This window comes from Nelumbo nucifera, chromosome 8 (genome assembly GCF_055504915.1).
Source record: "Nelumbo nucifera cultivar China Antique chromosome 8, China Antique-T2T, whole genome shotgun sequence".
NCBI lineage: Eukaryota > Viridiplantae > Streptophyta > Magnoliopsida > Proteales > Nelumbonaceae > Nelumbo > Nelumbo nucifera.
The window spans coordinates 46,062,915-46,123,773 of NC_142656.1; the positions used below are offsets into that span (position 1 = coordinate 46,062,915).

General features: G+C 36.1%; 2 protein-coding genes across 3 annotated transcripts in view; one reads left to right on the forward strand and one right to left on the reverse strand.

Annotated features, from left to right (window-relative positions):
* Positions 1-2,154: 2,154 nt before the first annotated feature.
* LOC104609071 (uncharacterized) lies at positions 2,155-19,199 on the forward strand. Of its 2 annotated transcripts, none has more exons than XM_010275279.3 (9): positions 2,155-2,750; positions 6,305-6,514; positions 6,682-6,784; positions 7,286-7,365; positions 7,464-7,541; positions 12,553-12,644; positions 17,589-17,700; positions 18,129-18,254; positions 18,754-19,199. In XM_010275279.3, exons 1-9 carry the CDS (start codon positions 2,454-2,456, stop codon positions 18,886-18,888), a joined length of 1,233 nt encoding a protein of 410 aa, XP_010273581.1. In that variant the 5' UTR covers positions 2,155-2,453; the 3' UTR covers positions 18,889-19,199. The 2 variants fall into 2 exon arrangements, with proteins under 2 accessions (XP_010273581.1, XP_010273580.1); XM_010275278.3 differs by having other exon boundaries at positions 2,318-2,750; positions 6,239-6,514.
* A 39,946-nt stretch (positions 19,200-59,145) lies between these two features.
* Positions 59,146-60,859, reverse strand: part of LOC104609070 (Kelch repeat-containing F-box family protein) — a 4,606-nt gene continuing 2,892 nt past the window's right edge. Inside the window, exon 2 of the mRNA XM_010275276.3 lies at positions 59,146-60,753. Within this exon, the coding sequence (XP_010273578.1) occupies positions 59,783-60,753 (971 nt within the window). The 3' untranslated portion in view covers positions 59,146-59,782. The remainder of the gene's footprint in view (positions 60,754-60,859) is intronic.

Here is a 60,859-nt window from a genome sequence, read left to right on the forward strand (position 1 = left end):
AAGATGGAAGAGGAAGAAGTGATGGAGGAAGGTGGAAAGAAAAGAGAAGAAAGAAGAGAGAGTTGGATTGATCATCTCTTCAGTCCCCTAATCTTATCTTTTATTTTTAGTTAATTGTAATATGAACATAATTACATGTGTACCTTTAGTAGGGCAGCCAGCACTAAGGACAATAAAAAAGAAAATCATGCCCATAACTAAAGGCCCACTACTCATAAACATTATAACTAGACATAACTAAAAATAAGAAAAGAAACTATGGCCTTTCGGCCCATCTTCTCTACAGTTTCAAACACACAATCATATTAACAAAAAACTGAGACACATTTTCAAACTATATTTTTATTTTGAGAAGTAAAAACGAGTTGATTTTGTTTCAAAAAACAATTAAACCATTAAAATAAGGATTTTAAAACAAAGAAAAAACATATTATATGACTTACGAAGATGTATTTCTGTTTTTAAAAAACAACTTATTGAAACAATGTGGTTTTAAGTTGGTTTTTGTAACTCACAACAATAAAAAAAATTCACAATGGAGTTCCAGTTCCAGCGCACTACTCCAACGTTCAACGTTCAACATCCAGCAACTTATTGAAACTAGCAGCAAGCTACGAGTTCCAGTTCCAGCGCACTAGTCCAACGTTCAACATCCAGCAAACCAATTTTTCCGGCGGGCGGCGACAAGTGATAAGAGTCCAGTGGGTCTTCTTTAATCTATAGTTTTTTGGTTCATTTTAGTTCCCTCCCTGTTTTCTTCTTTGCTATTTGAATCTCTAAGTACAAGTATTTTGTTTTCTATTTTTCCCTTTTCATCTTCAGTTATTCCTAGCTCCTGGTATTTTTGTTAGCCATCGAATCTGGACTGCGAAAAATTTTTAGCCATCGGATTCTTAAATTTTTAAGTTCTTTGCTTAAAATTTGTACCGTAAATTTTATATGCATTTGCACAAATGCATAGGAAAGATCGAGAGTAGCAAGCAAATTCGATTTTAACCGAATCAACCGAAGTAACCGAAAAAAAAAATTCGGTTCGGTTTGTTTGGTTTTTGCAAACTTCGGTTTTTCAAATAGGTATATCGGTTTTTGAAAAATCGATTTATTCGGTTTGGTTTTTAACCGAACAAATCGAACGCTCACCCTTACTTGACTTGATTAATACGACCCGAATATTCTGTTACAATTTTGATTTTGGTCAACCTCTAATCCATTATCATTGACCCAGATGGATAATCCATCCATTTAACCTGTGGGAAAAGCTTGTAAACTTTTTAAAAGGTTTTTCTGCCCGAAAAATACATTTTTAAAAATAAAAAATAAAAGGATAAATTTCTTAAATTACCTTTATGGTTTAGCTAATTGATGTACCCTTAGTCAATCTGAATCTCGGTATAGTGAAAATCAACAGTCTCAACTCGATCAAGCTTACAAGAAAAATACATACAACTAAGAAAGAGACGGAGAGAGAGAGAGAATATGATGATACTTGGTAATTCTTCAAAATCCCACTTTTAGATCCACTTGTAGACGTCGATTTCTGTGATCACATTGAGCTGGATTCGGCGTCGACACATTTTCATCATTAGATAATAGAGGATCAGTTTCTCATTGGTGGGGTGGAATCGGAACCTAGGACGCCAAGCCTTTGCATCTCCAAAATCATCAGAAGATAGCAGTGTGGAATCAGAACCCAGGAGGCCAAGCCTTTGCATCTCCAAAGTCATCAAAAGATAGCTGTGTAGTCAGAAGAAGAGTGGCGGTTGCAGTGGTTTCAAAGAGAATGAGAGGGATGCCAGCCTCTGCAGTTCCGAAGAAGAATGGCGATTCTGGAGAAGAACGCCTGAGAAAGAGTGGCGATTTTGAGAAATCTACGGTTTTAGCATAAGGAGTCTTGTCCGATCCAAGTTCCAGTGGTTTTGGTAGTTACGGCGAAGGGAGAGATCCAAGTAATCTACCATGGAGGGTAAAATAGTATTTTAATATCTATCTTGACAGACGTTAATGATAAAACAGTAACGGTAGCATTAGTCAATTTTCATAAACAGTACGGGTAGCTAAACCATAAAGATAGTTTAAAAAATTTAACCAAAATAAAAAGTTAAACCATTCGTATCATAAATTGTCCCTCTTCATTCTCTTTTGCGATTTGGCATTATGGATGTGTTGAACGGGTGAACTTTGTTCTCTTCTTTGTCGCCACCAAACAGAACCTTAAACTGAAAAGAAAGCATAAAATGCGTTGTCTTTTCTTTTCTTTTCTTTCATTTTTTTTTGAAAAGCGTTCTGTCATTTATTAAAGAAATATAAGTAGCCATGGGACCATTGCAGTCTTGCTTTTCCTCCTCCAGAACCCATTAAAACCCTTACGGAGATATTAGAGGCTCTCTACACCAGCCTTTGTTTTTGTCACGGTTGTTCATTCTCTGATATCTTTCGAGGTTTCTGTATTGCCCATGGAAGCACTTTCGAGCTCAGTTTTTTCTTCGAGGCTCATAGAGAGTTACCTGACTGTTCAATCGGCGCCCTTTTCGATCAAATCCTCGACAAAGCCAAGTGGGTCTATCAGAATCTGCGAGAATTTGGAAACAAGACGGTTTTCTTGGAAGGATCGGGGTGCGGGTAAAGTATTACCATTTGGGCTTCGAGTTCGAGCGCTTACTCGGGAGATTTCAGACGAGGGAGAAGAGGGGACATCGGGAAATGAGATTAGTTTGATTCCTGAAGAAGGTTCGTCTTCATCTTGGTTAGAGGTAATTTTGATGCAAAAATTCTACCTGCTATCTAGTACTTCCTTTGAATGTTTATTATTAGTTTCTTCGTGGAAGTTTGCAATTTTGATAAATGATTATTTGTTTAGATTAAGATGGAGAATGATTATGTCCATTTATTTGTTACTTTTGCATTGCCACTAGCTTTAGTACTCAATGGATTCGTGGTCTAGACTATAATTTGAAGCAAACATGCAGAAGAAAAGAAAAAACAGTATTTCAAGTCTTTATTTTCATGTTTGGTTTTAATATGTTTTTTTAATCGGTCTAAATTGAATAAACAGGTCCAACTTTTTAAATCTCTTTTGGCATCGGTTATAGCACCTTGATTCATAAAGTGGATTCATGGGTTGGAATGAACTGATGAATATAAATAATAAGATTGTGATTATTTTTTTTCTATTTTGGCTACTGAGATTATGATTATTTTAGTGCATGAATGATCCCTCCTTTCCTTCTATTCTTGTTGTAGTACTCAGATAGTAGAAATCATAAGATTCATGAATCTGATCTTAGGATTCAAACAGTAATCATAAGATATTTGCGGAAAAAGGATTCATACGTGAGATTTGAATTGGGTCGCTTGGATTCATGATTTGGATCATTAATTGTATCATAAGTTGCAAGATTTTGACAACTATGCCCTAAGTCAGAAGACTAGCCATGGATAATGCTGATTTTGTATTCCCACTAGAGAACTAAAAACAAGGATAGAAGGAATGGAGGGAAACGAAGGGGCAAGTGAAGGTGATGAGATCCACTTCAATGACAAGGAAAGAAGTACTGAAGTTTTGTGGAGCCATGAATCATATTTTCTTGATTTTGATGAGTAACAGAAACTTTATTTATTATGGGCAACAAATATGTACTAGACTGGAGCTATGAATCATATTTGTGGTGGTATTTGTAGAAACGCCTTTGATTTCTTTCTCTATCACAGATTGAGGAGCTATCAAGTAAGAGCTTTGAACAAGTTTGCCTCCATTTAATGAGGATTCTAGTAAGCAGGAATGGGATTCTTAGGAACCACGATATTGTGAATTGAATAAAAAAACACTTATTTTAGGCCAGGACCACACAATAAGCACTTATGTGCATTTGGGAAAAAAGCCAAATAAGTGCTTATGTCAGAAAATAAGCCTGTTTTGAAGAAGCCAAGTTTTTTTGGCTTGTCTTTAAGTACTTTTTTAGTAAGTGCATATTACGTTTCTGGCCTGTCCTGGCCCACCATGTAATTTTCAACATACTTATACTACCCCCATTTGAAAGAAGCGCTTTTTTCACCAAGCACTTGTAAGCACTTATTTATCCAATAAGCACTCCTAAACCGGGGCTTACTAATCTTATTGCTTGTTTCGGTGATTTCAAACTGTTGTTGACCCGGGTGGTTGAACTATTCGAACTGTCACCTGGCGTGCGTGAATTCCGATTCAAGTTAATCCCAAACCCAGAACTTGTTCAAAAGCCATTAGCTTGGTCAAAAAACGCTGAAGGCTGGAAATATGGTAGGATTGAGGGATCAACTTTTCTTGATACTTGAAGGTCCTTGGTGTTTTTCATTGGGTTGCCCTGTTTTTTGGAGATGGGTTTGCAAATAAAACCTCCCCCCATCATTCGAAAGTATGGGATTTGAAGGAATTGGGTCACTATAATTCCTGAGGTGTAATCAAAACCAATTCCATTTTATACTTTTAATTGACCTAAATTGCATAAACAGAAAAATGACAAACATTTAATTTTGATCATTAATAACATCAATAACAGAGGTCCTATTGTATAACTATTGTTATACACTTGTATACTCTTAAACCTTTTGATGAATATTATTTAATACATTGGCTTTGCAAAGGGAAAAAGATTGCCTTTGATGCTAATACACCTACATGGTCCTCCTATGCATCACTCCCATTTCAATTGATGGTCCATGTCATGGGTGGTCAATGAAAAGTTTACCAGTTTAACAAACATAACTTTCAAATGTAATTGCTTCTTCAACAAAAAAAAAAAAGAAAAAACTTTTTTTTTTTTTTAATTTTTTGAGGCATCTCATCCTCTTTTTAGCAATACAATACCGTACTAATAAAAAAAAGGAATACTATAACTATCTTTAAACCTCTGTCCTATTTATTTTTAGCCAGCCAACTAACAAGTCTTCAATATGTTTTGCTAAAGTGGGAAACTGGGCTAAGCTATCAATTCAATCCTTGTTGGAATCTATTTTTGGGTTATTGTCATGTATGCTTTGGTACCAATATTCTTTGTGGCATTCTAGTTACTTATCCAGACAGAGAGGTCTTGGAACGGATTTTATTGCTTTATTTGGTTAGATAGATCGTTTTCTTTGGTACTTTAAAGAGGGGAAGCTTTCTGTTGATTCTTTATTCCCCCAAAACTTAATATTATTTCTTTCTTTTGATTCTTTATTTTTCTGAACACTTTGCTTATTTCATATTTTTTTGATGAGTAATAGAGAATTTTATTAAAGAAATATCAAACAGGACAAACAATACAAACATCATTTAGAGAGGCATGAGGTGCAACCTCTTTACATGACAATATACAAAGTGAATTTAAGTTACAACTGAGCCTAATACAGTTGATTGTTCCCTATTCATCCCTTGCTGGCTAAGGTATCAGCCATCCCATTAGCCAACCTTCTAGTCCATTGATTCCTCAAAAACCTGTTTCTTGAACAAACATCACTTAGAGAGGCATGAGGTGCAACCTCTTATATGAAAATATACAAAGTGAATTGAAGTTACAATTGAGCCTAATACAGTTGATTGATCCCTATTCACCTCTTGCTTGGCTAAGGTATCAGCCATGAGCCGTTCCATTAGCCGACCTTCTAGCCCATTGTTTCCTCAAAGTCATGTTTCTTGTTAGCTACTTGAGCTTCTTAATTTCATCCCTGTCCAAATTACAGCCTCCGGTTCCTTTAACCACTCCATGACTAGCTTTGAATCCTCTTCAGAAATCAACTTCTCCAAGTTCATCTCTTTGCTATCTGTACACCTTGTATTACAGCGAGAAGTTCAGCCCTAATGGAGTCCCCTACTCCCACTGGTCCTGAGAACAAAGCAATGACATGCCCTTCTTTATCTCTAAAAACTCCCCTTGTTCCATAGGACCTGGATTGCCTAGGCTGCTCTCGTCAAAATTCAGCTTGATGTATGCAGGAGGCACCTAAACCAAGGTTGCCAACTTCTTAGTATAAGAGCTTTTTGCCACCTCACTTCAGTTTATCCAAAATTACCCTGTTTTATCTCTAAAAGCTCCTTTGTTTATTTCTCTGTATTTCAATAAGCAATTTACACTATTTGGTATATGGGCAGTTGTACTGAATTAATGGGGCTTCGCAATCTTTATCATTCTGCCAGATGGCTGACAGTGTTGTATCTTAGCTTCTAATATCTTTTTAGCACTGTACAGTTTATACCCATCTACCCTCCTCTTTTCTTATAATGTAGTCAATGCATCGATATAGAAAATGGCTACTTCAACATTGTTGTGATGGCATCTGTCATATTCTGAAGGGTAATTCAGTTCAAAATGGAAGTAGTGAAAAAGGTGAAGATGAAAATGCAAAGATAGTATTACCTTTTACAATTACAAGTGGAAGTGGAACAAGTGGAGGTTCAAGAGCTGGCCTTTTCAGAACACCAATTTCTGGTGGTGTTCAGAGTGCAACCTCTGCTCATGGTTTACCTCGACCAGCATTGGCAGTTCGCAATCTGATGGAACAGGTAAGGGTTGTTATATTGGTTTTATGTTAAAATTGTTGCTTACAACTGCTTTGCTCATGGTATGCATTAATTTCAGTTCCAACCAATAGAAAATAGTTAAATGATCGCTTTACATCATTAACTGCTCTGATTTCTTATCCTTTTTCTTGTTCTCTTTATGATTCAAGGCCAGATTTGCTCATCTCTGCACTGTAATGTCTCGGATGCACCACCGGCGAATGGGATACCCATTTGGTTCGCTAGTAGATTTTGCAGCAGACTCTATGGGCCGTAAGTCATTCAATTTCAAAATTTTGGTTTTGACATGCAGACCAACAATTTGATAGGTAGATAAATAGATTGTAAATGCCCTCATTAGTTAGAATTTTTCATGGTCTACCAAACATGCATTGGTACTAGGACCTATTTGATGAAGTTCCTTTTAGGAGATTTTTTACTAAGAAAACTCTCTCTCTCTCTCACTCACTCACTCACACACACACACACCCCCCATGCTGAGATATTATAACTTGTGATCTGTGATATACTCTTTGCCACAAAAGTAACATTTATCCAGATGGAATTTCATAAAAATGGACTTTATAATCATCTAGTTCTATGGTTTTTTTTAATGCTTGTGGTATCCTACATCTGACCTGTTAAGCAGTTGGTCTCTCCTGTGTGCATTTACCCTACATCAAAAGCATGCTTTTTTTCCTGATTTTCTATTTTCTTTCATATCATCAAACTTTGGACTTATTTACTTTAAATTTCTAATTTTTCTCTTGAAAGATCCAATCTTTTCATTTTCACCACTGGCTATCCACACACGGAATCTGTTGGCAGATCCTAGATGTACGCTTGTTGTACAGGTTAGTGCTCTGAATCTTGGCTTGGTCACTTAGTTCTATCTTCTTTGGGTCAATGGTCGTTCTCCTTCTATGATTTTGTTGACAGTTATATATTGTAGATACCTGGATGGAGTGGGCTATCAAATGCAAGGGTCACAATTTTTGGTGATGTTTTCCCACTTCCTGAACATCAGCAGGTACTTTTAAATTCATTATATTTAAGAATGGACTTGTCTGCAATTTAAATAACAGAATTCCTATGATCCCTCATCCCTTACCCCTATGTTATACGGATGGCAATGGAAATATGGAATGCAAAAAGATTTTGTAGACTCGTTACTGTCTTCTCAGTAGGGGCCTTTTTGGTCATATTCCTCTCTGATTAGCTCACATCTTAGGGGATGTTTGACAATGCAAATGGTTTTGTTTTCTAAAACAAAAACAATTGCCACAATACATTTTTGCTGATGTGGCAGTTTTTGTTTTTCAAAACAAAACCGTTCATATTGTTGAACACACCCCAATGTGCTATCGTTCCTCTGGGCAGTGCAAATGCAACTAAGGAATTTCCCAAACATGGGATAATTGATATCACTTCTATTGATTGTTAGGAGCGGAATTCAAATTGAATTGATATTCACGTTATAAGATTGCGGGAATACATAAAGATTCCTTAGAATGTGGCAAGGAAAGAGAGACTAGATATTTTAATGCTGCAAGAAACAAAGCTCTCAGAGATGGATAGAAGATGGATAAGAAGTATTTGGAGTGGTAAAGGATTGAGCTGGTCTTTTGCCCCCTTCTGGGGGATGCTTCAGGGGGAATTCTTACAGTATGGATAAATGAGGTGGAGTGTCGGAGTTGGTTGGACAATTTTTAGTTTCAACAAAAGCAAAAAAAGTGAGTAATGGGAGAGAATGGGTCTTAACAAATGTTTAGGGCCCTAACTTGTATAGAGATAGGGACCTTTTGTGGGAGGAATTAGTTGCAATTAGGGGTTAGTGGGAGGGATCTTGGTGTCTAGGGGAGACTTCAATGGTATAAGATTTACAAGTGAAAATAATCTTTCTCGAGCATGGAATAAACAACACTTAAAAGAGATTATGGAGGAGAAGTTTGTTCCGATGAATCGATGGAAGAATGGAATAAACAACACAAAAAAAGAGATAATGGAATAAATAACACTTGTTCTTTTGAAAAAAAATGGCTTGAGAGAAAGATGGATGAAGTGGATCAAAGGGTGCATTAGCTCAGTATATTTCTTGGTTCTAGTAATTGGAGCAGCTAGGGAATTCTTCCCTAGCAAAAAGTGGTTTAAGACAGGGAAATCCTATTTCCTCATTCCTGTTTACCTTTGTTGTTGAAGTTCTAAGCAAATTGATTATCAAGGCTGATCTAGACAATTTGATTAGAAGTTGGAGGGTTGGCAGGAATGAGGTTGTTGTACTTGTTTGCAATTTGGAAATGACATTTTTTTTTTGTGAGGACTGTGATGAATCTCACATGAGGAACTTAAAGCTTTAGTAGATGGGTTCCGAAGGATCTCAATGTTGAAAGTAAATTGGGGTAAGAGTTGTGTGACAGGAATTAACATGGGAGAGCAAGATATTCAATTGGTAGTATGAGTACTAGGTTGTGAGGTTAAAATCTGGCCTCTAGTATATCTTGGTATGCCTTTGGGAGGTAATTCGAGATCAGAAAGCTTTTGGAATGTGGTGGTAGCAAGATTTGCAAAAAAATTAGCTGTGGAAAGGAAGCTACTTATTTATGGGAGGAGGAGTGGCTTTGATCAAATCCACCTTAGCTAACTACCTAACCACCTTTAGAATACTGGGCAAAATAGCAAGGCAATTAGAAAAGTTTATGAGGGACTTCTTATGGGAACTGAATGAGGGGAAAAAAGACCACTTTGATAAAATGGGAGCAAGTGTGCAAACCAAAAGATCATGGGGGACTTGGCATTGGGAATCTGATTAAGAGAAATACAACTTCTTATGGGACTGAATGGGGGGGAAAAAGACAATTTTGATAAAATGGGAGCAAGTGTGCAAACCAAAAGAGCAGGGAGGACTTGGCATTGAGAATCTGATTAAGAGAACTACAAACCCCCTAGGAAAATGACTTTGGAGATTTCCTCTAGCAGGAGATAGATTGTGGCATAGGGTCATTGGAAGCATTCATGGTGTGACGGAAAATGGCTGGGATGCAAAGCTAGCTGCTGGCATTGCATACTTCATCAAGATCCCCTTGGAAAGCAATAATAGAGGTATTGCCTACCTTTCTCAATTTAACTCGTTTTGATGTGGGATGTGGGGAGAGAGAGTCTTATTTTGGGAGGAACTTTAGGTTGGGGACCTGCCCCTTAAGATGCAATTTTTTACACTCTACTCTAGGTCCAACTACAAGGCTGAACCTATTTCCAAATTTGGTCACCCTTGGGAACATAGTTTGCACTGGGACTTTGGTTTTAGAAGTGGTCTAGGTTCCCTTGCCTGATGGCCTCTTCACTTGTGTTTATTTTTTTTATTAACCTTGTTCTATCTGAGCCTTTGGGGGTGAACTTCCCGGTAAGAGAAATATGGTGCAAACCTCCTATCCCTCCTAAAGTACAAGCTTTGTTTTGGGAAGTGTTTCTTGGAAAGATCAACACCTGTGACTTGTTACAACAAAGAAGGCCAAATAAGTGCCTATCTCCTCATGTGTGTTTCCTTTACAGGATAGCGGTGAGACCCTTCTCATTTATTAATCTCCTACTCATTTGTGTCTTGCATTTGGGAATTCTTTTGTTCTCTTTTTGGTTGCAGATGGGTTCTCTCGCAGGATGTGGTAGGTTTGTTCAACACTAGTTTCTTGAGGCAACAGAAAAAAGAGAGGAAGGATTATGTGGAGGGTAGTAAGAGCAGTGGTGGTGTGGACTATTTGGGAAGAAAGAAATCAAAGGATCTTTAGTGAGAAGAGTAAATCAGAGGAGGAATTGATTGAAGCCATAACAATTAGGACATCACATTGGGTAAAGACTTTGGACTTCTTCTGTGAATTCTCAACCAATGATATAATAAGGCCTTGGATTGAAGTGGCACATACAGTTAGGCATGTAGAAAATGTAAGGATGGAATGGAAAACCCCCAGCTTTTAATAAACTGAAATTGAACTTTGGTGGCAGCTCATTGGGCAATCGAAGAAGAGTTGACATAGGGGGAGTATTTAGAAACAACCAAGGAGAGGTAGTGGCCTTATTTTTGGGACCGATTGGCTTTTAGACTCAGTTCAGACTGAAATATTGGCTCTATTACAAGGTTGGGACTTGCGGTACAACTTGGAATTAGGGAATTGGAAGTTGAAGGAGATTCACAACTAGTCATCACATGGACCAAGAAAATCAATCCAGCCCTTTGGAAATACAAACATGCTTTCTGGAAATTGATAGCCTAGCAAAGAGGTTTAATTTTATTGTCATCTAGGTAAGGACTGCCAATGGGATGGCAGATGTGTTAGCAAAACAAAGAGTTGGCAGGCCTCTTTTGTTTTGGGCAAAGTTGTAATATGATGAGTAATTTGGAATAGTTAATTGCTTTAATAACCGTACTGAGATTTTGAATTATTAATGAAATCTTTTTTGCTGATAAGCAATACATAAAGATTCCTGATGTTGGATAACTTGAATTCTGATAGGCCTCAGAATATAAGGTTTTGTGGCTGCTTGTAGGTTAGAATTCGGACCTTCTAAAGGCCATCTTATAGAAATCTTGTGAGGATCTGTGGCTATGCAATCACAGCATGTTACTATATATCTGTAATAAAGAAGTCAATTAATGTACTTGTCTGGGTCCTTTTGTATTGAGTTTGTTCTATTAATAAATCTTATCTTACCTTCTTCTTCTTCTTCTTCTTCTTCTTCAAAGAAAAAAAGAATTTTGTGTATCTCACAAGGTAGGGTTATGTAATGTGTAGGTCCTGGTTAGAAGAATTGGAAGTTAAGGTGCCTGTGTCACCGAACCCAAGCCTTTTCCTATAAATCAAGTTCATATTTTATGCAAAAAAGGTTCCTCTAAAAAGACATCTTCCTTGATTTTTAGACTATATTTAATAAATTCTTGGAAGTAATTTTCAGATTTTTAGACTATATTTAATAAAATCCATTGGAAGAACATTTTGCTTGATTTTTCTTCCTTGATTTTAAAGATCTCTGGATGATTTTGCATGCTGAAACTCTTCAAGATTTGGATTGAAATCACTAGTTTTGGGTCCAGATTGAATCTTACACTTGATCAAACATTATATTGAATCCATTCAAGATTTGGATTCTACTTTTCATACTTGAATCATACAATTCAATTGAAATTGTAAGTAGTTGTGACCAGTGTTTTAAAAGGCGTGGGAGGCGTATGCCTGGAGGCACGCCTCCAGGCGAGGCACTCCCAAAACGCCCTGAGGCATATGCCAGAGGTGCTGACACCTCTGAGGCGTACGCCTCAGGTGCAAGAGGCGTACGCCTCTTGCGCTTTTCTCATGAGGCGTGCTAGAGGCGTACGCCTCTTGCGCCTCATGCACATCTGATATGAAAATACAGAAAAAAAAAAGAAAAAAAAGGAAAGGAAAGGAAAGGAAAGGAAAAGAAAAGAAAGGGAAAGAAAAGGAAAGGAAAGAGAAGAAAAAAATAGAAAAGGAAAGAAATGAAAAGTAAGGGAAGGGAAGAAAAGATAAGGGGAAAGAAAATGGTTTGCCCCCTGTCCCTTCGGCTGGGGGGCTTCGCCCCCCAGACCCCCCCACCCCCTTTTTGCTTCGACAAGACCCCCCCCCCCCTTTGAACTACTGTTATGCATCTTTATTCTTCTTAATATAAAAGTTTTTTATTAAAAATAAAGAAAAAATGAGATCCCCCCCTTCCTTTTCATCCTCCTCATAAATCCCCCTCCTCTTAAGGAGGCTTATGCCTCCTTGTGTTCGGGAGGCTTACACCTCTTGCGTTCTGAATTACGCCTCACGCTTCTAGGTAGTGGAACGCCTCGTGTCACACCTCCGCATTTTAAAACACTGGTTGTGACTTAAAAAAATGAAACAAAAGACCTGCATGTGAGTGTTTTGCTGGTGGTTTCAGACCCCTGCATTTATCCTCATATATGCTATATTCAGAAGAGATGGGAATTTGTATGAGAGAAACATGGATATTTGTGAATTTATTGTTTCTGTGGTTGACTGTATTGACAGGAATGGGCTCATAAGCAGTATATTGCAAAACATCAACAAGGAGCTTCCCAGCAATGGGGAAATTTTTACTATTTCAGGATGCAAAACATAAGGTTCGTCATTTGTGTCTGAATTTATTCTGATTTGACAAAAACATTGTGGTTTGCATTGACTTAAACAAGTCAATAAATTGTACTTCCTATTTTTATTGCATCTGTTTGTTGATTGAAAGTCAGTTTCATACTCTACTTTTTTTGTTTTTTTTTTAATGAAATTAACAGAAATTTGTATTAATGATCATAAAAGAAACCTGACCTAACAGGCAGCAGGCACAGTACAAAGAAACAACACAAATCTAACCATATTTATATTTAATAAAAATCAGAAAAATCAGTTTAGAAAAGTGCCCTTCGACTTGGCATCACACCCAATCACACCCCTGTCTAGCAACACATTTCATACTCATACTGTTCAAAAACGTAATTTCCCTTTTTGTGTATTTTGTTTGATAATGGCTGTAATATTACTCAGATAAGTAGGACTGCCAACCTGCTCTACTCAACCCAACGCAACAAGGCTTAACCCAACCATGTAGGATTGGCTTTACTCCTGTTTTGACAGTCTATCAAGAGAATGGCAATGTACAGAGAAGGAAATAATAAATCAGAAATATGGAGAAGAAGAAACACAGTTTATGTGTTTTGTCTTGCAATCCTACTTCTGAAGGAAAGAGCAAAACAATTTCACTATTTGTAGAGAAATAGAATATCATGCCCTTACTCTCAGTGATTCCCTTCTCACCCCTTGACATAGGTCTAAATTATAAGGAAAACAGGATCAATATACTATGAACAAGAGACACATGTCTAGTGATTTAAAAGGCACGCCTGAGGCGTGCCTAGGCGCATAGGCGAGGCACATTTCAGGGTATGCGCCTCGCCTCGCCTCGCCTCGCCTCGCCTAGGTCCTAGGCGCAGTCCTTTCAAAAGTCCTAGGTCCGAGAACCCCCAATTTGGTAATGTTGTTCATTCATTCATCCTAATAAAATGTCTTCTTAAAAAGCAAGTAAAACTATAAAATCATTATTTTTTTGTGTGAAAACTAAGAATTTAAGACCTAACATGGACTTGTTTAGGCATGCCTTGATGGGCGTGGCACAAAGGCGGCTTGTAGAATCAGGAATGTGATATGTTTTACATTACATTTGCTACATGAAGGAATGCAATTGAGTGAAATAAGAGATTAGAGGTTTTAAATGCTTAAAAATGTTTTATATGTTTGATTTTATTTTTAAATTCTCATTTCATTATGCTTTACATAATTACATCTTATGTTTATGTATTTTAATTTTAGTTAATAGTTTTTTTAAAAATTATTTTAAAATTTAAGTTTATATTTTTATTAATATTATGTTTAGTATTTTTTGATTTTTGACATTTTTTTGAAATTTCTGACAATTTTTTGATTATTTAGCATTTTTTTTTTATAATTTTGCGCCTTGCTTCAAAAAGGCGCGCACCTCGCCTTACACCTTGCACCTCATGCGCAAATTGACCCCTGCACCTTGCGCTTTTAAAAATTGATATGTCCAATTTGTAACAAATGGGTTGCCTCTTGAAAAATTGACTAGGTGTATTTAGTTTGTAAGAGAGGCATCTCCCTCAACTCAAAAGAATCCACAAAACGATTGAAGTTTATCATACTAGAAGTGATCCTATAGTGGGGGTTATTAGTTTGATGTAAGTAACTAATCACATTAAAGTCTCCTCCAAAGCACCATGGACCATCCCAAATTCCTCTAATAGTTGCTAATTCCCCCCACAACCCTTCCCTCTCTCTATAAGATGTAGGGCCATACACATTAGTTAAGACCCAAACTAAGCCATCTTCCTTCCTTTTTAGTTTGACAAAGACTAAGAAGTTTCCAATTAGTTCCCCTATGCACTCAAAGCTTCTACAGTTATAATTTCCCCCTTGAAGACCCTAAAGGTTGTGAGAAGGCCCAACTTAAACCTCTAGCAGACTATATACTTCTTACCCACCTTCTATCCACTTCAGGAAGCTTTGACTCTTGACACAATACTATAGTTGGCTTTTCTTTCCTCAACATTTCCCTAATCACTCTTCTTTTCCTTGAGCTATCCAAACCCCTTAAATTCGAACGTATTATTTTCATAAAAGCAAGTTCTAAGTAATCCTTTGAAGGTTTAACTTCCCTTACTATCTTCCCTTCCTAGAGGACCTAAACTCCCTTTATCATAATCCACTTCACACTTCAGTCTCTCCACCTTGCTTGATTTTTTCTTTCTTTTCCTACCTGACTTTCTTGCCTTCTTTGCCTGTTCATTGGGCTTTTGCTGGCCTACTCCATGCTATGCCCCTTCTTTTTCCTCTTTTTTAATCCTTCAATCTCCCCTTCCTTCTCTGTTGGCAAAGGATGTGGAGTGTCACCTTCCTCGTCCTTTTCTTGCTCCACCCACCAACCCACACATACACGCGCGCGCTTATTGACATCAAATTGAAAGAATTTCATGTATTAGAAAAAAATCGAAAGAATTTCTGGCCAAGATTAATGGCTAAGGACGGTGATTTAAAAGGCACACCTCACCAGTTCGTTGGCTTCACTTGCTCACCGAAGCCTCGAGAACCCCCTATTTGGTAATGATGTTCATTCATTGATCCTAAAAAAATATCTTCTTAAAAAGCAATTAAAATTATAAAATCATTATTTTTTGTGTTAGAATTAAGAATTTAAGACCCTAACATGGACTTGTTTGGGCTTGCTTTGAGGGGCGTGGCACAAAGGCGGCTCATAGAATCAGTATGTTTTACATCACATTAGCTACTTGAAGTAATGCAATTGAGAAAAAAAGAGATTGTCGGTTTTACATGCTTGAAACTGTTTTATATGTTTGATTTTATTTTTAAATTCTCATTTGAGTATGCTTTACAAGTTATGTTTATGTATTTTAATTTTAGATAATAGGTTTTAAAACATTTATTTTAAAATTTAAGTTTATATATTTTATTAATATTATGTTTAATACTTTCTTTTTTATTTTTTTCCATTTTTGATTTATTGGCATTTTTTATTTTGACTTTTATTTTGATTTTTTAGCATTTTTTATTTTTATTTTTTGTGCCTTGCTTCAAAAAGGCGCACACCTCGCCTTGCGCCTAAGGTGCAAATTGACCCCTGTGCCTTTTTTGCTTCTTGTGCTTTTAAAACACTGGCTAAGGAAATAATAAAATGCATTGGTCTAATTTTAGAAGCAGGCCAAATGTTTTAGAATAGTTGATACTATAGGTCTGAATATATCCTTCTGCTACTAACCTTGATTTTAGACATTGACATCTACCTAGGTAATATAAACCACTATCTTTGTTTCTAGATCCTAATAAATACAGAAGGATAAAAGTTGGGGAACAATTAATGGATTTGGTCTACTCACAAGACATTAGATCAAGAAGAAACTTGGCAATGTGCAAAACAGGAGATAAAGACAAGAAGAATTAGGATGAAAAAATACTAATCTGGACAATTTAGATGTAGTTCCATCTGCCAATAGAGGTAGAAAATTAATTAAATAAACATACCTGAATGTTAGTTATGTGATGTAAAGGTCTTAAACCCATGACCCAAGAAGGCGTTTTGAGAAAACTTGGGGAAACAAGACAAACTGTATCTGCTTTGGTAAGAATTACAATATTATTTAATTGGCAAAGCCTAGTGAAGTTTTTTATATTCATCTTGAAAGATTTCAACTGCGTGATTAACCTAACTAGATGTTTGGTCAAGATGATCATAATAAAAATGGGTAGTATGGCAGTGTTTTAAAACGCGGTGGCGTGATGTGAGGCGTTCCACTACCTAGAGACGTGAGGCGTAATTCAGAACGCAAGAGGCGTAAGCCTCCTGAACACAAGGAGGCGTAAGCCTCCTTAAGAGGAGGGGGGTTATGAGGAGGATGAAAAGGAAGGGGGGATCTCATTTTTTCTTTATTTTTAATAAAAATCTTTTATATTAAGAAGAATAAAGATGCATAACAGTAGTTCAAAGGGGGGTCTTGTCGAAGCAAAGGCGAGCGAGCGAAGCGAGGAGGCAAACCATTTTCTTTCCCCTTATCTTTTCTTCCCTTCCCTTACTTTTCTTTTATTTCCTTTTCTCTATTTTTCTTATCTTTCCTTTTCTTTCCTTTCCTTTTCTTTCCCTTTCCTTTTCTTTCCCTTTCCCTTTCCCTTTCCCTTTCCCTTTCCCTTTCCCTTTCTTTTCTGTTCCTTTCCTTTTCTTTTCTTTTCCTTTCCTTCTTTCTTTTTTCTTTTTTTTTTCTGTATTTTCATATCAGATGTGCATGAGGCGCAAGAGGCGTACGCCTCTAGCACGCCTCAGGGCGTTTTGGGAGCCTCGCCTGGAGGCTCTGGCATACGCCTCAGGGCGTTTAGGGAGCGCTTCGCCTGGAGGCGTGCATACGCCTCCCATGCCTTTTAAAACACTACTATGGCTATACAGGCCGCAATATGTGCACTTCTGAGGAGGTGCATGTCCTTTGTCATGACCTCTCTCCACCACCACTACCACCACCTTGACCACTATGACCAGCACACCACCAGGGACCACCTCTGCCACTGTTAGTACCTCCTGACCAACCTGTAATTTCACTACCAATACCTCAATTGCCTTGGTCAATATTTCCTGAGGCTGCCAAGGATAATTAATCTATTTAGACTAGGTTTGAAAGTGCTGAACTACATTCTACAAAGATGAGAAAACTTTGAGTCCTAACCAGCTTGTATTTAGTCTCAATCCAAATAAAAGATGAACTCTATGTGTGTGTGATTTGTAATAATTTATGCACTCAATATTTTGTAAATGTAGTGGCTGCATGGGATATCTCTGGCTAACCATTTTGGGTTTTCCTATGTTCTGAGAAGTCAAGACCTTGTGGCATCATAATCATTGACAGCATAAGCATGTGTTGTTTATTCTGCAAGGGAAGTCATTAGCATGAAATCTCTTTCTTAGCATTGTGGGCTTGATTTCTCCTTGTTTCTACCAGTGATATATATTTCATTGGAGGCTTTGGCACTGTTGCTTGGGTAGATGTCGAGGAATATGAGAGTCTTCAACCTGATAAGATTGCAGTTGATGGAGGGGAGCAGAATCTAAAGGTGAATCTCTTTAATGCTTAATTTGGCCAAACAAGCAGCATAATGTACTTTTGCTTATTCTGTTTGCCTAGTTTAGGCTGTTTTTGGAAATGAACACTGTTTAAACTCCTAGTTATGCAGAATTAAAATGATGAACATCCCAGAAAATTTGAAATCCTCGGACATAAAATCGGACTCATGTCAATCTTCAAGTTCCTGAAATCAATTTCTTTACAGAATTAGATGTGAAAGGTGGAACCTAGAAACTTGCAGATTCCCCCCCTCCCCCCCCAAAAAAAAAAAAAAAATTAAATAAAATTATAAAATAAAGAATCCATACTTAGTTCTGTTATATCCTGATCCGATACAGCCTTGGGTATGTTCAAGTGCCCCTTGATATTGATGTGAACCAATTTAAAGGATTCTTAAATATTTGATTGGTTTTATAGGAACTGAACGCAATCTTCTCCAAACCACTTAGAGAGCTCTTGTCAACTGAGACAGAGATAGATGATGCTGCTCTCATATCAATTGACAGTAAAGGCACTGATATCCGTGTTCGTCAAGGTGCACAGGTATATATTGAATCCTGTTTCTTGCACATGCATCATCAGCAAATGCACACACAACTTGTATGAACAACTGTATTTTTGGATAATCTCTCTCAAACAGTTATTATTATCTGGTATATGATTGGATTGTTGCATTAAGCTTTTTGGTTTCGTTCTTACATTTTTTTATTTAACATTGTGATGCCTCCTGCTTTAGTCATAATTGAAAGTCAATATTGGTGGTTCTGACTATCAATCTGTGAATTGTCATGAACTGCATTTTCCTTTTCTGTCCAAAAATAATGTCACGTATTGAATTTAAATGGTGAGGATTATCTATTTGGATTATGGTTGACCTAAGAGGTCTCAATTCAGTATCCCATTAATTGGGTTTGCTGATGGATTATAGCACAAAGCATAGAGTAGTTTGTTACAACTTGCATTATGAATTTTGACGGGTGTGATACTCGAGATATGTTTCAGATAATTGGAGCATTTCTTTGATCTGTTCTTTGTTTTTCAGTTCAACATTCAGAGGCTATCTTTTGAAGAAGGACATGCAGTAGAAACATTAGAGGAAGCCAAGGCAGCCCTTCATAAACTAATAAGAAAAGGTTGCAGGTTAAGATTACATGATAAAAGTTGTGAAGTTGTTTAGTAGTATGTTATTCTTCATGACATGATAGCTCTGAAATCCTGCAAAGTGAGATGCATAATTTGGATTAGCGCCTCTATACTTGTCAAAACTTCAGTAGTATGTTTTTCTTGCTCTTTTTGAACTTCACTTGTAATTTTAAATGTGTGGGAGTCCATGTGTGCTTCACATACTGAACTCCCCTTGGAGTATTTCCTTTAGGAAGACAGAAATAAAAGGCTTGTTCTTTCCATTAAGTATTATGAGTTCTCATAATGTAAGGTTCAAAACATTGTTATATATCATATCGTATGCTTGAGGCACATATGGATACAGTGGAATGATATGGATATACTTGGGTACATTGGAGAGTCTTACAAATCTCGTAAATATATTAATAACACTAATATGAATAAGAAGAAATGTGCACTTTAATAGTTTATATTAAGAGATACATTACAATCAACAACATTGGGAATCTAGAACTTGTAGATATCATAAAATACATTAAACAATGTTTGAGCTTCCAATCTTAAAAATCCATTACAAGATGCATTAAATTGATGTTATATCAACGGGTTTGATACAATGTTTTAAAAATGGACCCGGAGGCTGAATTATTTTTGCCTCTAGGTCGTGGATGGTGGTTTGACCATCTAGGTCGAATGGGTCAGATTGTGACATGTCAGCATTTTTTATAACAAATATTTTATCAATAAAAATGTATAATTATTTTTTAGATTTAATATATGTATATATAAATATTATTCTATGTTTAATTTACGTTGTTTAATTTAATTTTTTATTTGTAAAAAAATGTTAAAAATTACTTTGGTTCCTTGGAATGCATAAATCTTACCAAGTTTCCCAAAATAAAAAAAAATAAAAAACCATCTCAATCAGATAATTGAATGCAAAGTCGTGGAGAAAGGATTAACTGTCGAACCAATGATAAAACTCCAGCCAGTGATCAAATACAACCTACAGCCTTTTCACTATAGGCCCCATGTATTTTTTCACAGGTGCGGGGCATTATCATTGGTTCCACCAAGGTCCAAAGTATCGATATGTATCGGGCCGTATCAGCCAATACGTATCGTTCCGGGACCCTTTCGATACGTACCTACAGTGGGTGTATCGGCGGTCTGACCGGTTCAGGGGGTAAAGGAGACTTAAACCGGCCTCCCTGAATTGGTTGCAAAAAAAGGGCTTGAAAATGTGTATCGATTTGCCCGATACACCCCTATTGGCGTATCGGGCATATCGATATTTTGAACCTTGGGTTCCACAGCCCGCTGAATAGCCATTGCGTCCACATTCAAGTTTATAACCTATGAAAGTTTGCACATACATTGACTGTGCAGCTTGTGATCCAATGACTGAGTTAAACAAGTCAACAGTTCAACTTCTTTGGTCAGGTAGTTTTTAACCAACTCAACATTTTTTGACCAAATTGAGAATTCATCCTAAAATCAAGGCTGAATGATGGTTGAACGGTTTGACTGACTAGATAAATGGCGGGTTTAAAATGCTAGTTTGGTAGATACATCCAATGCATGATAACGATTTGATAGATACATCAAATGCATGATAATGAGTGAAGGTGGGATGTTGGCAAGACCCATTATTTTTTGTGTAAACTTCTTAAACTACTCTTACTGTTTAGCTAATTAATCAACTCTACCTTATTGTTTAACTATTATCTTAAACTACCTCTAATATATCTAACAATTGCTATTATTTTAAACTACCTCTCTCTCTCTCTCTCTCTCTCTCCATTAACACGATAATCTACTATTCACTGTCTTCTCCATTTGGATCCAGTGGTGGTACTGGTGAACACCGAACATCAGGAGCCATCACTCTTCCTCTCCAACACTGAACACCGAACCAACAATGGTGATTCTTCTCTCTTGCTCCTCACCACCACCGACCTCATTCTAATAACTGCCGTTGCAACTCAAACTAGCGGCGATAGTTGTTCTCCCATCCCATCTTTTCTTTCTCTTCCATTCCTTTCCACTCAAATTTCTCTCATTTTCCTACCTTTTCCTCATCTCCTTTTGTCTCCTAGGTTCCTCTTCATCGAATCACACCCTCTATTTCATGCTCTTCACTGACTGGGGTAATTTAAGAACTTTGCCCTTTTTTTTTTTGATAGGAGCAGATAGTGATACACGTCCCCCACAAACCACTCGAACAAATAAAATCTAAATCCTAGGGGAGAATGCAAAGATTGAGGGAAACAAAACCATTAGCCAAAGAGTGAGCCTTATTAGTAAGCCAGTCTGCCACTGGTTAGCTTCCCGAAACACGCGCCTATAACTATGCTATCCAACTTATCCTTCAACTACAAGCAATCCAACAGAGAGATGACGGGATTCGACCCCTTCTATTATGATTGAACAATCGTTGAAATTAGCTGCCAAGTTGTGAGCTTTCCACGCCACCCATGCTTTTGCTGTGTTTATAGAAGAGGTGCCAAGGGAATAGCCTTTTCTCGCAATAGCAATCACTGAACATCTTCCATTTTTGGTACAAGAAGCATCAAAATTAATCTTGATAGTGCCAGGACTCGGGGGTAACCAATTTTTTTCCTCTCTAAGAATATTCAATTTCTGTATAAGCTCCCAAAATTCTGAGTAGGCCTTATTGAATGTTTTTTGATTCCTATTTTTCCATATATGCCATAGGATGTATACACACTTTTCTTTCAAGTGATTATTCTCTACCAAATCTCAGCCTACCAATCCAATAAACTGGTATCAGGCCCATTTGCACTGGTAAGGTTCAGATTCACCACATTCCATATTTGGTTTGAAAAGACAATTGTTAAAGATATGATTAAGGTCTTCCTCATCTCCACAAATACTGCAACTACCATTGGTATTCAAACATCTCTTCCTAAGGTTTTTCGAGGGAAGCTTATTATTCAAAAGGAGGTAGAGGAATACTTGTAGTTTTGGTGGGCATTTTAGGTTCTAGACTAACAAATTCCAATTCATAGAATTCTCCCCATTGTAAGCATTGCCGCAATTTAACTTGTAAGCCGATTTCATAGTGGAAACACCACTCGAGTTCAAAATCCAAATTAGTTGATCTTCTCTTGGTCGCATAGGAATAAAAATTGACTTGATTTTATTCTAAATATTTAAGGAACTAAATTTCAAATTTTGTTTTCTAGCCAAACTCCTCTCTCTAGATTTATGAAATCACTAACAAGAGGATTTTCTTCTTCACATTGGGTTAGGGCTAAGCATTCTGCTAGAGATTCTTCACCAACCCATCTATCTGCCCAAAACTCGATAGACTTCCCGTTTCCTACTTCCCATTTTAATCCCATTTTCAATAGTTATCTCGCACTTAAAATACCCCTCCAAGCATATGGAATTCCTTTCTTATTCTTTGCATCCCACAGGTTTTCCTTTCTCAAATACTTTTCCCTAACAACTTTGACCCAAAGATTTTCCTTTTCAAATGAGATCTTCCACCCTAACTTTGCAAGACTAGTTTCACTGACCCATTTAAGTTTCCTCAATCCAAGACCCCCTAGATTTTGGGAATAAACTTTTTCCTAGCCAGGCAGATGAATGGGCTTTTTTTCATTTGAGTAATTCCACAAGAAGTTCCTTTGGGCTCTATCGATATCCTCAGTAATGTTATGAGGCATTTTAAAGGATCTCATTATGAACTGGGGCATCATATTGGTTACTGCATTCAACAGAGTTAATCTCCTAGTTAATGGTTTTTTTTTTCACCCAGCAAGTTTCTTATAGACTCTTTCCTTAACATATTGATATGCATTTTTTTTTGTAACCCTTGAATTAATAATTGGGGCTCTCAAATAAAAATTTGAGTCAGTTTGAATCAGAATCTGAAGGATTCAAGCCAAGATTTTCTACAATCTATTAGGAGTGTTTTGGAGAACTGGATTGGTGATTTATTAAAGTTCAGGTTTTGATCAGAAGCCCTTGCAAAATCCATTAGAATTTCTCTAATTCTCAAAGAAGCAAATATTGTAGGATCAACAAAAATAATACAATCATATGCAAACTGGAGGATTGGGATTTTTGGGCTTTCTTTTGCTACTATAGTCCCAATCAGGTTGCTAGGAATTAAGGACTCTTTCTCAAGCTTTTTAGTTAAAGCTTCAATACATAGTACAAAAAAATAAGGAGAGAGTGGGTCTCCTTGTCTTATTCCTCTTGAGGGAGTGAATTCCTTGGACAAAGTACCATTAATTAAAATCTGAAAAGACACAATTTCATTCAATACATTCCATGACCCATCCAATCCATTTTCGTGGAAGCCAAACTTCTTAAGAACCGTTGTGGTGAACTCTCATTCCAGTTTATCATAGGACTTTTCCATATCAATTTTATAGGCCATGATTCCTTTCTTTCCTTTCTTCTTTTTCATGGAATGTATCATTTCATAGGCGATCAAATATTATTGTTTATTTGTCTATTTGGAACAAATGCACTCTAAAAAGGAGAAATTAAATTTTCTAGGAAAGGTTTGATTCTATTTACTAGAATTTTGGTAATCACCTTATATATAACATTACATAAGCTGATGGGTCTGTAATTATTTACAGTTTTTGGATTCTTAGTTTTTGGAATTAATGCAATAAATGTTTTGTTTAATGTAGGACACAATTTCCTAGTATGAAAAAGTGTCTTAATTGTCCCATAAAAGTCCTTTTTAACAATATTCTAGAATTTCTTGAAAAAAATGTTTTCAAACCCACATTGACCTAGATGGTTGAAGTGTTTGAACCATTTGAACTAGATAATTATACTCATTTTTGGTAAAAATGTTGATTTAGGGTTGTTCGTTCGCTTTAATGACTTGACATCTAAATATGCAATAATTACATTAAGAGGTTTATTGGTATCGATGAACTTTTCTTTCCTCTGAACTCTAAATACAAAGAGTGTTGTTCTTAATTCTGAATTATGAATTTTGAAAATTATCAAGTGTCCATTTTAACTCCATATATGAGAACTTTTGCTTGTGTTTTGGGGGTATCATTAGAAACAAAAAATTTGTAAGATTCCTCTTTAAGAGATAAGAGGAAACAAACACCCATTTTTCTCTTAAAGTTATAAGATTTCTCTTAACAGATAAAAGTTAAGAGGAAACAAACACCCATTTTTTTTTCTTAAATTTATAAGATTTCTCTTAAGAGATAAGAGTTAAGAGGAAACAAACATGCCCTTAGTCAAAGACCAATTGTCTTGAGTGGTTGAACCATTGACCCATTGTTCAGCCTTAATCTAAATGTTCAGGTTAGGTTCTAGACCTAACTCGAATCCATACCCAATCCGGTTGCAAAAGGGTATATTTTGTAATTTTTTATATAAGTTTTGATGTTTCATTCGGTTTGGATAGGATCCAATATAGTCCATTTACATTTTAATGGATTGGATTGAATTTGGACTGGATTAGGTCCAATCCATTTGTAAGTGGACTCATATTGGACTGGATCGGGTTGGACCAAATCTAGTCCAATTGACACTTCTAGGTATTTGATTGATTAATTACATAATAAAGCACTTCTACACATGCACTTTGAAAATGGTTTTAAAGTTCCCACAAAAAAACTCTTTGTTTTCACTTGTTTTCTTTCTTTTAAGGCTTATCCCACATTGGAAAATTATTGAACTTGACTTGGGTTTTTAAATAAAAATTTGCTTACACTCCTTAGAAAGTATAAAGAGGAGATTATAGAGACTTGCTACCTTGCAACATGTGGGCACGTCACACGCATGAGCACATGTGTATGTAGTGAAATGAGGCACTTTAGAGGTGCACTTTGCTCACACTGTCAAAAATTGCACAAAAATCGTAGACCACAATTCCTAAGTCATTTGCGAAATATCAAAAATTGAAAGTTGTTATTTGCAAATAGCTAATAAAAAAACTGTGTTTGATCTCAATCGCTCATAAGGGTGTGTTCGAGTCTTGTAAGACAAACCATGACCTTTGACGTTTTAAGTTATTCCAATGGCCATGACTTGATTGGGTGTAATCAAAAGGCATTATGCAAATATTAAGTCATTAATTGTTAACTAATTATGAACTGTAATAAAGTTTGAATTTGTGACTGTAAAAAGAGCCTCTTTAGATGAATATACCCTTCTTCATGATGACTCCCCAAAACTTATAAAAGGGTGTAAGTCAAGCGAATTTTAAACACAAGTTTTCACTCACTTCTCACTATAAAGCACACTTGTCTCTCTTAATCTAATATGCTATTATCTCATAGAAGGTTTCTTCAAAGAATCTTCAACTTTGCTAGTTATAATTTCTTACTCGAGACTCTATTGTATCCTGGGAATGAATTTGTCATTAACCCAACAACAAACTTAGTAAAATTGAGTGGGGGCAAATAATTCTCTAAAGGAAGTGTCTTTAGATACACCCTAGAGCTTCTCCTCCAAATTTCTGTAATCCTATTTTTCCAACAGTGGAGATGAAGCTTAGATGATGATTAGATCATATCATCATGTATAAACTATTGTGTTCCTACTAATATTTTTTTGATCAATTATTATGTTCCTATTAATATTTTAAGTATAAGTATAATTATTTATTTAATTTTAGCTTTAATGAATACAAATACGTCTCACAAAAAAAAAATATTGAAATGCATTTACCAATCCAATTTGACCGGATCCAATCCAATTATGACAATCAAATTAATCAAGTTGGGTTGGATCATGTATCCTAAGGTCGGGTCAGGTTGGGGTTGACATCAACCTAACCCGGCCCGAGTTGCATTCGGAATGTACAATGAATTCATTTTTTTGGCCTACTGTCCATTTCTTTAGTTAAGGGTTTCTTGCTTAGACATTCATCATTGGATGCGTGATAGCATAAGATTAGTACAATTAGATTAATGTGTAGAATATAACATTGTCAACATCAAATTTTTGCTCGATCCCTTCGCCCCACTTCTTTATACCCTCTTTTAAGACCTAAAGGCTAAAACTTGAAAACATAACCAGACCAACTTGAGAATTGTTGAAGCCCAAAGTTCCTTCTTTTGATGTAATCCACATAACAAATGAGAACATTGAGATCAACATAAAAAATTTGATTAGAGATGATACCTAGACTTTGGAAACTAAAGCTTAGTTGTGCGTTAAATTTTAATGGCTAAATCCTAAAGATCCACCATTCATCATACGAACCACCTCTCTAATGGTTCTGATCTATGCGATATTAAAACTTTGATTCTAGAAATCCAAATTCAACACATTCATTGCCTCAAGGACATTAAGGTATGATCGACCCCCAAATCCTACCTCGAATCTACGACAATCAACCATAAAAATGCCAATATGCCATTTTGACGAACTTAGATGAATAGAACTAGACAACCAAGATTAACCAATTCTCTCTTAGATCGGAACCATCCACCTGATTCCTCATCTTAATCCATGTCCACATGCCAAATTTTAACTCAAAATTCTCTTTTTTAACTGTTCAATAAACAAAGGTTCCAATTTGATGTTAACGATTAAATTGCACAAGAAGACGTAGCCCAAGAAACCAAGCACCTCTCATTAAGTCCAAAAAACCCTCATGTCCAATCTCAACCTTAAAATCCTCCAATTCCTTCTAAAACGAACAAGATTCCAATTCAAATCTTCTTATTAGTTGATAAATCATTATCTACACCAAATCCTTGCGTCCACATCTATAATCACAATTTTATCTCTTTCATCAAATTTGGGGTGCTCAAAAATGCTTATCCACCAAATTTCATCTTGGAATTCCCTTATTTAACCCACCATCAAGCTAAGATTTTGTATTAACAAATCTCATTGATTAGAGCATACCATTCGTAGATCTACACACTACAAGAAAATGGTGCTATAGCTTCTGAACTTAGCTACAGATATAAAAACCGTAGCTAGAACATTGGATACAACTAGACCTGTTCATGGGCCGGGTGGTCCGATGGGCCGGCCCGGCCCGGCCCGACCCCCGGACGGGCTTGAATAGGATTTTTGGCCCGCGGGCTTAACCTCGGGCCAAAAAGCCCGGCCCGCATAAAATTCGAGCCGGGCTCGGGCTTTGCCAAAATAGCCCGACCCGACCCGACCTATAGTTAAACTTAAGTAAATCTGGCCTGACCTATAGTTAAACATAAGTAAAAACCCTATATGATGTCTATTTGAATAAATTTTTTGATTTGAGGTCATTGATTCACTTGTAGACCCATTGTTCATTTAAATAGGGGAAAAAAACATTTAAATTAAAATAGAAAATGTCGGAAAATTTTGAATTTCTTTTATTAGGTCGGGCTTCGGGCTCGAGCTCGGGCTTCAGGCTTTTTATCAGGGCCGGGCTCGGGCCCAAGTTGTAGGCCCGTTGGTCGGGCCGGGCTCGAGCTCGGGCCTAACAATTTTCTGTTAATAAAGAGTCAAAGCCCGGCCTGGCCTGGCCCATGAACAGGTCTAGATACAACTATAGATGATTTCATGTCCGTAGCTATAAACTGAACTTTAGCTATGGATAGTTTGTTTGTAGTTAAAAGCTCATGGTCCGTGGCTAAAAGACACCTATAGCCGCAATTTTTAGGTATCTGTGGCAATATGTTAGAAAACTAGAAGATAGCCTATTGCTACGGTCATTTTGTTGGTGTCTAAAGATCTCTTTGCCTATAGGTATACATTATTTATAACTTATAGCCATGAATTTTATTTATCTGTGGTTATAACTATGAAGTTAATCACTAAAAACTATTTATAATTATGGAACAATTTATATTGCCCAAAAGATATGATATTGAAAAGGCTTTGACCAATCACAATCCTTGCTTATTACTTTTTTGATATATAGTCAAATCCTAGAATTAGAGCCACAGATTTTAGTTATTGGTAGCTATAAATTGATTTTAAAATATTATAAAATAATAAATATGATAAAAATAATAAAGTAATAAATATTTTAATAAAATGATAAAAATTAATAAATACTGAAATATTTACTAAAATGATTAGAAATTCATGTAATGCATGGAAATTAATAATTAAGAAATATTTATTATTTATTAATTATTATTAATAGAAAATTAATAATTAAGAATTTATTGAAATAAATAAATATAATTAATAATAATAAATTATTCATTCATTACTTAAGAATAACATAAAAATTAATGATTAAATTATTAATAATTTCATATTACATGAATAAAAAGATAATACTCTCTAAAATATAAATAAATAAATATTAACTATTATTTAATTAATTAAAACTAGTCATCAAAAATTAATTTAATTATTTAAATAAATTTATAGTTAATAGCAAATATGGTCAGACCGTCTTAGTTGCAAAACATTGTTGCCTGGTCGATTAACCCGTAGGAAAATTTTCACTCTCAATAGTCAAAATTTTCCATCATCTCCTTCTCTCTTACTCTCAAGAATCGATTGCTCGATCCTTGAAGATCTCTCGATCTCACTCGAACGAATGCCTAGTATTCGATTTTCTCCATCGTCCCCTTCTCTCTTACATTGTCAAGAATCGATTGATTGAGCCTGCAACATCTCGCCCGCTCTCACTCAAACGAACTTCAGCTTTCTGGAACTGGAACCACTACCTCTCTCTCTATCTTGCTATTTGGAATTGAGTGTGTTTTTGGGAAAACCCTAGTGGCATTACCGCATCATTGCCACCGGAAGAGTTGTGTCACTCTCAGTAGTCGAATTTTCTCCTTCCACTTCTTTCTCACTATATCAAAAATCGATTGATCAAGCATGCAACATCTCCCCTGCAATAGGATTTATCAAGAATCGATTTATCGATCTTTAGAGGTTGAAAAGTGGATCTATCTATCTGCGATATTTGGAAAGACAAGGTAATTTGATCCTATTAGTTTAATTGATTTTTTTTTTGTGTGATTTCATGCTTTAGTTTAATTGGTTTTAGATAGGATTTACTTATTACTGCTTTACTTCTCACCTCTGTGAAGGATGCTTTATCATTTGGTTGCTGTCATTATTGCCATTGGGAGCATGCATTAGTTTGCGGTTTAGCAGTCTGTTGAAGAAAACAGAAGAAAATTGCTAAGTATAGAAAGTATTCCTCTTCCTTTAGAAAGAAAGTATTCCTTGCTACCTTAGCATATGCATCTTGAATATAGTTGTTTTTCAGAGGCACACAAATTTAGAGAATCCTTTCAATGAATATCTGAAATAAGTTTGAAAATAGTATTTGCATTTTTATTTTAAAAATTAAAAGTACCATTTTAATGGTCTCTGTATAGTCGGTTTCTAACTTATACAGGAGGAAAACTTCTAACTTTGAATGCAATCATGAAGTGGTCAGTTTCTTCAAATTGGAAAGTTGGAGATAGTACATATTTATTGCTTTTATTCGGGTTGGAAAATTGAATCTTATGAATCCTTGAAATCCATTTTATTTCAGAATATTTGCACTATTGAAATTATTCCCATCTTTAGAATAATTGCAAGGCAGATATTTATCAAAATAATAATAATTATAATTATGAGGCAGATCATTGATGTTATCATGCTTTGCATGTAAGGCTGCATTTGGTAAGAGGGCAAATGATGAACTGAAGTGAATTTGCACTCCTATCCAGTTTTACAAGCATTTAGTATGAGTATGATTTTGTATTGAAAATGAAAGTAAATTTGGTTATAAGGATGTATAAGTGACTTTTCTAACTTTGTCTTAAACATGCTCTGACTTTCCAATATCTCCAAAGACTCTCCTATCGGACATTTTCTAAAACTTTTAGCAAGATTAGAAGGACTATCTCTATTCATCTCCATCCTTTAAGCCAAAATTCCATAAATAAGTTCATCCATTCACCGGGATTTAAGTAGTTAGTTAATGGAACCAATGTTGGATTGTGAGATGAGTGAACATGAAATAGGGAATGAAACAGGGGAGAGAAATAAACTAATGGTATCTTGTCATATAAAAATTAGTCAATAGGGTAGACTGGATTATCAAGGTTAGAAGTGTTGAACAGGGAGCTCTCTAAAAGTATTTGGACACATTTTGGCTCATCTCTAATGTCATATATTCATCATATTAAACAAAAACAAGTGTTATAAATAAGAATTATTTTTATATAACTTCCCAAAAGATCTTCTACAAAAAGATCCATAATTGTGCTTGAAGGGAAGAGTTGAAGTAGAAGTTATTCATCCCATGATCCATCCAAACAAAATAAAATTTTTTATATTTGTTATAGTGGAGTTGTGGGTAGTAGAATCTGACCTTTGTGGATATCCCCCATAAAGAGAAGAGACCAAAGGGTCCTCAAATAAAACAATTTGAACTCCATCTTTGATTTTCCATATGAATCAAATTTTAAAAATTTTGCTATTTTAAAACCATTTGCCTCCACTAATGTGAGTGTCCAGGCTTTGGAGTTTGATTGAAAATGGATCCATGTCTTAGGTACTTTGCTTTTATTGCTTGAACCAATAATCTATTTGGTTCATTTAAGAGCCACCAAACCTATTTTGCAAATAGGGTTTAATTTATTTGAAATAATCTTCAAATTGTCTATATTTGATACTCTCTCTTTTTATTTTATTTTATTTTGATAAAGTAAGGTAAACTTTTATAAGAAAAGATAATAGTACACCAAGACACCTGGCCAAGCTCCAAGCTATGGAGCACTACGAAAAAACTTATTTTTAATATATTTTAATTCCTTCTTACATGTTACAATATAAGGTTACCTATTGTCTAAAATTTGGCATAAAAAGGATGTAACTGCAACTATTAAAAATTGTGTATTTTCTATTTTAATATAATGTGAAAGCCATGTGATTTTTGAACCATATAGTGGTACAATATATTACTATTTGACTAATGATTTAGGGTTACATTCTCCCTACTAGTTTATTTGATTATGTATGGAAATCTAGTAAGTTAATGCCGCCCTTGAATTCTCAAGGTAAACATGGATTCATGAACCTTCTTGTAATAGTGTTAGTCTTTTTTGAAGAATCAAAAGGGAATTTTATTAAAATTGAAAAAAAAAGCAATACGTCTTAGAAGAATGGTTTTCTAGATGACAAACCAACTACTTGACAAAAAACACTGAAAATGACTCAAGATTATAGAGTACCCTATCATATCTAACTTGCTCTCTTGGTCGAACTCTAGGAGATTGAGAACTCAGGCTACAGTCGAATTGCTCACCCCAACTAACAAATATTCAGCATTCCAATTTTTTTTCTTGAAGTAATACCGTCTCTGGTTTGATTCTTCTAATAAAATTTCTTACTAACTCCATTCTTCTTCCTTCCCTCACTCCCCTCATGTTCCAGCTATGGGTTTGTTGAAATAATTTAGTTATTTGTGTTAGGGTCTGTTTGGCTAGTTAAGGCATTTTTTATTTCAATTTTTTTTTTCTGTTATGTCTGTTATTGTACTCACTTACAACAGGGGCACAAGGGTCTTTTCCCTTCTTATTTCTGCCGCCCTATATAATATAATAAAGCTGGTGTCGCCAGTACTGTTCCATTGCCAATCTCTTCTCTTCTCTCATTTCTCTCTTCTTTTTCTCTTCTCTTCTCCTTTTCTTATTTCTGGCCGGCCTCACTGTCAAGATGGTATCAGAGCAGGAATACTGACTGAGAGAACAGATCGAACAAGCTTCCTTCCTTCTCCAACTTGCTGAATTTGGGTGGAACAGAGAGTTGAATCTGGGCAGAACAGAAATCTGAATATGGGCTGAAGAAAACAGATCTACAACTGGTACAATCCTTCTTTTTTCTTTACCCTCCTTGGTCATGTACCAAGTGAAACAACCAAATGAATCTGGGCTGCTGAATGCTGTCAGACCTTTTTGAGGTTTATACCTCTTGTGTTTTGGGATCGTGTGATTTTGTTCCTGTGTTAAGGTGACTATAGGTCAAGGATGACCTGTTATCTCAATTTTTTGGCTTGATTATAAGTGTTAATGATCTCTCCTGCTAATTAATGTTCTTAGACATTCTGGAATGCTGGTAGGTTGGGACTGTCAAAACCGTACAGGTCTGAAATCTACCGAATCTTGCCTTTTTTTTTGTCCTGAAATTGGTACTGTTTGTGCTCAGACTATTTTCAAACTCAAGTGTGTGGGTGTGGACTGAGTACGTGTGTGGAGCATATTTTTTTTTTTGGAGTAAGGAGGGATCCTAAGGTCGGTGTTTGGGACTGATTGTCTATTTTGACCATGTTGTCTGAGAATTCTGCCACAGGTAAGGAAGAATTTTATGCGGGCTGAAACTGCTTGTGAGATATGGGAACAAGCAAAGTCCACCTATTCAGAGCAGAGACATTACGCCAAGATATACCAACTGCAAGTTGAATCCTCTACTTGCAAGCAGGGGGAGAGGAGTCTCTCGATGTACTATTCTGATTTGACATTGATATGGAAAGAAATTAATCACTACTAGAATGTAAATTGGAAGTGTAATAAAGATGCAAAGGCATATAAGGCACTTGTATCTCAGTAGTGGGTCTTTGCCTTTCTCCTAGGGCTGAATCCTTCATATGAGTCCATCCGGGTGCAGATCTTGGGTAGTAAAGACTTGCCATCAGTTTAGGAGGTGTATGCTTTAGTGTAGTCAGAAGAGAGTAGAAGAAGTTTGATGAATTGTGTAGATGGGGAGTTAATTGCCCTAGTTGTCCGGGGAAATTCAGATACAAATGTCGGAGGTGCTTTTAAGAAAGGTGACTCAGAAAAGAACAGATGATAAGAGCAAACTTTGGTGCACTCACTGCTAGAAGACACGACACATGAGAGATACATGTTGGGATTTCCATGGAAAACCTAAATGGGCACAGGATTTGGGTAAGAAGTCAACACCTGATCAGGGCAAGAAACCAAGCCAGTAGAATCAGAAGAAGTATAACTCAGCTAATTTGGCGTCGACAGAGACTAGTCCATTGGTAACTCAGGAGAGGCATCCCTTTCTGACCCTAAGGAAGAAATTATCAACTCTTTTCGTGACCATTTGGAATTGTATGGTAGGACTCTCCGCCAGATGGATTCTGGTCCTACTCCCTCTACCTCTTTTGTGTCTACATCAGGTAATGCTGCCACTGCCTTCCGTGTGTCATCTCATACTATTGATTCTCCTTGGGTTATTAACTCTAGAGCATCAAACCACATGACCGGTAAGTCAAATTTATTTCAGACATATAACCTCCTCTCTGGGAGAGATAAGGTCAGACTATCTGATGGTTCCTTCTCTACCATTGCTGGCCAATGTACCATACCTCTCCCACTCGGCCTTACCCTTTCTAATGTACTACATGTTTCGAAATTACTTATTAATTTGCTGTCCATTAGTAGTATAACTCACTCCTTGAACTGTTCAGTCACTTTTTTCCCATCTTCATGTGTGTTTCAGGATTTGGCCTCGGGGAAGACGATTGGTAGAGGGAGCATAGTGGATGGTCTCTACGTGTTGGAGAATAAAGCTGGTTTTGTGGCTACAGAGTCCATGAGTTTGTCAAGTGAGAGTCAAGCCTATTTATGGCATAGTCATCTAGGTCATATTTCTTTTGAGTCATTAAAAGTTATGTTTCCAAAGTTGTTTGAGTCATTGTCAATGAGTCAGTTACAGTGTCAGACATGTCAATTGAGTAAACATTGTAGAAATAAAAGATCTGAATTTCCATTTCATATTGTTTATTCTGATGTTTGGGGCCCCGTTACTCTACCCACTGAGGCTAGATATAAGTACTTTATTACCTTGATCGATGATTACTCTAGATACACTTGGGTTTACCCTATGCGATCTCGAGATGAAGTGTCAAAAATTGTAAAAGACTTTCAACGCATGGTGTTCACTCAGTTCCAAACTGAAATCCATATCTTCCAGTCAAACAATGCGAAGGAATACTTCCATAGTGATCTCACGGAGTTTTTTGTTTCGAGTGGGTCACTTCAGCGAAGCTCTTGTGCTAGGACACCCCAACAAAATGGTGTTGCTAAACAAAAGAATCGTCACCTTCTTGAAGTGGCTTGTGGCTTATTAATTCATACGAATGTGCCAAAACGTTTTTGGATGGATGCCGTTTTGTGTGCTACATACATCATCAACCATATGCCGTCTCGGTTGCTAGAGTATAGGGCCTCACATCAGCTTCTGTTTCCTACAACTCTGTTGTCCACCATTCCGATGTGTGTTTTTGGGTGTCGTTGCTTTGTCCATAACCTGTCCTCTACTCGAGATAAGTTTGATCCTCGGGCTATTCCTTGTGTTTTCCTTGGTTACCCTTTATCTCAAAAGGGGTATCGCTGCTATGATCTTACCTCTCGCAAGTACTATGTCTCCATTGATGTATCATTCTTTGAGAATCAACCTTTCTTCTCAGTTTCTCCTTAGGGGGAGAGTAAGGTTGAGGAGAAACAGGCGATTCAAACTCAACTACCTCCTTTACCCGATCCTCTATTCCGGGTTTTTCATCGTCGCCATAAAAGCCAACAGAGTTCAAGAGCCGTGGAACCTGACACTATGCAACCAACATCATCGGATTCACCAGAGGCAGATCCGTTTCATCAGCCAGGTACACTTGCTCCTTTTGATATGCCTGTTCCTCTAAATGTTGATTCACCTATCGTCAATGATCTTGATATTCCTATTGCTAAGAGAAAGGGTGTTAGATCTTGTACCACTAATCATCCTATCTCTAATTTTGTGTCCTATGATCATGTTTCACCTTCATTCCGTGCATTCCTCTCTTCTGTGGACAGTGTCCCTGTTCTTAAGAATGTGGCAAAAGCTTTATCTAAATTTGAATGGACAGATGCAATGCAGGAAGAAATTGATGCATTACATAAAAATGACACTTGGGAGTTGGTGGACCTTCTTGAAGGGAAGGAACCAGTGGGTTGCAAGTGGGTGTTCACAATGAAACACAAGGCTGATGAAACTGTTGAAAGGTACAAGGCTAGACTGGTGGCAAGAGACTTTTGCTCCAGTGGCCAAGATGAACTCTATCAGGATCCTTTCTTTCATTGGTAGCAAATCTTGACTGGGAACTTCTCCAATTGGACATCAAAAATGCTTTCTTGAATGGTAACTTGGAAGAGGAGGTGTATATGACCCAACCTCCAGGTTTCTGTGCCAAAGGCAGTAAACAAAAGGTGTTCATGTTCAAAAAATCTTTATATGGGTTGAAACAATCACCTCGGGCTTGGTTTAGTAAGTTCCATTTAACAGTCCAACAGATGGGGTTCAAACAATGGCAGTCAGATCACACTCTATTTGTGAAAAGAGGTGAAGGGAAAATTGTAGCTCTTATTGTGAATGTGGATGACATGATCACAGGAGATTGGGAGGCTGAAATACGGAGACTAAAAAAATTCTTAGCCACTAAATTTGAGGTGAAAGATCTAGGCCCCTTACTTTATTTCCCAATGGAAATATGTACTAGATCTACTAGAAGATACAAGCAAGTTGGGGGTAAAACCAATTGACTCACCAATTGAATCTAATCATCATATGGGAGACAGTCAGGGAGAGTTTTTGAAAGATGTGAAAAAGTTCCAAAGACTCGTAGGGAGACTCTTGTATTTGTCTATGACCAGGCCTGATATTGCTTATGCAGTGGGTGTCCTTAGTCAGTTCATGCACAATCCTAGGACAACTCACTTTGAAGCTGCAGAGAGGATCCTTAGATACCTCAAGAAGTTTCTCGGAGCTGGTTTGTTGTTCTAGAAACATGGTCACTTAAAGGTGGAAGTATATACTGATGCTGATTGGGCAGGAGTAGTCAATGACCGAAAGTCTACCAGTGGGTATTGTGCCTTTGTAGGAGGAAACCTGGTCACATGGAGAAGTAAAAAAACAAAGTGTGGTGGCTAGATTTAGTGCTGAAGCAGAATATAGAGCGATGTCTCATGGGGTTGCTGAAATCATGTGGATAAAAAAATCTGTTAGGTGAACTGGGTTTTGCAGTGAGCAATCCTATGTCACTCTACTGTGACAATATAACTGCCATCAATATTGCTGCTAATCCAGTCCTGCACGATTTGACGAAACACATTGAAGTGGACAAGCATTTTATTAGAGAGAAACTTGTAAATGGAGAAGTGTGTACTCCATATGTCAGCTTAGAAGAACAACTTGCAGATATCTTCACCAAAGGTCTTCATCATGTGCGGCACAATGTTCTGTGTGACAAGTTGGGCATGATTGACATCTATGCTCCAACTTGAGGGGGAGTGTTGAAATAATTTAGTTATTTGTGTTAGGGTCTGTTTGGCTAGTTAAGTTGTTTTTTATTTCATTTTTTTATTTTTGTTATATCTGTTATTGTATTCACTTACAACTGGGGCACAAGGGTCATTTCCCTTCTTATTTATGTCGCCCTATATAATATAATAAAGCTGGCGCGGCCAGCACTGTCCCATTGCCGATCTCTTCTCTTCTCTTCTTTCTCTCTTCTTCTTCTCTTCTCTTCTCCTTCTCTTATTTCTGGTCGACCTCACTACCAAGAGGGTCCTCAACTTCCCCCCTCCTTCCCTTGTCTACCCCTGACCCCTAAATTTCACTCAATCTCGTCCAGCCCCTACTCCTCTCCCCCTTCCTTGTCTGTCCCACCCCTTACTTTTTTTTCAAGGTATTCTTACATTTTCTTTTTTTTTTTCAAATTTCTCAAAAGCTATTCTTGCAAAACCTTCCCCTCTCTAGAAGACTAAACCAAGATACCTATCAAAGAGAAGGAACTAAATAGTATCCCTTGAATAGATTATGAACTCCCAACTTAGAATAACATTTGGCTTGAAGTCTAATGATCAACAAATCTTTGGTCTCTCTTTTGTTATCAAAAATCAAAGAGTTCCTTTCAGTCCAAAGGCAATTGGAGCTATATTCCAAATAGTAGCCCCTTCTTTAGATACTTATCCTTTATCACTCCTTATCCAAAGGTCACAAAGTTTATATAAAGAAGTGGAGTAATAAAAATGTTTTAGCCATTTTAGCCTCCTAAAATTTACTCCAGAGCTTGCTTCCTACCTTTGATTAAGAGTAGTTTATAGAAAGATTTTTAGAAAAGTAAAGACATAAAGAATTAGAGAAAGTGTTCTTGGATTAAATTTACAAACTGCATATAATAAAAGAAGATATATGTTTGTGCCATCTCATTCTCAGCGTAATAAAGCTTGTAGATTGGCATATCTCTTACACATGTTTAACTACGCTTTTGAGATCTTTGAATAACCAAATTAGCTTGGTGATGCATTATGATGATTTATTTGAATATTTTGTTATTGAGATGTGTTTAGTCTTTGAACGTCTTCTAGTTAGTGATTTCTTTAGTAATGTTTCAACTTTCAAGTACTCTTTGTTGGAAATAGAGGCAATTAAGCATGGCGGATAGGAATTGGATGTATATGCCAAGGTATAGTTACTATAAATTAGTACTCTCAAATATTTAAGTCAAGTATAAGAATTGTAACACAATTCTTATTTTGTTTTTACATAATGTAGGAATACAGATGAATTTATAAAAGAAGTAGTTGAATTTGTCAAATAGGCTATGGTTAATGCATCCCGACATGGAAAGATTGTTTGTCCATGCAAACATTATTGCAATTTGATTTTTAGAACATAGGATGAGGTAGAAGCACATCTTATAGCTAAAGGTTTTGTGAAAGATTATGTGTTGGGAGTATCATGGTGAAGAACCATTGTCTAATGTGCATATCCAAGAGCCAAGAGTAGAAGAAGATAAGAGTTTACATGAAGGCATTAATGACATTTTATTTGATACATTTTCAATTAGAAATGGTAAATGATGAGGTGATCGAAGTAGCAATTGAAGGTAAAGGGAATGATAATATAAATGCTTAAACATTTCATAGATTGTTGAAGGGTGCAAAACAAGAGTTGTATCCAGGATGTAAAAAACAATCAAAGTTATCGTTCATTCTCAAGTTATTCTAGATAAAATGTATGAGTGGTTGGACTGGCAAATCATTTGACTTGTTGATTGAATTACTAAGGGATAGTTTTCTTGATAATGCTAAGTTGCCAAAGAATTTTTATGAAGCAAAAAAAAAAAAAATAGTTACAGATTTGGGTTTTGTGTATAATGAAGGGATGGGAGATCCATCATATGGATGGTTGAACCCTGCAGGAAGGTTGGGTGAAATTTTAAAAATTTCTTTATCTCCCATCCGAGAATCGTATTCCCTAATTTTGAAAACTACATTTTCAATGATCGTTCTTGAATCAAAACTGGACCAGATTTGAAACTAAAAGGGAAGAGAGGGATATACCTGATACGAAGTAACAGTAACTCCCAACGTAGGTGTTCACGCCCAAGGAGAAGACCAAAACCTGCCTCCACTGAAGATGACATAGTGTATGGTGAAATAGGATCAGCAGGATGGTTCTTCAGCAAGATCCTGAATTCTTTAGTAAGAATCGAACAAGGGCTGGTGAGCACGACTTCAAATTGTTTCTTCTAGCAAGAAACAATATCAAGAACATTTCTTGATCAGTTCCATAGGTAAAAATCGAATTGGGTAGGGGCAACAAGAACTGGGGAGAATTCTATAGGTTGCTGAGTGTGTTTAAACTGAGGAATTCACCCCCTATTTATAGCCTTTTTTGAATCAGCCTCCTAATCCAATTAGGAGAGAGTTTCTTGATCCAAATCTGATATTTGGATCTGGACTCTTAAATGGATAAGACTTATATTATCCTTTAGCTAATCCTAATCATGCTATAAATCAGATTTTGCCCCCTTTTAATTAATGAACTTAAGCCCAATTCGAAATGGGCTTTAGGCCCATTAAGTCACATAGCTCACTTTCCCTTTAATCTGCTGGCTAACTTGGCTCTCTTTGTATGGCGTGGGACCCTAGTATCTATCTACACATCATCCACATGGGTTCAGCCCAGCCTCTGTTAATAAGCCTGGCCGAATTCACTATAGGACACAGTGAACCCCTGAGTCTATCACCATGGGCTTTTAATGGGCCCAACATTTACACTAAATGGTCTTTGGGTCCAGCCACCTTATGAAAACCTAAGGACTGTGAGCAGATGCAAGATTAGCCCATCAGGTATTACCTTAAATGATCTTACACTAAACCTCTCAGCCCTTAATGATCAAACACTGACCGACAGGACATGACCTCTCCCTTGGCTGCAAGGTACAGTGCTGCACTCTCTACTTAGATGGATCCCGGGAATTAAAACCTTTTCGTAAATAATTTTAAACCATAATATATAAGTATATCTCTATATAAATATATTTTGCAAAACCAAATTTCAAACACTTTTGAAATCCCTAAGTAAAGAACCACTTCTTTGTCACTCAGTCTTCTACTTGTCCTGAACCCCTACAATGTATTACATGCATGAGTAGAATCCCTGAAGTCAATACACCAAGAAGCAGAAGTGATCAACTGATTGGTCTCTATGATGAAGGAATCGAACATACCTTGTTTCTTAGCCTCTAGGTATTAAGGACAATTCCTCTTCCAGGGGCCAGTCTGCTTGCAGAAGTGACAGACATTCGATGCCTTGTATTTCTTTTGCTTTTTGGTTTTGCTACCCTTCTTCTGAGCCTTCCTTTTAGCCTTCCACTTTTTCTTGCTTGATTTGCCACCTTCAACAAGCATGACTATCGACTTATCCTTCTTAATCAGTTCTTTAGCCCTCTACAACATATTGTTGAGTTCCTGAAGGCTAACATTTAACTTATTCATGTTGTAATTCATGATAAACTGATTGAAGGACGGAGGCAAGGAATTGAGAACAACATCAATTTTGGTATCATGATCTAGCCCTAACCCGAGAGCCTTCAGTTCATTGATATAGCCCATCATCTTTAGACAATGGTCATGAACCTGTTGGTTCTCGGTCATTTGTGCAGTCATAAATAATTTTAAGACCTTCTGTCGAGTAGAACGATTTTGTTTTTCGTACATAGTCTTCAGACTATCTAATATATCCTTGAACACTTCAATCTTATCGAATTGTCGTTGTATCGGATTGTCTAAAGAGGATATAATATAACACCAGGAAAGAGAAATTTTCTCTTCCCATTCTTAATACTCTCTCCTTTGGCCCTCAGAAGCCCTATCACCTGGAGGATTCGGAGTAGGGTTCTTAGCAATTTTGTCCAATTTCTCAGATGTCAGAACCAACATAAAGTTTTGGAACCATTCAGCATAATTAGGGCCCTTGAGTTTGTTATCATCAAACAACTTGGCGAAGTTTCCGTTTGCCATTTCTGGTAAAGGCAAAGTAGATTTATAAGTCCACAACCTAATTGATTCATGTCATCATATAGAAATGGCTTTTAATCTATGTTCCATTTTCATTTTGGGCATCTCTGAGATTCCCTCCAATCTCAGTGACAGAGACAGTTGTGCCTCTGGAAATGTGGGAAACCACATGGGGTGCATGGAGCCAATTGTTTCAGTTGTAAAACCGTACCACCTTCTGTGGAGGATCTTATCCACTCATCATATGAGCATTCCCTTTGGCCTCTGTCAGATAAGGTTCATAGCCATTTTAAGTTAAACTTTTCTGTCCAATAAGTGCTCACCCATCATGTTCGCGAACGCCAAGGTACCGTGAGAGAGTTTTCCGTTTTAGGATAGGCCCCTCCCACATCGGTCTATGATGCCCCTATCATCTTATGAAGCAATCCAGCCAATTGCATTAGCAGATGGATAGCCCAATTTTATGGTGCATCTCCACCCACCAATACAACCAACCTTCATACTAATGATGGAATGCCTTTAGAGAATTCATCATATGAAATTTCCTATCACATGCACCTATATTTACTGGAGTGAACCCCTAGATCTGATTTAGGTCAAACCAAAGTGTCTCCCACTGACTTTCTTAAAGTCAGATTCAAAGTGGGCCCAAAATGGCTAGGGTTCCGGGGTGTTCCTCTTGGGGAGAAACTGAAGCAGGCCCCACTGAGAAGGGAGATCATCCATTGATCTTTAAGGGAACCATGGTAATGATGTGCATTCATCCATGTTGTTCGAAAGAGCAACTATCGAATTGACATGGGCCAAGTTTTTATGGCCCATGTACGTAGCACATCACATCACATACATCACATGTATGAATATCCACAATTGATCCAATCAATTTAATAATTGTAAAACCCATAATTTAATATTAAAACCTTTTCATCCCATTTAAAGCCCATAATATTATCAAATAATATCATCTAGGTATATGGGTTGAACTACAAAGAGCAGCTCGGCCCACATAGCATTTATGCTGAGTTGGGCTAAAGCAGTTTTAACAAATTAAAATTGGGTTTTACAGAGGTGAGCCGAATTGTATTTTGTAATTAGCCATAAAACCCTCAGCCCATATGTGAAATTTCAGGGCTGTGAACAACCCATATTGAGCCACAGATTTGGTCCAACTAGTTTGGTCCAATCTGTGTCAAATGGGTTTAGGGTTTGGTATTTAATTCAAGATTCAATTCAAGAAAACGATCTGAAAATTAATCATGGCTGATAAATGACAATCAATAATCAGCAAATAAGCATATCAGTGAGCTATTCGTGTGGATCCAAACCTACAAGAAAAAGGTTAGTCGCAACTTGTAGATTTGATTTGTGTAAATCACAGATTGCTGATTTCTCATCTGCGCAAGTGTCTTCTCCTCCACGCGAACCAACTTCTTCTTCCAACGAAATAAAATAGAAAAAAAAGCCCAGTTTCTCTATTAATTTACATCAGAATCAAATCCTATACATTCCATCTAAAAATAAAAAATAATTACTTAAAGACCAAGAATGAATAGAATTCAGCAGTTGTGCAGATTCATTGCGCCAATAAAAGATTTCGATCTGCACCATACGAACAACCCAAAATCCAAGAAATATAAATAGAACAATTCTAAATATATTGCAGAATAATAAAGATTTAATTTTCAGATCATTCACCCAAAACTGGGAATTGATTTCCTAGCGAAAAACCCTAATTTGCGCAAACCAGGTAGAACCGATTCTACCTATTTGCGCAGGTTCAAATCAGGTCTGATTTTGGTTCAAGAATGTGAACCTGACTTTGATACCACTGAAGGGATGGAAGATCCATCATATGGATGGCTGAACCCTATAGGAAGGTTGGGCAAATTTTCAAAAACTTGTTTCTCTCCCATCTGGGAATCGTATTCCCTAATTTAGAAAATTGCATTTTCAAGGATCGTTCTTGAATCAAAATCAGACCAGATCTGAAACCAAAATAGAAGAGAGGGATATACCTGATATGAAGTAATAGTAACTCCCAACGTAGGTGTTCACGCCCAAGGAGAAGACCAAAACCCGCTTCCACTGAAGATGACATAGTGTATGGTGAAATAGGATCAGTAGGATAGTTCTTCAGCAAGAACCTGAATTCTTTAGTAAGAATCGAACAAGGGCTGATGAGCACGACTTCAAATTGTTTCTTCTAGCAAGAAACAATATCAAGAACCTTTCAGTTCCACAGGTGGAAATCGAACTGGGTAGGGGCGGCAAGAACTGGGGAGAATTTTGTAGGTTGTTGAGTGTGTTTAAACTAGCATTCTTTGGATCAGCCTCCTAATCCAATTAGGAGAGAGTTTCTTGATCCAAATCTGATATTTGGATCTGGGCTCTTAAATGGATAAGACTTATCTTATCCTTTAGCTAATCCTAATTAGGTTATAAATCAGATTTTTCCCCCTTTTAATTAATGAACTTAAACCCAGTTCGAAATGGACTTTAGACCCATTAAGTCACATAGCTCACTTACCCTTTAATCTGCTGGCCAACTTGGCTCTCTTGTATGGCGTGGGACCCTAACATCTATGTTCAACCCAGCCTCTGTTACAAGGCCTGGCCGAATTCACTATAGGACACAGTGAACCCCTGGAGTCCATCACCATGGGCTCTTAATGGGCCCAACATTTACACTAAATGGTCATTGGGTCTAGCCACCTTATGAAAACTCAAGGACTATGAGTAGATGCAAGATTAGTCCATCAAGTATTACCTTCAATGGTCGTATACTAAACCTCTCAACCCTTAATGATCAAACACTGTCCGACAAGAGAAGACATTTCCCTCGGCTGTAAGGTACAATGCTGCACTCTCTACTCACATGGATCATGGGAATTAAAACCTTTTTGCAAACAATTTGAAACCATAACATATAAGTATATCTCTATATAAATATATTTTGCAAAACCACATTTCAAACACATTTGAAATTTACTGTCGGTAGTTTAGGTTTCCATCAGAGAGAGTGCATTCACCGATCATTCACTTTATCCGACAAAGGGGCTGATCATGTCACTATGATCACCCACGCAGATGAATTCTCGAACTGTCCCAACATACCCAAGTTTTGACCCTCTCTAAGGATCTCAATGATTGGCATATCAAAAACAACCCAATCTGACACATAGTGCAGTACCATAATCAAGTTTAGAAGTCAGGTGTAACATTCCAGTTTTGCCCATCTATCTCCAATGTCCAAAGCAATACTGGAATTTGGTCCGCTTCAGTGTTTCAAGAAGACCCACACTGCATATACCTCAGGTCTCACCTTGGCAGCTGAGACAAGCCACCCCAACGAACTTGATGACACATCTGTGTCAACCTTGGTAGGATAATTCTCCCCAAATCTATCTAACGACTATGAAAGGGTCAAAAAATTGTTAAAATTCTTCAACATTTTCCTTTAAAACCAAGATTGCAATGAATATTCATGTCTTCAAAGATGGCATCTGAAATGAGGTGGTACTATGAAAAGCGGGTTGAAGATGAAGTTTTACGACACCTTACTCATTCACCAGCATGGAAATATTTTGATGAATTACATGTTAACTTTGTTTCAGAACCTTGCAATATTCGACTAGGGTTATCTAGTGATGGACTCAATCCATTTGAAAACATGAGTATTACTTATAGGATGTGGCCTATGCTATTGTTTTTATACAATTTGCCACTGTGGAAGCGTATGAAGAAGCCATTTATATTTATGTCACTACTTATTCCCGGTCCATTGGACTCGGAATGAATATTGTTGTATATATTTACAACCATTGATTAAGAATTAAAGGAATTATGGTTGAAAGGGATAGAGACTTACGATGCATCAAAGAAAGAAACTTTCGAATGCGAGTGGCGTTATTATGGTCTATCAGTTATTTTCCAGCATATGCATACTAATCAAAATGGAGCACTAAAGGGGAGTTAGCATGTCCCACATGCAATCAAGAAACTTGTTTCAAATGGTTAGATAGTGGAAAAAAGTATTGCTATGTGGGACATAAACGATTCCTTAATCCAGATCGTAGATTTCAATCCGATAAATATCATTTTTTCATATCATGTCTTTTCGGTATCATAGTTGAATCCTATAATAAATAGATTATGTAAGTTTTTTTATAGGTTAGCTAAAAGCCAAACCAGTACCTTCGGTTCTTAAAAATTCTGAACCTATCAGTTCAATTAATTGGATTTTTGGTTCAATTTCTTTGGTTAGGTTCATATTTTTTTGGTTTTATTTTGCACCCCTGATAAGATATATATGATTAAATTGACTCCTCCCTCTTCCGGTTGGGTTGAACTCAACGTGGAAAGAGCAACAAAGGGACAACCTGGCATTGCATCATGAGGAGGTTTGTTTTGAAATTATATTTTTATTAGCATAAAAGGACGTGCTATGCATGTATGCAAGTGAAGCATGATACAACTAATAACAATTAAAGTGTACATCTGTCAAACTCTATACTATCCTAACTTACTGTATACTTATCATATATATACCTATACACCAATATACTAAAGACCTTTGTACACGTAGAACTCTTAAGATTCACAATATAAAAACAAGTCTAAGCTCACTAATACTTCCAACGTGAGATTAGTAATTTTGTCATTCTATTTTATGGTATCAGAGCATAGGTCGGATTCTTCAACAAACTCAATCATGTCAATTGTATCTGAAAAATCAGGTGCTACTAAAGCCGGTGTTACAACCACTGTTAATCTGAATCTACTAGCAACAACAAACCACTTAATCTCCATCAAACTAGATCGCATGGACTACTTACTATGGTGATCTCAGTTTGTGGCTACTCTCAAAGGTTTCAAAGCTATGGACTATGTGGATGGTACTATCCAACGCCCACCTAAGACAATTGAGAAGGATGGTACTTCTACTATGAATCCTAATTTTTCTCTATGGGAACAACATGACCAATTCCTCCTTAGTTGGATCCTTGTTTTTCTCCCAGAAGGAGTTTTGGCCTAGGTTATTGGGTATACAACCTCAAAAGGCATATGGGATGCCCTGTCAAGATTGTTTCCTTCAAAATCTAGAGCTCGTGTGATGCAACTCAAATTTGAACTAACCCATTTGGAGAAAATGAATCAATCAATGGCTGATTATCTAGAAACGACTCATATGATCTTTGACAACCTTACCTCTGTTGGTGAAATAATCGCGGACTCTAAACTGATTCAGTTTGTGCTGGAAAGAATTGGCCCAGACTATGAATCTCTTGTTACTACTCTTTTTCTAAAGGGAGAAGATCTATCATTTGATGACATACATGATATTCTTCTCAATCATGAGATTCGAATGCAGCACACCAGTATTTTGTTTGATCCCATGTCTCCCAGGCTAATGTTGTAGTCCAGAAGCAGCCACAATCAGCCTAAATCATTTAAAACTGATGACTACAAGTCTAAGCCAAAGCCACGTGAGCAAAAATGTAAGAAACCTAATCCCTATCAAGGGGTTAGGTGCTAGATATGTCAAAAGTTAAATCATACAACTTACAACTTATAACTTACAACTTACAATTGGTACCCAGATTCTGGTGCAAGCCACCACATTACTGTAGATTTGGCAAATCTCCATCTTCAATCTGAATATATCGGACCAGATCAAATAACTATTGGCAATGGAGAAGGTCTATCTATTTCCCATAGAGTAATGTATGGGGACCTTCTCCTGTGGACTCAATTAATGGATTCAGGTACTATATTATTTTCATTGATGGCTTTAGTAAATATCAGTGGATTTTTCCTCTTGTTCACAAATTAGATGCTCTTCCTACATTCATCAAATTTAAACAACAAGTTGAAAATCTCTTCAATGCTAAAATTAATTGTCTTCAAACTGATAGTGGGGGAGAATTCAAAAAGTTTCAATCTTACCTTGAGCTATGTGACATTTCTCATCGACTCTCATGTCCACATACGCAAGAGCAAAATGGGATGGCTAAAAGACGCCATTGCCAAATTGTTGAAACAAGATTGACATTATTAGCAAAGTTCTCAGTGCCTTAGGATTACTAGTGGGAGGCCTTTCATGCAGTAACCTTTTTTGCTAATAGACTTCCAACACCAATGCTCAACATGTATTCACCATTTGAATTGTTGTTCAAATGTAAGCCTGATTATGAGTTCTTAAAGGTTTTTAGGTGTTTAAGCTTTGCATTTCTTTGTCCCTATGTTCGTAATAAACTTGACTTTCGTTGATTGGCTTGTGTGTTCTTGGGATACTATGATAACTATAAAAGATATCGATGCTTACATTTTCCCTCTCAACGTGTATTTACATCTTGGCATGTCCTATTTAATGAAGATGTGTTTCCATTTGAAGCTTATGAGCCCAAACAACAATCTTCACCTCAACGGTTTTCTCTTGGACTGCCTCCTATGGTTAGTTGTATCTCTTCAATGCCGTGTTCAACTGCTACTACTGCTACTCCTATTACACATTCTGTTGACCCACCAACATCTTCATCACCCTCATCGGCATCACATGACTTGGTTCAGCCATGCAAAACTCCTGCAGATTTTATTTTACCTCCTTCAACTAAACAAGAAACCAACACTAGTGAGTTGTTTTCTCCCTCCTCTACTAATGATGCTCAGGTGTTTCCCTCCTCCTCTCCTCTAAACTGTCATCCTATGGCAAGCAACTATGTAGTCTGAGTTTCTCGCATTAAGTGAAACCTAGATGGCAGCATTAGTTGCTATGAAGTGGGACTAGTTGCTTAGGGATTTCATCAATGTCCTGGCATCCACTATATAGAGACATTTAGCCATGTTATCAAGCCTACGACCATATGCATTGTTCTAAGTATTGCTCTCTCGAGAGGATGGATTCTTAAGTAGTTAGATGTACATAATACATTTCTCCATGGAGATCTTGAGGAGGATGCATATATGAAGCAACCTCTCGGTTTTGTGGACCCAATTCATCCTACCCATGTGTGTCATTTGTGCAAGTCACTATATGGCCTAAAACAAGCCCCTCAAGCTTGGTATCATAAGCTAAGTACTTTTTTACTTAATACTGATTTCAAGATGTCACTCTCTGATTCATCTCTCTTCATAAGGCATTCACCTGAAGGTACCATCTTTATTTTGATATATGTTGACGACATCATTGTGACTGGGTCATCTATTGAGGTTGTACAACTTATCATATTCATCGTATGAGTAGTGACTTTGTAGTTAACGACTTCGATCCACTACACTTTTTCCTTGGTGTTGAGGTCATTCCTAACAAAATAGACTTGATCTTATCACAACGTCAATACATCATTGACTTCCTACGTCGCGCTTCACTAGACAGGGTGGAACCTGTGTCCACACCAATGGTTTCCACCACCAAGCTATCCAAACATTCTGGAGAGCCTCTTTCTGATCTTGCCACTTTTCGTAGTATTGTTGGTGCTTTATAGTATTTGACTTTAACTAGGCGTTTGCCTTCTCTGTCAACAAAGTCTGGCAATTCCTTCATCGGACCACTTTGGATTGTGGTTGTCTCCTTCTACATCACTTGACCTCCATGCCTTTTCCAACGCAAACTGGGCCGGATGTCTTGATGATAGATGATCCCATGGTGGTTTTTGTTTCTTTATGGGTTCCAATCTTATTTATTGGTCTTCTTGAAAGCATGCTATAGTCTTTCGCTCTAGCACTGAATTGGAATACAGAAGCCTTACTTGCATTACATCAGAACTGATTTGGTTGCAGACACTTCTTCATGAATTGGGTTCTTTATCCACTCCCACTCCTACCTTATGGTGTGATAATCTTAGTGTGACCTATCTTACAGCAAATCCAACTTTCCATGCTCGCACCAAACATATTGAAATTGATTATCATTTTGTGAGAGAGCAGGTTGCTAAAAAAGAGCTCCATGTTCATTTAATTTCCAGTCATGACCAAGTGGCTCGCATCTTTACTAAGCCCCTCTCTCTTGATCGGTTCAGCATGCTATGTGACAAGTTGAATGTTGTTTCCACCCCCATCAACTTGAGGGGGGTTGATTATCAGTTGAAGTGGTTCAAGTGACAGAGTCATAATTCTGTCCAACTCTATCCTATACATCTGTCAAACTCTATTTTATCCTAACTTATTGTATACTTATCCTATACATACATGTACACCAATATAATGAAGACCCTTGTACACGTAGAACTCTTAAGATTCACAATATAAATACAAGTCTAAACTCACCAATATTATCAATGTGAGATTACTAATTTTGGTGTTCTATTTTAAAGCAAAGGGTAAAAAGAGGAAAAAGACATTTACATTTTTCTTTTTTTTTCCTTTAAGGCTGCGTTTGGAAACAATGCAAATAAGTGTGAATGCAAATATGTAGAATGTAAAACGGTTCATATAAATTGCAAAATTGGGTTAGTTTTGCACTGACAAACTTACCTTCTTACCAAATAGGCTTTTATTTGTAATGGATGCAAACATGAATTCCAATAAAGCATATGCTTTTTTGTTTTTTTTATAAAAAACCCCACTTGAATGCAAATTTACTTCTTTTTTATTGATGTACTTTTACATCTTATTATCAATGTAAATATGCATTGGTCTGTCATTTGTCAATACATAAATGTAATGTTGACAAACACAGACAAAAGTGAACTAGAGTACAAATTTACCCTGAACCGGGATTCACACTCCATTCGCATTGTTTCCAAATGCAGCCTAAATGTCTGTATGTTAAGATTGAAGAATTAAAATATTTGGATTACCATCGTTTACAAGTATTAACATAAGCATTGACAGGATAGTACTAAAATATTCTGATTGAACTCATATGGTATACACGTGAAGCAAAAGCAAGTATTTGATAAATATAAATATATTGATTCTAATTGATATTAGTTTATATTTAATTTGCAGGAATAACGGTCTGAAATCAGAATTGGAATGGCCCATTCAGCTACCAACTATTCAGTTGGATGTAATCAGAATCTGATTCTCATTCCTGCTGGAATGGCATTTCATGACCCCCCATCTGAGGGAATGGTCATTCCCTACCCCTCTCTTGGGAATAAAAATCCATTCCAACTAATTATAATTCCAATTTCAATTCCCGTCTGAACCAAATAAGTGGGAGAATAGACCATTCATATTCTGATTACCACTTGATTCCAACTACGAACCAAATGGACCCTCAATTAATCTTTTATAATTTTCATGAAAAAATTATACTGCTGATAAATATGATACCAGAAGAACTTTGGCCCATCAAAATGCCCCATGAATTTTGATAAATCCCACCTGATTTCTAGCATTTTAATGGTATTGGTTGATTGGTTACAATATCATATTCGTATCCTTATTTTTATTTATTGCTTATCAAACTTTCCACATTCTCATTAATATAACGATTTTAAGAACTTTCATTTTCAGAAAGACAATTAAAGAGAAATGGCAGGATGTATATTATCAGGTATGAAAAGATCAACACTGACAACTGTATACTCAATTTTGTTGGTACATATGAGGTGTTGAGAGTAAGAGGTTCAAGTGATAAATGCTCAATCAGATGAAGCTAGAATATGGATCAATATTTTAAAAAATGTCCTGAAAATGAAATCGTTTTTTTCCCTCTGGGTGGATCAATAGTTCAACATTACGGATCAAATGGATCAATACGTGAGATGATAAATCAAATAAGAAAATGTAAAAGATTAGATAAAATGCAGAAAAAAATAGCACCGTGGTCTAAGTCGGGCCAGGTGGTGGATCGACCAGTCCATCTGGTCAAGTCAACCCTGAGTTGAAAGCATTGTATGGATCTTTCCACATGGAAAAATCTACAATGCCGGAAAGATATGATACCGGAAAGTTTTTGACCAATCACAATTCTCGTGAATTTTGATGAAAACCCAATTGATTAGTTATCACTTTTATGATGCTGAATGATTAGTTGGAATTTTTTTTATCACATCTTTTCGACATCATAATCAAACTCTTTTTTGATATAGAAATCATTTATTGGTTTCTATATTAAGCACCAATCTCTTGCCCTTTGCATGCCCATCTTTTTTTTTTTTGGGTTGGGTGGGGGTGGGGGTATTACATGAGGTCACCTTGCATCATATGTTTGAACATGGAGGATCAAGTGGCTGTTTGGCAAGTTTTTTAAGTAGATCATTTGACAGCCCAACAAACCAAAAGACTTACTGAGCTTTTGAGGTTATCTTTAAAGATCAAGACTGTTTGGCAAGTATATTGGTAGGCTATTAAAAACAAATGAAAAGAGATAAAAAAAAATATCAGCCGTTTCAGCCTTCTTATCTTCCGGTCTACTTGTTTCTCTATTATCAAGCGAAAAGAGATAAAAAATTGATATTCCCATCTTTCAAAATTCCCGACCAGTACTCTGTACTTTCGCTCGAGTGACAATTTGGTAGCCGAACTTTAAAATGTGACAATCCAGTACCTAAACTTTCAAAATGTGACAATCCAGTACCCAAACTTTCAAAATGTGACAATCCAGTACCTGAAGTTTCAAAATGTGACAATCTAGTACCTATCGTTAACTAATTCGTTAATCAGCCGTTAAGTGACATTTGAAAAGTCAAAATTGCCCTTTGAATGTCATTTAATTCTCTTTATCAACCATTCAAACGTTGACAAAAAACTGAACAGTCCCAAATATTAGCCTCTTCTATTCAAAAAAGTTGGTGACTGTTTAAAAGAATCTAGAATTTGGGACGACTCATTTTATTGTCAATGTTTGGATGGCTGATAAAGAGAATTCAATGGCATTCTTAGGGAATTTTTGACTTTTCAAGTGTCACTTAACAGTTGATTGACAGACTGGTTAACGACAGATATTGGATTGTCACATTTTGAAAGTTTGGGTACTGGATTGTCACATTTTGAAAATTCGAATACTGGATTGTTGCATTTTAAAGTTCGGGGACCAAATTGTCACTCAAACCAAAGTATAGAATACTGATAAGGAATTTTCCCTTCAAAATATCAAAAGACCACATGAAAAGACTTGCCAAACAGCACCTTTTAACCTTCATTATTACATCATATAATTTATTACTACTCCTTTTCTAGAACATAAAGTTGGGGGCAGTTTTTGTCTTTTGAAAAATTCTGAAATGACTATTGTGGAGATCGGCTTCAGTCAGAGCAAAGTCGGTTCGAACAGCTTTTATAGCCTTGCATCGAAAATATCTCCATACTTCTATGCTTTATTTCATGGAGAGATATTCCCAATGCAAATTTATGATGGCTGTTCGAATGGACTTTACTCTGACTGAATCCTGTTTAACTCTTGGGAGCATACTGAGCCAAGGGTGGTTATGGACATGATAACCTTTGTTTTGAATTCAAAATGTGAGGATCTATTTTTGATTGCATTGCTAACGTGTCTGTGTTTCATTAGAGGTTGGCTCGAGACCACCATGCCCACAACAGATGTGAGGTTCAAAAGATGATTTGATACAGCCAGTCATGACATTTTTCATCGTCTTATTCCTCTCAAGACAACGTTGGTTGGTTACTTGTCCATAGGGCGAACTGAATTCGATTTGATTAGGAAATATGCAATTTCCAAATCTATCCGGATCCTATATTGCGTTTTTACACATTTTGAAAGCCCTAAAAGTCATTGATTTTAGTTGGAAGTTGGTTTATAAGTTCTAAGGTATTATTTTTTCCATTAGTAAAAGAAGGAAAACCAAAATTTACATGAAAAGAAATTTTAAATTACAAAAAATACCTATAAGGGCATCATGATCCAAACCCAAACCCGACTTATGTTAAAGAATCAAAACTCTATCAAGGAAAAGAAAATTTGCATTGTTTGGAAGGTCAAAAATGACATCCGAACTAGACAAGCTAAGAATTGTGTCTGGATCTCTATATCTGTCCTCATCATGCTCTTTCGTCTCCTAGCTTGTGATATCAGCCTCGCCTTGAAAAGTCATATTCACTTTAGAACTTAAAGAGGAAATTATGGATTGTTATCTGTTAGATGAGAAAAGTAATACACAAAATATTTGGGAAGAGAGAGGAGAGAGATAGCATTCTCATCTAGAACGTTTTCATTAGAATATGGTTAAGAGTGTTGAACCAATAAGAGCTCTCTCATTGAGTGAACCATGAGAATCCCTAAGGCCCATTTTGTTTGTAGTGCAAATTTCATTTACAACAGTGTAAATGTAGGCAGAGTGTAAATTTTTGCTTACTTTTGCTTTAGATTTGACTTATTTGTTTGTGAGAAATAAAATAAGGAGAAAATAGATGTAATCCCACCTTATACCTTATATGAATGAGAATGGAGGTAGGATGAGGGTTATTTGTTTGGAAGGAGGTAGGAAATACAATGATGTGGTCCTAACTTTACCTGAGAGAGAATTGAGGTAGTGGGAAGGTGGTGCAAATTTTGTACCACCAACAATGCAAATAAGATAAAAAATATATATATATATACAAACTTTGTATGAGATAAGAATGTAAACCATAATTACAAATAAATGGGTATAAATTTGTATTTGATTCAAATTTGTACTGCAAACAAATAGAGCCCACCTGTTCACCACTAATTGGTTATCTGAATTCTTGAGCCAATACCCAATAATTGATGAACAGATGGGAACTCAATGGTCTTACCCATGAGAGCGTGCCCATGAGTTCCAGTTTTAATATGTTAAAGCTCACCACGGTCCACGAGGAAGAGTGTTATCTCGAAAGAGGAATCGTCAAATTGACAACGTGACCATGACCCCTCACTCTCTCTCTCATTATCTCTTTGATTCGTCAATCCTCAGCAATCTGGATAAGGCTTAGAAGACGATGATGTCCGTGTAAGTGGTGATGGTGGTGGTGCTTAATTAGTAGTCCTGGCGACGGTGACGGTTTTCAACTGAGCATTTTGTTTTATACTATCTAGGGATTGGCTGGATTAGGTCGGGTTAAACCTCCAAAGTCCAAACCTAACCCTAAATCAACCCTAAAATTTTGGATTCGGTTTAGGTTGGGCTCGAGTGATTTTGGTTGATCTAACTTATCTTTTTTTTTGTTAAATGTATTTATTTCCTAGATTTTAAGGATTCATGTTAATTCAACTAGTATATGGGCACGTCACACGTGCTATTAAGCACATGTGCAAATAAAGGTAAAAATATAAGTTGACAATATATTATCAAATTTACCCTTTTATGACTCCACCAAAACTACAACAAATATCTACTTTATAATTATAGTATAAATGCTAAGGTGGGTCGGTTTGGTTTGTAAGAATAGAGGTCTGGAATCGGAATTTCATTCCCATTCATGATAAAATCCCATTCCAGCTGATTCAAATTCTTGTTTGAATAGGAATAATCCATTCTAATTCCGATTCCATTCTGATTCTAACTATGAATCAAAAGGACCCTAACATTATTATGCACAAAAGAACATAATTATCATGTTTTAGTAAAACATGTCTTTAAATTAAATCTTTTGATATACAATATTATGTATAGTTGCATATAGATAAATATAGATAAATAAGTACGCAGTATATCCATAAAAATATAAATATTTGGAACAAAAAAAATACATAACTACATAAATATATGCATTTATGATTTATAGATGAATTGTTGTATATGCATACATGCATGAATAATTAAGTACTTAACTACATGTACAGATACATATTTATATATGCAAATATGAAGTTGAGTTGGATTTGGTTGGGCCAGCTGGTTGGTCAAGGTTCAACCCTAACCCAATAAAAAATTAAGTTGGATTCATGCTTTTTAACCCTAATCCCAACCCCAAATTCAACCCAACCCTAATTTTTCGAGCTGGGTTCAGATTGGATTTAGGCTAACCTGGCTCAAATTGCAACCTTATTTATCAATGGCATCCAGTTATCCAGATCCAAATTCAAATTTTGATTTAGTTAGATGGGCTATGGTTTCGTTTGTAATCAGGTTAGATCTAGATTCACCCTATCCAATCCAATTGACATCTACATCCAATGATCCACATATGATTCAAAATATGGATAGGTATTAGTTTTCAGGGCCACCAAAATGGTAAATGCTGAGAGTCATGGTCGTATCAAGGTTGAAAATCTGGATATAAGATTTTGGGTTTGACTATGATACCGGAGAGATATGATATCAAAAAGCTTACAGCGAATCAACTGGTATCATAAAAGAGGTGACTGATCAGGTGGTATTAATCAAAATTTGTAGTGGTGCTTTGATTGGTTAAAATTTTTCTAGTATCATGTGTTCTTCTGGTATTATAAATTTTTCCTTTTTTTGGACTGAAATGTTTTTAGAGTCCATTTACCATGCATTTACTAATATCAGTTGATTGTTGAATCCAAATCTCAACCAATTACATTAAAGTCTGTTTACATTTCGTTACCACGTCTAATAATGCATATTTATCATTATATTCAATCAATTATATCTTTTATTGTACAGTGCAATGAATGCATCTTAAATTTTGCCATGTTTTTATTATATTGATCTTTAAAGATAAAACTTCATTTTCCTTGTCATTTACATCAAAACAAATTAGAAGAGACAAAAAACAAAGCTTTCATTGTAAAAAGGCAAAATATTCTCTAGGTTGTGTTTGATTTCAGAGAGAAACAGAAAATTGAAAGAAAGTTCTTCCTCAACCTCCCATTTCTCTCTTATTTTCTATCAAACCAAGCAGTCTAAAATAGGAGCTCAGATCTTCAAAAGCAAAAACTTTCAGAGCACGGCATCCAGCTGCACATTCATTGAAAAAAAATCTCTTAAGTTTTTGCTTCAAGAATAGGATTACTTCTTGGCACTGTGAATCTTCTATCCACAAACTCTTCCCACATCCCTACCCATTAAATACTACAAGCCCAACCGACAAGGCACAATCCCATGTATTGAGAACATTTCCCCATAATTAACAAATGGAGATAATCCCAATTTGTGCCTACAATGTCCTGTTAGTGTGGTAGGGACGTGGGAAGTTTGGATAAAGATATTCCCAATCTTCTATCTACATAGGCTTTGTTCATGGGATGGATAACCCAATAGACTGGCCCGGTCTGTCTTAAATCAGGCTTGGACAAAATTTTAAGCCCGTGGACGCAGGTTTGGATTTTCCTAAATAAGCCTGGCCTGAACCCGAACCTAGCCTGATAATATTAAATATATAAAATAATACATAATATATATTATATAAATAAAAAATTATTATATATATATATTAAATATATAAAATATTATATAATATAATATATAATTAATATGTTATAAAATACCTATCAAAATTAGGCTTGGACTCAAAATCTAAGCCCGATGGTCTCAAACCTAATATTTTTAGTTTATAAAGAGACAAAGCCTGACCCAACCCATAAACAAATCTAATTCGACAGTTGGGTGAACAGTTATTGCGTTCAGCACTTCACCTGATCCTTACTCTCTTGTACGGTGTGTTGTTGCAAACCTGCCTAACACAAAGCGACATTTCATAGTGCCCGATCTTCCGGTAAAATAATACTCGATGCACATTGTTGCTAACATTATATGGTGCCGCCATCTGTCCCCAACACAAGGAACATCTCCACATGTGTAGAACTAATTGTACTGTTTTTTTTTTTTTAAGGAGAAAATGATGTGTGGGTGAGCTACTTCACCATTATACATCAATTTCATTCAGTCCCCTGATTTCCCTTTTGTCGAAAGAATATTGAGTGTAATTCACACACCCACAGTATAACGTGCCTTTCTCAGAAACGTTTCCAACAGTACTGCAACGGTTTTTGGCAGTGGTTTGGAGAAAATGGTCTGTGGGTGATTGGCGGTTCGCCCACTCAAGTCTGTACGTTGCTGGTCAAGGCAATAGTTTTTGGTATGGTTTTTGAACCGCCGTTGATCTGGATGGTCGGATTGTTTGGCCCGGGAACCATCCAGGAAACCGGTTCTATTTTACTCCAAACCCAGTTTCTAGCAAAAAACTATTGAATTAGTTAACGACATGTTGACCTACGCAATCGAATTGTCGACCCGTTCAATGGTTTTTTACCATTTTTTATTTTTAATTTTTTGTCAGAATGGGCCATCCATTTGAATCGAATAATAAAACCGTCAACCCAAAAATCGGTGGCTAGAACGGTTCCATTTCCAAATCCTTTTTTAAAACCATGGTTTTGAATGACAAAAAAGCCAGATTTTGTTTAAGTGAATGACATTAGATTTGTTGATGCAAAATGTTCAGAGAAGACAGATAATACAAGGAAATATTTCTTAACCACATACATCAATATCCTTAAATCTTCTTGCAGTCTTTTCTTTTGGAATATATCTTTTGGGGTTTCCTCCAGAAACCCCAAACTAAATAAATAGATAATAATTCGTTCTTTGTTTTTTTAATGGAACAATATAGATTGATAGATGGGTAATGTTTCAGATTGTAAGCTTGTAATCTGTTAGTAAATTAAATGGCATACTTAGGTCAGAAGAGAGAAATTGAATAATGTTTTAAGATGGTCAACATGACCGATGAGGCTCCTTTGTTTGTGGTGCAATCTCATTGCATTAGTACAGGTCTATATTATTTTAAAAAACACGAGTAGTCTCAAGAATATTTCTGGAATTTTTAGAGGACAAAATTACTCCTTCATATTTAAATTTATCGATAAAAAATGAGGGTAAATAGGGTAATTGATTATTGATATTAAATGAGTTGAAAAGATGTAATTTTAAGATATTTAATTCCCCCTCTCATTAAATCCAACATTTAAGGTATTAACTTGCATTCACCTTCATTGAATCATATGTTTAAGCCATTTTTGTTTCTTCTGATCATTAAATTTTATTAATTAAATCCATACATAATAAATTAATAATTCCAATAACATGTTTTCATCTAGGTGATGCTAAAAAATTAAACCATTTTAGGTCAAATGGATTAATTCATGTTGCCATAATCAAATAATAAAATGAAAAATAATATATATAGAAATTAAAAAATTGGAAACATTTTTATCATCATATATTTGGCATATAAACAATAATAAGTATGATAAATAAGAAATGTTTTTATTAATGGTGGAAATGGAATGTAAAATTTAAAACCAATTGAAAATAAACTATTTTCCTATTCTCTCTCATTAAATCTAATATATAAGGTATATTCTCTCATTAAGTCCTATATTTAAGATATATTTTTCTCATTATTAAATCTATTAACTAAATCCACAACATTAATTTTAATAGTATAAAAACAAATATTTTGAAAAATAATTTGAAAACAAAACCATTTTCTTATCTCCTGGTGGTGGGTAAGCAATCCAATCATTTGGAATAAAATGGGTTAATAAATAAAGCCATAACTGATTAATAAAAAATAAAATAAATAAAATATATAATACAAAAAAATAAAAAGAATTGGGCATATCTCTAATACTGTATATTCATTATACTAAACAAAAATAAGTATGAAATGTAAGAAGTTTTTTTATTAATGATGAAAATGGAATGTTAAATTTAAAACAACCTAGAAATGAAATGATGTCATAGTCAAATAATATTTTTTTAAAAATAGAAAAAAAACAAAAAAATAAAAAATAGAGAAAATTTTAGGCACATATCTAATGTTATATATTTATAAAAAATAAAAATTGGATACATCTCTAATATTATACATTCATTATATTGTCTAAAAATAAGTATTATACATAATAAATAATTTTATCAATGATGAAAATGTAATACAAAATTTAATGTCAACCTAAACATCAAATTGTTTTCCTTTTCAGGTGATGGGTTAGTGGTTTGGGTCAAGTGGATTAATCGATAATATGATAATTAAATAATAAATCTTTAAAAAATAAAAAAAGTACAAGTAATCAAAACAATATATAGAAAATTATATATTAATTATGTCAAACAAAAATAAGTGATGATAAGTAAAAATCATTTATATAATATGGATGAACTATATAATTTATAATTGATCCAAAAGCAAAACTAATTTCTTATATAAATGGTGGGTCAATCATCCAACTTTTCAAAGAAAGTCATGATGTCATAATTGAATAATAAATATTTAAAAAAAGATATAACACAAAAAAAAGAAAAAAATAGAGAATTTTGTCAAAAACATTGGGAACATTTCTAATGTTATATATTTATCACACTAAATAAAAATAATTATTAAAATATATGACAAAAATGGAATACAAAATTTAATTGTTAAAACAATAATTGTTGTTATTGCAATTTAAACTTTCCATGAACAATACACGTGTACATTTACTACAAGCATTTAAGTTTATTTTTAATCATATTATTACTTTTACTAATTTTCAATTTCTATTTTAATTATAATATATCTAAAATTCAAGTAATTAATATGAAAAAAAAAAATCTCTCATGGTATCACTAGTGCATGGAAGTGAAAATAAGAGTCTACATTTGTGGCCCACGTTTGCTTTGAATGTTACTTCACTTTGCTTTGGGTTCCAGATAATTCATGTGCATTTTAAACAAATAGAACAAAGTGAAACCCAGAACCAAGGTAAACCAGAAGTTACAATCAATTTACTCATATCCTCGTACTTTTGAACCAGTGTAAATAAAATTGCAACTGGACTATGCCATATAACCTAAACCTAGTAGTTCCAACCAGAACAGCTCTGGGATTTAGGAGGTTACTGCACAACATTTACCAGACCAGACTTCACCGTTTAAGGGGGTGTTTGGTACAGTGGTGTTGCATTGTTGTTACAGTTTGGGTTGATCAATACAAATTTGTGAGAAATATATGTTGAAACACATTTATGGTTGATTATAAAAATGCATGTGGTTGAATAATCATTACCATTTATGATTGAAACGCCAAATTTAACATTTTAGGTAAAAACAGCATTTTGTATTGATCAATTCAAAATGTTTCCAAAACATTTCAGATAGAAAAATCTCACACAAATTTGTATTGATCATTCCATAACACAACAGTAAAACAACACCACTGTGCCCTAATTCATTCACTCGTCTTGAATCAAACTCGAGACCAGTTGCATTAAGAGTAGGTGAACAAAAATGAAATTAAATACAAGACAGTTGGGCTTCTGCAAACCTCTTACACTCTTTTAGTGGATTGTCATAATTCCATTATTGTCGGATGCATTTGTCATAATAGCAGAAAACAAGAACCTGAGAATAGAGGTTGGACCCACCTCAAAAATTCTGACTGATGGGGACGAAATACTTCAACATGAATGTAGATTAAGTAACAGAACTCTACTAATTCTGAATATCTCAATTCTCAAGTCCTGGAAGATTCGATAAGACATGAAGAGTACCAAGTGGACTGCGGGTACATCATTGAAGTGAGATCCTTTACAAAAGATTACACTATAGAAAGCCTTTAAAAAAGGCCAGTTCATCTACTGTACATAATCTAGGGTCAGACCCATCTCAGGCTCAACATGTTCATGGACAAAATCTAAATCATCAGGACTCTGATCTGAAAAGTGATCCAGAAACGATGGCCTTAATCCTATCATCCACAACACAGTAGATCTATTATTCACAGAAGACTTTGAAAACAGGGATAACCTTTATGTTCAATTCATCTTCAGAAAATAACCTTCTAGAAATGAAACACAATTTCCACAAGATAAAGCTCCCCATCAAATCTCAACCCTGACGCTTCAGCAGGCTGAAGCAACCCATCCACCATTCCACCAAACATAAATACATAGCGCCCAGAACGATCTGCACAGGCACGATGGAATGATCTACAATTCAGTTGATGACCCTCAGCCTTCAACCTCTTCCACATTTTCCTTGATGATATCTTAGAGTTCAGTGTAAAGGAACACATTTCTATAGAAGGTATAGCACAAATGTCTAATACCCAAAAGTCGTCTTTCCTATGCCTATATGAATCTTCTCCTCCAAAAATAAGTACTTTACCCCCTAAGATGAGGGTAGCTGAATGACCCACCCGTGGAAGGGGCACACCTTGTGGTATGTTAAATGATTCATATATTAACTGAACCCACCTTGGATGCTCCTCTGCAATATCTAATAGCCAAATATCATTGAGAACCTCATAACCAGTACCCCTTCCTCCAAACAGAACCATGCGAGTCCCTCCAACACAGGTTAGCGTGTGCCCTGAGCGAGCTGGTGGTGACATATGGGCTATGATCTCATGCCATGTTGCAGATCTTGCCCCATCAGATATATCCAATAGCCACATGTCACTCAATCTTAGACCATCTAGCCCAATACCTCCATGGATGACCATCTTCTTGTCATCAATACAGCATTCAGCATGTGCTCCACGAGGGGGAGGTGCGAGAGGACCTATATCAAGAAGTCTCCATGACAATTTGATTCCATCTATTTCATTGCACATGATCTGCCCCACCCATGTGTCATTCTGACGGATCCCATGATCATTGATCCCACCAAAGAGGACAAGATAATCACCAACAACAGAACATGTCTGTCCAAAACGTCCACTTGGAGTGCCTGAATTGATCTTCTGCCACCTTGGGATCCTCCTGAAGTCACTGCCTATGTATGCCACCCATGTGTCATCAAGATGGCGTCCTACGTAACAAGATAGTACTAAGGTTAAAAAGAAGGGTGGAAAAGCAATCATCACAAACAGTTCACAAATAGGTTTAAGCAATAGACAAAAATAGAAATATCTTAC

Bases quoted from the DNA above. Each gene is read 5' to 3' on its own strand.
- LOC104609071 (XM_010275278.3), top strand. From the start codon at position 2,454: ATGGAAGCACTTTCGAGCTCAGTTTTTTCTTCGAGGCTCATAGAGAGT. The intron at 2,751-6,238 runs GTAATTTTGATG...CTTATAATGTAG, and splicing joins CGTCTTCATCTTGGTTAGAG to TCAATGCATCGATATAGAAA. The intron at 17,701-18,128 runs GTGAATCTCTTT...TTGGTTTTATAG, and splicing joins GAGGGGAGCAGAATCTAAAG to GAACTGAACGCAATCTTCTC.